At 43.3% G+C, this 71,754-nt stretch overlaps 1 protein-coding gene across 1 annotated transcript; it reads left to right on the top strand.

Annotated features, from left to right (window-relative positions):
- The first annotated feature begins 31,528 nt into the window (after nucleotides 1-31,528).
- ADAMTS5 (ADAM metallopeptidase with thrombospondin type 1 motif 5) lies at nucleotides 31,529-70,131 on the top strand. The gene is made up of 8 exons (XM_064701959.1): nucleotides 31,529-32,380; nucleotides 41,510-41,642; nucleotides 53,180-53,347; nucleotides 57,017-57,300; nucleotides 58,403-58,586; nucleotides 59,011-59,186; nucleotides 60,040-60,215; nucleotides 63,526-70,131. Exons 1-8 carry the CDS (start codon nucleotides 31,529-31,531, stop codon nucleotides 64,088-64,090), a joined length of 2,538 nt encoding a protein of 845 aa, XP_064558029.1. The 3' UTR covers nucleotides 64,091-70,131.
- The last annotated feature ends 1,623 nt before the right edge of the window (nucleotides 70,132-71,754 follow it).

Below are 71,754 nucleotides of genomic sequence, written 5' to 3'. Positions count from 1 at the left end.
GTTAAATCCCAGCTAGGCCACTGGCTGTGCTTTCCTTACACTCCTGCAGTGCCATGTAATGGTGGGAGAGCAGGAAATGTGAATATTTCCCTGCCAGCAGCTGGCATTGCATAAAAGATGAGACAGGGAATGACTCCTTTAGTTTCTCTAAAAGAGCTGCTGGCAGGTGCAATTGCCCACTTTTCAGAGCAGAGGTGTTTTGTGGGGACAATCCAACACCCATCTCCTCCCGCAGTTCTCCCTGGAAAAACCCTTGAAATGCTGGAATCCAGAGGGGCAGATCCCACCCTCACCCAGCTCAGCAGGGACTGTGGAGCATTCTCCTCACAGATGGCCTGCACATGCCTGACAGCTCTGCTGTGTGCCGGCCGTCTGTCTGTCCTGCTCTTCTGGGTGTCAGGCAGCCTGCTCTCAGCGTGCCCCAGTGTCCTGGGGTGACTTTACCATGCTGAGCTGTATCCCCATTTAGCCCAGAAATGAGCTTTGCGCCTTTCAGGCTGGTTCTGAGAGTGAAAAAGGGGAGAAGAAATGCAGAGTTTGTTTTCAGAAACTGCACTCGCTCCTCCATGTTCCTCTGTTGTCTGCAGCATGGACAGACAGCAGGACAGAGCTCTCCTTTGCTTCTAGTTAGTTTTAGCTAGCTGAGGCAGAGAAGTTCCCTGGACTATGGTTTTTCTTTTTCTTTAGACCTGTTTAGACCTGCTCTGGACTGAACACCCAGATGAGAACTGGCAGCTCACCAGGGCCCAGGATGTGGCATTCTCCAGCACAGGAGGGACTGCTGAGAAACTGAGTAACAGCCCACCAAAGGGACTTTCTGAGTTTATTGTCTCTTTTAGAGTGGAAAGAGGTTTTATTGTTTAATATTGTTGAATTTTTGTGCTGGTGAATGCTTTACCTGCTAAATAAACAGGTTTTTGTCACTTTTCTCCAAGGAAATCTTTTCCTGAACTAGTTGGGGGAGCAGCAGCCTAAATCTGCTTTCTAAAGGAACCCCTTTAGAGGTTTTCTCCCAAATTTGCCCTAAGCCAGGATACTCAGGCCATCTGGAACCCCCTGAGACACAGCCAGACCCTTGTCCTTCTGTCCCCCATTCTTGTGCTCCAAGGAAGCTTTGGAGGAGTGAGCTCTGCATTTCCAGAGCATGAAGAGCCCGTGATCTTGGCACACCACTCTTGCTCCATCCTCCAATTCCTGCAAAGCACAAAGGCTGGGCAAAGCTTCCTTCTGCACTACTGCTTTAAAAGCTTGCTGGAGCAACTGTTTGTGCGTTTTTATTCCAGGGTGATGTGGCTGCACCACAAGCAGGTGGCTGTTTCCTGAAGAGCAGTGTGTTCCCAAGGATGGCAGCTTATCTCCAGTAGACTGGTACAGGTAAAAAATCTATTTTAAATTAATTTTTTCCTCACACTAAGTGATCCTACTTTCATAGTCTCATGAGCATAATTGATCTTTCCCTTTATGTCCCTTTGCCCTCTGCAGTTCTTGACCTCACTTTATGATTATTTAATGTAAAATATTGATGACTGAAGAGAGGTTCATTATCAGCCCAAGGTCTGTGCTGACTTCTGTCAGCATGTCCCCTGGCAGAGATCCCAGAGTCAATGTGAATTTTGTGGAATTACATCCAAAAGCAGCTAAATCTGAACACGTGGTGCCTTCTCAGCTTTTCTGTGAGAGGAAGAGACAGAGAGAGGAGTTAAATTTTGAGTCCCAAAATTAGAGAGTAAACAAAGCAGGAGTCCTCATCACTGTTGCTTTTCTGGGGTTTTTCAGCAGCAGATGTAATTCAGTGTCCTCTGAACTCACCAATGGAAAATGGCCTGTCCTGCCATCCACACTCCTGCTTCTGTAATTCCATTTTTCTTTTGAGATCACTAACCACCACTAGGAATTTGGAACAAAACTGTACCTAGCAGAAGAAGAAAGAAAAATGACTTACCAAGTCCTGCCTGTTCCTTGGAAACTTTTGCACATGTAACCGGAGAGAATATGAAATGATCGTGGGGAGTTTAACAGATCTCAAAAGTGAAGAAAGCACTTGAGTCACCACCAAGAAAAGGAAAACAACCCAAGAGGAAAAGACCACCTAGAACTGATGAGGGGCCAGACACCTGCCTTTAATTGAGTGCCTAAAGAAAACAGTATCTGCCCAGCCTTTAATGGGAGCGAGCTCTGACTTGCCTGGACACACACTGTGTGAAGTGCCATGTGTGCTCTTGGTTGATGGTTAGAAGGAAATTCTTATGCTGGAGCATGGTGTGTACCTTGCAGACCTGAAGCATGAAAATGTGAAAATTAATGAAATCCTGCCTAGCTGAACAAAACAAAGTGAAAATGTGCAGTGCAGGATACACTGGACAGGTACAATAATCCTATTGATTCAAGGGCAACAGCAAAAGTACCTTTGTCACAAAGCTGTTCCTTCTGTCTTTGTCCCGCTTTCTGAGGTTAATGAGGGAGAACATTGTGATTTTGTGATCTAATATGGACAAACAGATTCCTTGCTTATCCACTTGGAATTGAAGCAAGCATGGACAGTAGGAAAGACAAACCCTGAATTTCTTATTTTTTTAACTGCCTCCCTTCACTGTTTCCTATCCTTGTATTCCTGACAGTTGCTCCTGAGGAGTTTTTCCTGGATATATCATGGCCAAGGTTCTATCCCACCTTGTGTTCCTACCTCTTTATCACTGTTAGAAATATTACTGCCCTTCCATCCTACTGAATTAGAAAAAAATCTGTGACTGCTTTCTCCATCACCCCATCCATCCAACTCTGCTTTCAAACTATTTCCAAGGCCTTGTTCCACTGGCTAAACAGCTTTTCTCTCTCTTCCCTCATCCCTCCCCATCACAGCTCTCCTTCCCCTTGAATGCATGAGTGCACGAGCACTTTTTGCCAAAATCATCTCTTGCTGCTCGCTCTGCCTGGCAAACCTGGCTGCTCTTCCTTCACTGCCTTTCCCTTCACCCCCTGATCTGTTGAAGCTCCCACTGAATGCCAGGAAGCTCTCTCAGCTGTTCCTGCCTGTGCTGCTCCCATGGATTCTCCCCTTGCCAGCCATGGAACCACCCTTCCAGCTGCCCCTCCTGCTGCCATTAAATTCCTGGGCTCCTACATAAGGAATAACGGGTTTGTACTGCTGTACTACAGCCATGTTCTTGTCCTCCTCTAAAGGGACTAAATAGCAGCTCCATGGTACTGGTAGTATCTGGACTTCTAATCAAATAACTTGCTGCTCTTTAAAGAACACAGCAATTTTTTAAGTTATTGCCATCACACACAGTTCAGACAATGACCCTACTAATTGACATCAACATCATTCCTTTGATCATGGACCTTTTCCTGTCCTCTTTTCTGCTGTTGCTGCACAGCACAATTGACATCTTGATGTTCAAAATATTTTCCTTTTACTCCGCTGTGGTATTGTTGTGCAGTTTCTGCTACAGGGAGTTCAGGATACAGGAGAGAGATGCAACACCTGAGGGAGAAAACCATGTCACTGGAGGGAAAATCACTCGGAAAGAAATTTTCTGTAGAATCAGAGAATCACAGAAAGATTAGGGTTGGAATTGCCCTAAAAGATCCATTTTACAGCCCCCCCTGCCAAAGGACACCTTTCACTAGACCGGGACGCTCAGAGCCTGGAACACTTTAGGAATTACTTCCTTTCCAGGTTATTTTGTAAATCCAAAATTCCTGAAAGACTACAAGCTTTGATTTGATGTAACGATTTTTAAATCAGCAGTGTTAGTTTATCATAATTTATGCTCACAGCCTTGTGTTAAATTGCTTTGGACTTACTTCAAGGAGCAAGGAATGTCAGCTGTTCATTGAGCATTTTGCCTTGCACCAGGAGGGCCTTGGCTCAGTGCCACCATGATATTTCTGGTCTAGAAGTGCTCTTCCCTCAGATCAGAATCCATCAGATCACAGCAGCATGGGGTCAGGATGAGAAGGAAAAGGAGCCTTGGTTGTGTGTAATTTTAGGGCTCTAACAGTGATGATTCACGAGCACGTTGATGTTGAGGTAACAAATAAAGCCCTGAACCTCCCAATTACATCTGTTTGGGAAGATCCCTAGTGCTGAACAAAGCAGCACTGGGGCTGGAGGAGTTATTCCTGGTGTATATTTAGGCATAAATAAAAGCAGGGTTCGTTTAAGGCTAAGGTTTGAGTGCATTTTCATACAAATTGAGAAATATGAGCCCAGGCTTTTGGAGTGCTTTGTATTTGCAAGCTGCTCTCATCAAGGTAATTAGTTTGCAAGAGATCCCCAAAGTGAGGCACAAACGGGCCTTTCATCCTGCTCATTATACAGCAGCAATCTTTATATCAAGTACCCTCTGATAAACATTAATGGCTGTGATAAAACTGGGATAATGAGAAGAGTCTTCCAACAAACTACAGCAGGGCATGCAAAGCAATTCACCTAAAACCTGCTCCAAATCCTTCCCTTGCACTTCTACAAAGCAGCATCGCTGCAAGTTGGATTTTGTAGTGAATGTGCAGGGCAGGAGGGCTTGAGGAGGAGGAAAATTGGGCTTTCAGAACTTCCCAGCCATGAGCAGAGGGATCATTTTACAGAGACTGCTGTAGGAGAACAAATGCAGAGGCTCTCACATAGACCTCTGTGTGGCAGACACTATTTTCTTCTCATCTTACAGCATTAAAAGATGATGTAAAACAAGATGTAAATGATCTTGAATTTTCTGAGCATGCTGGAAGGTAATTTTTTTTAAAGATGAAGCGCTAGTTTAAAAACAAATTGTATATTCTTAAGAGATACGTGCAAATTTTCACTAACTAAAAGAGAGGGACAATATTTTTAGGTATTATGTTCTTTTAATTTTATCTATCTTGTTGCTACTTTAGCCTCTGGAGAAGGGTCTCCAATAATTTCTTCTAAGAGCAAATAGAATAGAAAAGAGTTTGTAGGTTCTGGTGTAAGAATAGAATTATAAATGAGAGACCTTAGAGGAAAAATCTAAAATTGCAATATTTTCCCCTTTTTGTTTCCATGAGACAGTCATGAATAAGGAAAATACTCTTAAAAAATAGCAACATTTTCATACTCTAAAAAATTAGCAAATGACGCTTGAGACAGATGGGTTTCAGTGATTCAAAGTCCAGTGAACTCATCTGAGACACTGCTACTGTAATAGTATGTTCTCATTTGCTATGGATTAATTTAACTGCTAAGTATTCAATTTATTTTTTGAACTGAAAGATACATTTTGAATCTAAATTAACACACTAAATCCTCTTGCCTCATTTCCAGCTCCCTGGAAGTTTCCAGCAGGGCAGGAGCAGAGCATTCCAGGGGCTCTGTAAGGGGACTTGGCCACCCTTGTCAGTGCCAGAGCAGGTCAGCATTCCCACCCAAATCCAATCCCACAGACCTCAGCAGGCAGGAGGATAAAGAATCACAAACAATCAGAGTCATTAAGGCTGGAAAAGACCTCTAACATCAAGTTCCACCAAAAATGTCACAATGCCAGGTCCACCACTAATGTCCTTTAATGACTAATTAAATGTGTTTCCCTCCAAAGCACCTGCCAGAAAGTCACCAAATATTAAAAAAAACCAAGAAACATCAAAACCATATATTCCCATAATGAACAATAATCGTTTGCAGGTGCTGGGGGATGAATTGCACCATCCCACAGGATTTGGCTTCCTCAGAAGATGCCAGTGCTGTTCCTGAGCAAGAGGCTGGGTATTGTCCCATGAAAAGCTGGGAAGGAAGCAGGAGCTTTCCCAGGAAAGTGATGCAGTCACCCTGGAGCTGTGACTCAAATGTTCTCCCATCTCTAAATCAGAAAAAATACTTAATCCTACATTCTCCTGCACAGGAGGGAGCTGGCTGGGTGACCAGAGCTGCCTCACTGGTCACCATGGGCCTGTTGGGCCCCTGAACCTGAATTTGGGATGAAAACAGCTGTAAAAAAAAATATATTTGCAGGGCAAAGAAGGAAATTGAGACAACTAAATCATGCTTCCAGGCTTTTCTGGGTTTTCCACTTTAAGCAAGCTGCCATCCTCCCAGATTCCTGCTTTGAACATATGCCTGAGTCAGAGCTAGAGACAGTTTTTGTTACGTGTGGGAAGCCTAAAGCTGCAGCTTTGGAGGAACAGATGAATTTGGTACCTGATTGAAACAAAATATCTGTGCTGAGCATGGCTAAAGGAAAATCAGGGAAATGCCAAACATCAGTGCTGAGGCTGCTTCCAGCCAGCAGAAAATCCCTGTTTTCACAATTATGTGGGAACAGAGTTGAGCTTGTCTGCTAGAGCCAATTTGTGTAATATTTTTCTTCTCTTTATAACTGTTTCACATCAAGTGTGTGTCAAATAACTGAGGGAGGCAGTAGCAAGGTGGCAAAAATGTGAGCGAGAGAGCTTTAAAATAAGGTGGTTTAGTAATTTTTTTAGATGATAGAGCCATACTCCTAAGGCTCTGTCTATGCTGAAGGCAAGAGAAAAATATATGAAGAACAAGGCCATGCAGATCTGATTTAACTGTTTTGGTCAGAAATGTGATTCAGTGGTTGTAAGAGCTACTCATTTCCCAGCCCACCATGTTCCCCAGCACAATCCAAGTTTAAAGTAATTTTTGTAATAGAAAAGCTGACAATGCTGCCCTCAAAAGCAATGCCATTTTGATAACTTTATTTCCTCTTGGAGTTAGGCACACTGGCAATTTGAGAAATTCCTTTTTAATGGAAGTTATTTTTTAAACAGTAAGCATTGTCTCCAGTGCAGCTTCACACAGAATTTTTTGCTCATTTTTAGTTTGGTTTATGATTAGTTTTAAATTTTGGTACCTACTTCATTTTCTTGCTCAACGGGTTGTTTTTTTTTTTTTTTTTAATGATTCTCATATTCTCTGCAACTAAAAACACTCTGAGAGATTAGATTACCATCAAATGCCCCTTCTTTGTCAGGGCCACCTGTCTGATAAAAAGATTTCTTGATACAAGCCCTGGCAGCAAGGCAGGAGTTAGAAAGTTAGGGAGTTTTCTGGGCCCCCTTGGCAGTTTCCATACAGCCTGTTTTTAATTTTGGTTCATTGAAAAAAAAAAAAAAATCTTTCAGCTTTTTAAAATGCTGTTAAAAGTTTATGTTGTTCTGACTTTCCAGTTCCATAAGTATCCTCAATAATAATTGAAATAATCTGAAATAATCAGAATTATGAGTGATTATTTACTAGACCCACTTTCACTCCAACAGTCATTTATTTGCATTTGACTTATAGGCAATAAAACCTGGAATAAAGTTTTAACAAAACCTCCATAACAAATGCAACCTTTCCTGAAAATCATGTTCTGACACATCCAGTTCTTTTAAGTGTTGAGCTGTACAGAGTCAGGTTTAATCAGGACAGCTCCAGGGTTGCAAAGATTTGTGGGCTTTTTTGAATGTTTCATATTGGAAGTTGTGCAATTTTTATTTTTTAAACCTCTGTCTCCTAAAACCATGCATGTCCTGGAGCACCAAAAGTAAACAAAGAAAAGTTTCCAAGCATTTAGAATTGTAGAAAAGCTGGAAAACACAGCAAAATGTCTTAAAACATTAGAAACAAACCCAAGAAATTAGAACAAGATTGTCAGTCGATTTTTATCAAGTATAATGATTTCAAAGAAAAAGTGAGGTTGCTGTATATATTTAGAAATCTGGTGAATTTTTTTTCTTTTTTCAGTGTTTTCTTCACAGCCTGAAGTTGAAAAACTGGTCCATATCTGCTGAGCTGTATCAGGAGTGGCATCAGTGTCTGTTGAATCAGGAACAGCCGTCTGGAATGGGAGTGCTGCCCTTCAGGTGCCAAAACACAGGTGTGTGGGACACCTGAGCTGCCCTGGGGATCCCACCTGGCCCCTCCCTGCTGATCCAGGAGGACACCGATTCCCCAAAGGGCCTTTGCTGGTGCTGCCAACCCTGCAGAGGTATCCCAGCTACCCAAAGCATTTCCAGTGGCACAGAGGTGCAGCTACTCTTAAAGGTTTGGTTTGTTTTTTTTTTTAATTTTCAATGTCATTAATTGGTGTTTGAATTAATCCAGTGATGTGCATGTAGCTCCAGGTGTTTTATTGTCCAGGTTTATGTGAATGTTTTGGGATCTGCTTCTCTGGAAGAAGGAATATGACCTTGTTTCCCCAGGACAGTGGTTGGGGTTTACCAGTCTCTGTCACAAAGAGGGTTACAGTGCCATTATATGTTTAATTAATTGCTAACTGCAAAGAAATCCAGAGGAGGAGAAGAAGGAATAACAAGACGAGAACATTTGGAGGTGGAAGGGATGGTGAGAGGAAAGACTTGCAGAAGTAGAGAGGTAAAGGAAGAGAAATTATTCAAATCTCAGGCTCCTCTGGAAGGCACAGCAGAGCAAAGGCTCCCTCAGCCATGGGATGCCTGGTGCAACACAACTGCCTCGAGAAAATGTGGAGGTGAAATGAAGGCAGTGAAAGGAAAGAGATAATGCACAGGAAAATGTACCCTTGAGAAGGATTTTAGTTAGATTTTAGGAAGTTTTAGATTTTAGAAAGTGCTTTATAGGGTAATAAGTGCTCAGTAGCAAGCTTAAAATAAAAATAACAGGGCTTTAATAGCAGTGATCATGGAATTGTTATTAAAGGGTTTAAATTGAAAGCTTAAACTCCCCAGCAGAGAAGAAATTCTTTGGCCAATTCTGCAAATACATTTTAATGCTTTTTAAAAAACATTTTTAATGCTTTTTGGCTACTTCACATTAGCTTGGCTCTGTAGGGAAGGGTTTCTCACTCTGTACATGTATATTGTGGGTGATAGAGGGGTTTTATTTGAACTAAAACTAGGCTGGGTTTCTGGGGGAAAAAAAATACTAGAAATAAAGGGAAGATGCTGGCAGCCATAAAGAAAACATAGACAGTTTAAATCTGTGGAAACCATACAAAAATGAGTTCTCAGCTGAAAGCATTTGAGGTTTTTGAGAACATTTTTGTTGTTATTTTTTTAGAAGGCAAGCACAGGTTCTCAGGGTTTGGGTGTTTTCTGTGAAAACTCACAACTTTCTGAAGGCATGGAGGTGTGGGAAACCAAAAACAAAGAGATGCACTGGTAAATCTTGAGATATTTCTCAGTGACCTATGTAAATGTTATCTTATACAGCATGGTGCTTACATTAGATGATTTGGTGACATTTTTTCTCCCAAAAAAAGCTCAGGGAGGTAATTTCCAAATCAGATTAAATGTCAGGACTTATTCTTTGGCCTTGAACAATTTCTTGCAAGGGCAACAGATTTGTTTGCAAGCAACTGGAAATTTGAAAGGTAAAGCTGAGCATGATAAACACCATGTCTGCTTCTATTTAAATGTAAAACTTTCTTATTTTTGTGCTTGTATTTCCTCTAGTTAGTATTTCTGGGCTTGTATTACCTCTAGTTTGTATTTCTGTGCTTGCTCCTGCCCAGTGCTGCAACACCAAGGGGTTCTCCTGTCTGCAGATGTCAGGAGTGCCTTGAACTGTTGGGATATTTGTGATGTTCATCTGGAAAGGGCTGGATTCCAGCACTCTCCCAGCACCTCAAGCAGTGTCATGGCTGTGCAGGTACTGGAAATCATGTGCTTGGCAGGGACCATGTGCAGAATCCCAGAAGGGGCCGAGCACTCTCCTTTATTGCCTTCCGGGAGTTTCGGGTCACCAAGGACCAGGCAGAGCTGAACCCTTTAGCAGATGTAATAATGATTTTTTTTATTTTTCTTTTTAAATTATGGAGTCAAAAGAAGTAGCAACACATGTGCTGGCTCCAATATTTCCATTTCAGTCCAGCTGAGCTTCTGAGGGTGTTGAGAGCGTGGCCTCTTTTGGACCTTGGTATTAAAAAGAGTATCCGAATAAAGCTTCCTTTTATTAGAGAAGAGAAGCATTCTTTTGAAAGGGTCTCAAATATCATCCTTGGCTGCCAGCACATTTTGGGAAAGACAGGTGAGAAGTGAAACACATTCCTTCCATTATGCCTTTTGCCACAGCGTCCAGCTTTATCATCTGGGCAATTACAAGTCTTTGAAAAAAGAGCTCAAATGCCATTACGCTTCTGACTTAAACCAAGAGAGGAGGGAAAAAAAAATAGAAAAGGTATTTTAAGCTGCACTTTGATAGGACCAGAATAGTATTAAAGGAAAGCAGCAGATATTTTATCACTATTTGTGGCCTGAGTTTCTCTTAGATGATCCTTAACACGCCACAATTTCAGTACAAGAGGGTGAGAGAGGGGAGGAATTCCTGGGGTCTGTTTCAAGTGCAAATAGTTACTTTCAACTGGGTTTTGCACATCAAAGATGTGCAATTATTTTCTCTAATTATTAAAAGCATGAGATGGGTACATGTGAAAAAAACATGGCATTGGAACATGCTTTGGGAGGAGTCTTAGGGACACAAAATTCCAGTGCTGAAGATAGAGGGAACCTTGAAGAGCATTAGGATCACTCCTACTATTCTAATCCACATTTTTGCATGGTTGTTTTTTTTCTATTTGCAAGGTTTCACTGTCCCACTGTCCCAGATGGGTATTTGCACAGCCCAGTGCATGTTTCAGTGGTGTTTTTTGTGGTTCTCATGCTGTTTCTGGAGCTCAGTGGCCCAGCAGGGTATCAGGCTGTTCAGGAGGGAGTTCCTGTAAGGGGTGAAGATTTAGGACTGTTCCATGCTGGATGAACAATGCTTACATTGCATGCCAGCTGTTCCTCAGGCTTTGCAAGGAGCTTAGACCCATCTTAAACCCCACTTAGGTCCTACTTTGATTTTTTTGCCTGAAAACTGACAGTGGCATCTCTGTGCAGGAGCTGGTCACTTGATCTGAGAAATGCTAAATCTGTGTATTAGGGACCTGCTTTTTTAAAGGTTTGTGGTAGAAATGTAATAACCTCAGGACTCTGAAAATGCTCTCCTTTACTGTTACTTTAACCAGTCCTCCCTCCACCTAATTTTGCTGTTCTCCTGCTTATGTTACATAGATAACAAGTTCCTGTCTGCGTTTTTCTTAATTACCACCTCATAGCACCACAAGTCTTGTCTCTTGAGGGGAAAGTTTCTTCTCAGATGAAAAATGAGTCTGTGGCATGGAGTATCTGCTACTTTTATAGCCTGCCCTTGAGAGCTGTCCCTGCATTGCTTGCAAAACCAAAGCCTTGAACTGGGGAACCTCCTGGCAATGAAGAAAAGTAGGATGGGTGATTATAGTTTTCCTAGCAAAATCCAGCTACTGAGTGGCAGTAGCTTATACTTTTCATTTTCAAGACACATATCAAGGGTTTTTAAAGCTGTGGCTGTGCCAAGCCCATGCTGTCTTTTCACAATCTCTCCTCTCTCATCCCCAGGAGATGTAGATGAAACCAAAGGGGATGAGAGGCTGAGGGCAGGTTGAGGCTATTGGCTTGTTTTCACTTTAGTAGATTGGAGTTTTATCTACATTTACACTTATTCAGAAAAGCAATTACATTTAGGGCTGTTTGTCAAATTAGAACTTAAAAAATATAATATCCTTTCAGTTCATAAATAGCTGTGTCTTCTTTAACCAAACTTTACCAAGGTTTCTGTGAAGTTTCTGTGGATCATTTTCGAGGTGCATACCTTTGGTCTGTAGGATTTCTCCTGATTGTTGATATTCCTGGTACAGTGTAACAATATCTGCAAGAATTTTCAAACCTCCACCTCCTTATGTCTGTCAACAAATAGCTTGTGCACCAAAGCCCTTTGGCACATGCAGCCCAGAAACGAGGCAGGGAGCTTGGATGCCTGACTTTCAGTCATGCCTGCATGTGCAGCTGTGTTCATTCTGTCCATAAACAACGCAGGGAAAACCTGGGGGAAAATTGCCATAAAAGGGGAAAAAGATTCCCTGACAGATTCAATTGAAGTTGAGAAGGAATAAGAACAGAAGTCTGTGTTAGCTGTGCAGGGGTTATTCTTGCCATTGGAATAAAGAGTGACAAAAAGATAGGGGAGAGATAAGAATGACTGCTGGGTCAAGCTTGATGTTGATATTTCTCACTAATTCACTCTGTGAATTCCTGTCATGGAATCCCAGCATGATTTGGGTTGGAAGGGACTTAAAGATTCTCCATTTCCAGCCCTGTGCCATGGGCAGGAACACCTTCCACTATCCCAGGGTGCTCAGAGCTCTCTCCAAGCTGCCTTTAAACAATTCCAGAGATGGGAAATCCAAGAACTCTGGGCACCCTGTGCCAGGGCCTCCCCACCCTCAAAGGGAGGAATTTCTTCCCAGAATCCAAGCTAAACCCACCCTATTTCAGTTTGGAGCCATTGCCCCTCATCCTGTCACTCCTTTCCTTGTAAATTGTCTCTCTCCATCCTTCTTGTAGCTCCTGTAGGCACTGGAAGGCCACAATTAAGTCACTCCAATGCTTCTCTTCTCCAGGCTGACCAATCCCAAAGTGAAGCACACAGGTGTGTATACCTTGGGTATAGAATAACTTGTGAGATGTGGCTGTAAAAAGAAAACTAGCGTGACATTTTCTGCAGGACATTCCCAGTTAACATTCCTTTAATTTTTTTTTTTTGGTAGTCATATGGTTTAGTTTTAGGCAGTCCTGTGTTGGACTCTGTGATGGGTCCCTTCCAGCTTGAGATATTCTGTGAATTTATGGTTCCGTGCCAGGCTGGATACAAACAGAGAGAGGTTTTTTCTCCAAAGCACAGCACAGCCACAGAGCTGGGCAGATAACAGAGCAGAGGGGAAGTGCAGGTTCCCAATCACTTCTAGTACAATTACGTGGAAGGAGAAAATTCTCCTGTGCATGCCTAAGGTTTTTTTACACAGAAGGAGAATTCTCTTGAAGAGGCTTTGCTGGGAGGAGTTGATGTGGGCTCCCAGTGGAGCTGAAAGCTGTTCCACCTGCTCCCTGGCAGAAAGGCAACGTGCATAATTAAAAGCAGACATTTCAAAGGCTAGGAATACCCAGCAGGGTTTGGAATACTGAGAGTAGTGAGGGGTTCTACCTCATCTACACGCTGTTTCCACCATTTAAGGACTCTGGAGAAATTAACTAGCCATGTTTGGTTATTATTAATCCTTTTTACAATGGAAAGAGCATCTCAAGGAAGGTCTGGTGCCAAGAATCTGTTGTTTCAAGCAGCCTCAGACACTGCAAGCCCTCCCCAGTTAAAATTTTGAGGGTTTAATTTATTCCAGAGTCTGGATCAGCACGGGTGGGAAGGTGAAAATCCTGTGTTTCAGTATTCACTTGAGTGGAGCGAGACTCTGTTTTTCTTTCCAGGCTCAGAAGAGAAGCTGATTGCCACAGAATTAGCTCTTCCTTGGGAAAAGGGTTTTATTGGTATCAGAGACAAGTTTGTGCTTAAGGTTACTAATTCTAAATTACTTCTTCTTCAACAAAGCCACATTATTAGATTTATGGTTATTTCATCCCAAATGCAATCTGTGCTGGCTCATAAATTACCTGCTTAGAAGAGCTGATAACATTTCTGTGTGAGGGAGTCTAACTTTTTTAATAAAATTAGGGGAAGCAATCAAAAATAAATGAAAATACAATTGCCCACCCACTCTAAGTTTTCTGTACTGGGATTACCAGTCAACAGGAATTATCCTTATTCAGAAATGGAAAGATATTTTAAAAGAAATATATTTAAAGAAATCATATGCTGATGATATCCTTTATCAAACATCTACTGACAGACCTGTCCTTTTCTCCTAAAAATGTGAGAACTAATCACCAACTAGTAAAGTGTGGTTCATGTCAATTTAATTAATTAACACCAGACAAAGTTCTTCTCTCACTGTTTCTCCTCTCAAGCCAGTCCTCTACAGAGACATGGACCAGATGATGACTTCACAACTCTCCAAGGCTCTGTTTTATGCCTCTAAATCAAAGTAAGCATTTTTTGACATTTTTCCTCTCCATTTAGAAAAAATATACAAAATATGTTTTCCCCATGTGAGAGAAATTAATATTGAACTTCCCATTAGGTCATTTGAGCATAAGGAACACTTGGCTTGTTTGTCTGCAAATAATACCATCTTTTCCTCAGAAGGTCTCATTCTGAAATGTGTATAACACATTTCAGAATGTAATGTGTTATATCAGGAGTAAAAGATATTGATTTGAAACAGTTATTAATGTGAATATCTGTATTTCCCTGTGAATAGGGCAGTAGGATCAGGCCAGAACCATGCAAGTCACCACGGAAGGATGGATTATAGGATTGGAGAAGGATAACTGCAGGAACTTGCAAACCCCATTGTATTCTTGATTGCATTTTGAATCTCCTTTTGTATTAAAGGTTTACAAGTTATAGACACCCTATGAGAATTGCCAGACAGTTAATAAACAGATATCCTGCTTGAGCAACCCTTCTACACAGGCATAAACCCAACTCATTTCCTCTGGGGTCTGATTTCAGCTGGAGTTGGAACCTGTCAGGACAAGGAACAAGACAACCAGGACAGGAGCAATGAAACAGAGCTGAGAGCTGAGATACTCATGAATAAATGAAGTATACAGGTAATGGATTAAGTGGGTGGTGCTCCAGAATGGGGTTTCCCTACTTGCTCCTTTTTCTCTCCACCATTCTGAGTGACTGCTAAAGCCATGTTTGTCTCCATAGTGCCAAAGTGAAAATCACACATGTCTGGATACTGCCCAAAGGGCAGCACAGCTTTAGAGCTTGCAGTGATTCACAGAGTGCTGGAGCTCACCCAGTCCAGCTCCCCTGCTAAAGCAGCTTCACCCAGAGCAGCTCACACAGATCCAGGCAGGTTTGGAAATTCTCCAGAGGAGCAGACTCCAGTTTCTCTGGGCAGCCTGTTCCAAGTGCTCTGTCACCCTCACAGTAAAGATTTTCCCCATAATCAGGTGAAACCTTCTGTGTTTCAATTTACACCTCCTGGATAAATTCTCCTCTCTCCATCACTCCTATCTAGCTCCAAAGCAGAGAGGAGTTTTCTGTAGCTGCACAAGTGGGGAGAGCACTGATATTTCCTTCATGGAGCACTCTAAATACTGGGACTTACTGCAAAAGTGTTCTTTGGATTTAAATACATCAATAGCAGGGTTCATTTTTTGTAAATAGCAGGCAAAAATAGGTGGCTGGCTAAGGGGAGTGTTCCTGAGTTTTATGGGATCAATAAAAGTTGTTGTTGTGCGGAGCACTTGGCTTTCTCCAGTGCTCTCTTACAACAGGTTTAATCAGGTTCCTCCCTGCACCAGGATGCACTATGAGTTTGCTTGGCAGCTGTTCCACAAAATCCACTCAAAATCCAGGCTTCCCACTGGAGTGAACAGAGCTTATGGATGCACTTGAGTGCTTTGCTGAAGCAGGGCCAGCCTGGGTGAAAACATCTCACCCAGGAGCCAGTCTCACCTTCTCTGGAGATATTTTCAAGGTATGAGATTTGTGTTTTCCTATCAAATGTTGTTTGGTTTGTTTGGAGGTTTTTTTTTTTTAGGTTGGGTTGGTTTGGGTTGGGTTTTCCTTGTTGTTTTTTTTGGGGTTTTTTTTTTCAATCAGGAATGATCACCCCAGAATGAAAATGTGTTATATACTCTTGTATATGAAAAAGTGCATAAATAAGAACAGATGCTTCCAGTGCAGAGGCCTGAGAAAGGCATTTCTTTTGAAAAGAGCAGTCAGAGGCTCTTCATAACTCTCCCCTTTTTGGCTGAAGATATGGTTGAGCACTGAGACCTGGGCTGGGAAGCCCCACTAAGCAGTTCCTTCCTCTATAAAACAGACACAGAAGAGGAATTTGATCCAGATCCTTCCTGCACATTCCACCACACACCTTGGGTCTGAGCTCCAAACCACTGAGGGCAGCTGGATGACTCCACTGCAGTTCAGGTAATTTCCTACCTGGGGTAGGCTTGGAAAATGTCACAGCAGCATTCCTGGCTTTGCTAAGGATGTGGGCTGCTCGCATTTGTCAAGGCCTTAGAAACAGACAATCAGGGCTGCATTTACACTAAAAATGTAGAGGAAAAATAGGAAAGAAGATGAGGATAAATAATGGGCCCATGTGTGCTCAGGTCCCATTCTTCACATCACCAAAATAGAAAGCAGAGCCTAGAAGGAAACAAGATGTATTGCTGGCTTCCTTCTAACAAAGCTAGGACTGATGGCATTCTTCCTTTTGATCCTATTTCTTTAAACCAAGACTGAAATGAGGGAAAAGGAGGAAAGAATCCTTCCAAAGAGAGGTCCCTTGTGCTGCTGGGGTCTCAGGCAGTGAGCACACTGAATGCCTCCCTCACTCCTGTGCCTCCAGTTCCCTGCTGCTCCAGGTTCACACAAAGACTGCTGCACCCTCTGGCATCTTTGGACTGAGGGGATTGCATTTTTCCACTCTTTGGGAACCTGGATACAACTTCACACCTCCAGCAAAACACAGAAAACCCTCATAAACCTTATCATTCAACTCTGATCATACACCAATGTCATTTAAATTGGTTGGAGTTGATGGGTAGCAACATTTACTGCATTATAAAAAAAAATCCTAGCTGAAGACTGATTGTAGCAAATTACCCTCCCTTCCACCAAAACTAAAACTTACATTTTGATGTATGTAGAGTTCTTTTTAATTGTAACTGACCTTTTAAATTACCTCATTCAGCTGGATAAAAACTGTTTGAGTGGAAACTCTGGTTTAGGTGAGTCAGTAAATATTTGTACAACTCACAGCAGTAAAGGAAAAACTAGGCAAGTTTGCTTTTGTTTAGGCAAACAGAATGATAAAAATAAAATTGTGTCATGTAGGATTAATGGTTGGTGAAATCTTACTTCTTCAAGGTGAGGCAGCAGATCTGTCAGCACTGTCCTAATATCAAATGCATGAAAGAGAACATTTCAGTATCACAGCAATAATATTAATAGGTTCAAGATGCTTTCAGACATGTCATTTGATCTGCAAGAAAACTCTTCTTGAATGGCTCAGGCACGAAAGTGTTCTTTTGTTCCAAGATTTGGAACAAATTGAGGCAGAGATGTGGGAGAAGATAAAATGTGATAGCTGAGATCTTCCAGGACAACAAAACAGACTCTCCTTTTCACAGGTTTGCCATAGTTGTCTCTAATTTGTAATGATAAATCCCCATTGCTGGGATTTTCCAAAGCATGCCATTTCAAGGGATTACCAAACCTGTTCCTAAATTATTTAGGGGTTTTACAAAACTCCACAGCCATTTGTCAGTGACTTTCAACAGCATTTAGGATTTAGGAAAGGCCTCAGGCAGTTCTCTGGAATGCAAGTGTGGAACCTGTGGGGATGGGTTTGCTGCCATTTCACAATTCCTGGGAGTCATTTGTAGGTGCTCCAGCTCCCTGCAAGTTTGGATGCTTATGGCATTTGGATGAGGATCTGCCATATCCAGCTCATCCAGAATAAGCCCAAAACCCAAATTTTTCTGTACATACAAGAGGCACTGGACATTTCAAGACCACTTTGCTGTGTGATTTCAGCTTGGAGACTTGGCTGGTTTGCCAGAAAACCTCTCATCAAGTGTTTCACTCTTTTAAATTTATCTAAGCAGCAGTGGATCTTTTCAGGTACCAAATCTGTATTTATTTTTAACTGACAAACTTTTATTGCTGTCGTGCTAAAAAGCAAGAAAAAGAACCAGCCCTTAAAAAAACCGAACCAAACAACCAACCCACCAAACAAACAAAAAACCTAGAAATCACAACGGTAGACATTAAGCTGAAGGCAATTTATTTATTTTTGTGAAGTTATTGTTCAGTAATTGGTCTCCTGCTTTCCAACAATCAGCAATTCTTGCTCCTGGAGGTAGAAAAGCTGGAAAGGGCAGAGCACAACAAATTCACTCAGCCCATTAGCAAAAACTTTGCAGAACTATCTCCCAGCTTTTCAGGAGCTTTTCAGCCTTTAGTGGAGGGAGTCAGAGACAAAACAGAAAGCAAAGCAAATACAGGTTGAACATTCACAGTCACTAAATAGTGTTAACAATCATTAAGCATTGCAGCCTGAGTCAGTAAAATACCAGTTGTCTCTGATTAAAACTCTGCCTAACAGCCTTTTGGAGAGCATCCTTTAACAGAATAGGGGCTTCATTCCTTATGGTTTCATTTTTGAATAGGTTTTTTTTGACAGTATCAACATGATGAGAAAGACACGGTCAACCGTGGGCCTTATTTTTCAGAGAAAAAAACAAGCAGAGAGGTTGTCCCGCACAGGGCTTTAAATCCAACATTTTCATAACTATTCAGCAAACCTCCCATGGAAAGACTTCCCACCACCACCTTCCTCCTACTCCCATCAAAGTGTTGCGAAAAAAGCTGGTAAATGATGACTTTAAATCATATCCCAGCAAAGAAAGCAGGCTGCCAACAACAAGGAGTTTTACATAAAGTTATCTTTCTGAGTCTCAAACAAAACAAAGCCTATCTTATCTCCACATCCATTTACATGCTGTAATCTGGAGTGGTTTCACGTTGCATTTTGTTTGAAGAAGTAGGGAAAAAAAAACCCCAAAAACGTTTTGCAGGAATTTCCCTTATTTGAAAACGACCTGATTAGTCCCCAAGTTTGCATAGATTTCAACCCAAAACTCAGGTGCAGCGAGGCAGGGCCGTCCTTTGCTTTGTTTGCCCATCTGTTTCTGTGCACAGGGGAATCGTGGCAGAACTGTTTAAATGCAAATGGTGCCGAGAATATGGAACAAGTTACCCGAGCCAGGAGCCAGCGCTCAGCGTACATGTGTTCAAATTACCGGAGATTTGTTCCTCTGCTAGGGAGGATTGAGGGATGAAAATGCAAAACCATGGGATTCAGCTAAGCTAAACAAAGGAATCCATGCTACGTTTTGGGCCAGATGCCTTTTTCCTGAAAAGATTTTTGCTTCCAAAGGGTTCAGGTGCAAACTTGTTGTCTGCTGGGATGGAGAGCCAAGAACCCTTGGTTGGTTTGGGCGTGACACGTCACTGCAGGCAGGGGGTTTCTGCCTGGGCTTCTTCTGATTCGAGTTATTTATTTTAATCTGCAAAGCATGTGCACTAGGAAAGGAATCCTACAGGCTATGGCTGAGGGATAGGTTTTGGCCTGAGTGGGTGCAAAGCAAGGTAGAGAGAGCTGGTGGAGGTTGTTAAAAACCTGCTTCATGTTCAGCTGTAGCCTCTGTGGAAAAATCTGCTGGGCCTAATCAATGGGTATGGCATAGCAGAAAGCAGAAAAAACCCTCCACCCTTGAGTGCTTTTATTCTGAGGCAAAATTCCTCTGACATCCATACAGGAACAAAACCCCAGATCACCTGAGGACTGAGCTTTACCTACCAGGCATCATCTCAAGGCAGATGATTGCAAGAGCTTTGATACTTTAGCTGAAGCACAGAACTGAGCTAACATGTCTGCAGGACTTCTAAATTAGAGCTGGCTGGTGTCCAGGCACTTGCAAGCAGGAGCAGAGGAGCCTCAGGTCTGTCTGAAATGTCCTCTAGATGGATTCTCAGATAGGATGCTCTGAAGTGTTGCCTCTTGTGGTTGCAGTTGTCTGTGTGGGTGGCTGAGCTCTCTGAATCACATCTTGTGCAAACAGCACCTTGACAGTCCCACTAACAATACAGAGAGCTCTGGGTTCAGTATGAAAACCCTTTTCACATCTGAGGGATGGTTTGGAGGGGAAAAAAAGAATCTGATTCAGAACTTGAAAGGAATTCATGTCTTTGCCACAACATTTATTACTGGGAAACATTACTAACTTTTACTCTAAGAGGTATTGACCAATAACTCTCCCAGTGTTTTCCTGGTAGCACAGCAAGTAAAGGAGAAAGAGAGTGTTTTGCTTTCCAGCATTTAATATGAAATAAAATCCCCCCCTTACATGCACATAGAGTGCCCTCAAATCTGCAGAAAGAGCCTGAAACTCAAACTAAGGGCAGAGCTTGCTAAAACCCTTAAAGCCATGTGAATGCAGGGCACTCACACCACAACATAATGAAAACCATCAGAAAACCAACTTCATGTGGCTTTCAGGGACCCACAGCATCTGCTGGCTTTGTTTTGGAATTCTGCCTGTGCCCTATTGGATTCACTGTGTCAAGAGAAGAATGTGAGGGAGTCCTGTGGGCCTGCAGTGCAGGAACAGCAGGAACATCCCAGCTGAAGCATTCCAGGTGCTTGTTAAAGCTGGGTGAGGCAAATGAGGGAGGAGAGAGGGCCACAGGGGTTACACTGCAGGCAGCAGACAGTCTGATGGGCCTTGCATTTGCTGCAGCCATTCATTTCCATATGTGCATGAGTGCTGCATTCTTGCAGCATTCCTTGGCGGCTTGGAATGGGGACTACTCCTTATCTCTGTAAATGAGCACACAGATCAAAAAAACACCAAAAGCAATCAAATATTGCACCTCACTCAGCATTTGCTTCCAAGGACAAGTACAGCCTGTGCACAGTGATGAGCAGTGAGGCTTTTTGTCAAGGACTTGCAGATTTTCCTCACCCACTAAATGTTTTCTCCTTGTGCTGGTTTCAGCTGGGGTAGAGGTAATTTTTTCCCCAGTGGCTGATGTGAGGCTGTGTTTTGGGTCTGATCATACAGAAATGGATTTGTTATTGCTGAGCAGGGCTCACACAGAGCCAAGGCCTTTCCTGCTTTTCGTGCTCCTGGGAGGAGGTTGGGGGTGCAGGGGACACAGCCAGGACAGGTGACCCCAGCTGACCAAAGGGACATCCCGGTGACATCCTGCTCAGGATATAAAGGGTAGGGAAGAAGTAGGAAGAGGGGACATTTGGAGTGATGGGGTTTGTGTTCTCAAATCACTGTTAGGTGTGATGGGGATCCCTGCTCTCCTGGGGACGCTGAGCACTTGCCCATGGGAAAAAGGGAATGAATTCCTTGTTTCGCTCTGCTTGTGTGCAGCCTCTGCTTTCCCCATTGAAGTGTCTTTATCTCGACCATGAGTATTCCAGCTTTTACTTTTCCAGTTCCCTCCTTGATCCTGCTGATGGGGGAGTGAGGATGTGAGACTGCTACAATGCTCTCGACTACAAAATTGCTCTGACCTCATCTACACAAAACTGCAGACAGACTGCTCTAAGTAAGACAAAAAACCCTGCAATTAGAATTTACCAAAATGAGCTCTTCAGAAGATGCAAACAGGAAAGGACAGAAGGACAGGGGGTTTTTATGTCTCTGTGAAGTGCAGGAGGGAGCCCTATAAGTGGAAACGTGTCCAAGCAGCCAAAACAGGGCTGCAGTGAGGTCATGTCTTTGTCAGTGGCACTCAGGAAGGCTGAGTTCACTCTCAGGAACCCCTAATCCACGTCCTGCACAGCAGCCCTGGGCCTGGGAGGCAAAGGCTGCAGCTCACAGGGGATGGGGAGGAAGTGACTGTACAACCAAGAACTCTTATTCACCCTCATTACGCTGTGGTTGCTCAGTCTTGTCTATGTGGATTGGCTGAGGAGCAGAAAATATGCAGCAAATGTTGAGTGGATTGGAAACTGGGAGACCTCAATGTGTGATTGTGAAGAGACAGCATCAAGCAGGGCTTTCCTTCTCTATAGCAAAATACACAATTCTCAGCGCAACACAGTTTAATCATTTTATCAGTAGCCTGCAAATAGACAGATAATCATGGAGTCATAAAATGACCTTGGTGGGAAGGGACCTTAGAGATCATCTAGATCCAGCCTCACTATGGTGGATAGAGACATCTTGCACTATCCCAGGTTTCTCAGAGTTTCATTGAAGCTGGCCATGGACACTTCTTCCATGTGCCAGGGCCTCCCCACCTTCACAGGGCAGAATTCCTTCCTTTTATCTATTCTGTCCCAATACAGAGCCCTGAGGAACACCACTGGTGACTGAAGAATAAAATCAGAGTCACATGAATTATAAAATCAGCTTTGGAGGCAATCTAAGCTTGACAATGGGCTGGACACTGGCATGAAGAATTTAGGATCCTGATGATGAAGTCTGGAGCAGAGCAGAGAAGCCTCTGGAAACAAAGGCTGTAAACCACGACCTTAGAAGAGGAGCATTCTCTCCAGAGAAGCAGGGGCTGTGCAAAAGCAAAGGGAGGAGCTGCTGCTGTTCTCAGGTAATGAGTTCCTGGTGTGGTCTCTTCCATAACTCTGTTATGGAAGCCAAGTTGCAGCAATAAAAAAATAGCTTTGTCCAGCAGCAATATCCACAGTTTAGAGATATTTTTGATTAGCTGAAGCAGGCCAAAACATGGATTGATATATTAAAAAATTGTTCTTTGCATAAGCACAGGGTCCTTACTTGAGGATTCCTTACCTTGTGCTTAAGTCTTGCAAAGAAAGGGTCAGCTTTTGATGAGCTATTATCTATAATTTGACTAACTAGGAAAAAAGAAGTAGCAGACTCTTCAGCTTGGCAGGAAAATGTTTAATAAGGTGTGATGTCTGGGCACTGCAGCTGAAAGGATTTCAGATGGATGCCATTTTTTACCAGTTAAGGTTAATAAGCATTGGAACACTTTTCCAAAAGCTCTCATTTCTTCCCTGAAAATACCAAGTTTTAATGAGTCAAGTGGCTCAATCTGAGTGTTTTGGGTGTGAACACATGGCACAAACATAGTGGCAACACTCATCTTCCTCACACCACAGCAGCTGGCACCTTGTGGGACACCAGGTGCCTTACTGGATGGAGTTCCAGCATGGGAAGGGGAGGTTTTGTTGGGAAAGGTCATGGGTGGGACATTGCTTGGTTATGTTTTCTCTTAAAACATGTCACCATATGGTTTCCATGTTTGGAAGTGGTTGAACTCCTGCTCTGAGCAGAGGAGAATGGTTCTGCTGCACTGGGGATGGGTGAGTTTTTATGAACCATGGAAAGTCATGCTGTTCACTGGCAAGGGCTTGAGTACACACATTTGTCAGTTCATATTGGAGCACATAAACTCCAGTAAACATCAGGAAGGAAATAAGGTTGCTGGTGTGGTTATGATCTAGACCATGACATGAACGTTGCAAAATGTTCCCCTGGGAGAAAAAAAATCTGAAAATATTGCAGGCAAGAGAGCAGAGAAGAGAGAGAATAGGTGATTTGGGAAACAGCCTTGAGGCTATGATGAAATCCCTGCAGCTCAGACTACACAAGAGAGCAAAAGTTTGGTTTGGGTGGAAAGTTTCTTGCCCTGTTTGAACGCCCTGAAAGGTGGGCTGGGTGTTTTTATATTCTTTTGCAAATCCATTTCAGGCCACGAGAGATTTTGTAGCATGATATAGAGTGGAAGACTGTTTTTGCCTAGTGGACCTCAAGTTTTTTTCCTGCTGAAGGTCAGGATAGATGGATTTTCAAAGGACCAGCTGTTCACATCCACTCAAGATCAACCTGTTCCATGCTCTGCCCACATATCATATCTGTTAAACACTGCATTTATTTATTTCTTTTTTCATTTCTTTGCATCATAGCTGCTGAAGATTTCCAGGACTCATACCTGATGATATTCTGGGTGTCCAGTAAGGAGGGAAATAATTTCCTGTAGCAGGAATGCTTCCACTGCAGTATCAGGTAAAAGAGCTCCCCCATCCCTTTCAAACACACACCCTCCCGGAACAATGGTGAAAAAGGAGTCATGATATTTATCAATTTCCACCATTTAACTTCCTGAAATGGAAACCCTAATGACAGCCCATGCAGGCTGTATGGTCAGGAAAACCAGACAAAGTCTCCCATTGTACCGCTCTGGTTGTTACGGGAGAGGATCTGCCTGCTTTGGTGTAACAGGATGTACTGCATATTTTGTGTTTTTGCCCAGTGCTCCAATCCCTGTGGGCTAAACCTTTTCAACAGCAGCAATAAAAGAAGAAAAAGACTGAGGCCCTTCTCTTATACCACTTTTCTTTTCGGGGGATATTAAATACAAAGAGTTTCACTCTCGGTGGAAGTTGTCCAACTGACTCCAGGATACTGTGTAATCATTAGGAACTGGAAAAACTCAAACTGCCTGTCTGTAGTGGCTTGGATAAGACCTGCTGGGAGCCTTCCAGAAATGAATATTGCAGCTGTGATGGGATTTGTGTTTGGGCTTTTCTTTTGGGGTGAATCGTGCCCTTACGCCCAAGGCCAGCCTCAGCCTAATGCATCACTTGAGACCCATTTAAGCCCTTAAAATAAGACTAAAATAGCATTTAAATGTCACAAGGACCTCCCAGCCCTTCTGAGGGAAGTGAGTGTGCTGCAGGATATGTGCTAAACCTTAAAATGTATCTGCTGATCATTAACATGCCTGTGCTAATCATTAAATGGATGCTCTCCACTGCTAGAAAATATATCCCAAAAGCTGCATCCCTCTCTTACAGATGGAACATGTCTAAAACCTTTGAAAAGGAGCCTTGTGCAGGGCTCAGCTGACAGTGTTCCTCTGAAGTAGCAGGACTGGATGCTCCAGGAAGGGAGATCTGGATGGGAGATCTGGATGTGGAAGAGCTGGCTCAGGACGTGACGCCCACTCGGTGCCCCTTTGGGAGGATTTATTTGGTCCAGCTCTCTCTATTCCCTGTGTGCTCTGGGCCAGGCGGTGGTGCCACCTGAGAGCATTCCGTCCTTCCTCACAGGACCTGCAAAGCCCTTCCTTCCTTCCCCCAGCTTCAGGCAACCAGGACTGAGATGGAAAAATCCGTGCACAAAGCAACCAGAACTCGATCTCTGAAGTGGTGCAGCGTGTGTGTTAATGCCAGGTGAGATCTGGCAAGAGAATGTTTGTTTTAAATTTCCCTTTAATCACTCTTACAGTTTCAACTTTGAAGTCTAGGGAAGTACATTTTCTGGTTTATGCCTCAGATGACATGGAAAAAGATATTCCACCTCCACTCCTGGAATATCATTTATAGATGTGCAAATTCATAAAGCTATGCCTCTAACAATTTGCCCACATGGAACCATCCCAATTTGCAGCAACTGAGAACTTGACTGAAAAAGAAAATAATTTTAAAAATAAAATATTTGAGGCATTTATTTTATTATAATTGCCCCAGAATTTCAGATCTAGCTATTTCAAAATATAGGATCTATATCCAGGCTATGTGCAAAAGAAGGGCTGGGAGGACAGGGAGAAGCTGAACATACACATCTTTGGAAAAATATTTAAAGAAATAATGACAAAAAGTGCTAAGGTTTGGAGGGGTGCAAGAGAACACAGATTTATTTAAGCTCTGTTTTTCTACTACAGATGTTCTGCTAACTAGAGCAGAGATGTTCAGAGACCACATATTGGCTGTAAAATTCTAAGACTGAGATTAATTAAATGTCTGCTGCTCCTCATATAAACGACACTCAAGAGTGTTTCAGGCCTTCTACTCCTCTGAAGGAACAGCTGTAGAATACATCACATGCATTTCTTGCACCCTTCAAATGTATTTTTATAACAAGTGTCATTTTTTTTTACAAGGAAAGTTTAACATTTTACCCTTCCTCTGATTATCTTGCTGCTGTTCAGAAAATAAAAAAGGAGAAGGGTCTGAAGCTTACTCTGCTAACATGTGATACTTCCTGCAGAGCACTGCCTCCACCCAACACGTGTTTTTAAACAAAATTCATGGTAGGTTCAATGGTCACAATTATTCACTTGTGTTATGGCTTGTGTGAGTCCATTTCTTGCAGCAGATTGTTGGAAGGTGAGGACCTCATTCCAGCCTATTTTCCAGGTTAATGCCTGAAAATGTAAGGAATACAATTTGTCATTTGCACCTCCTTCTCCTCCTGACTGGACAATCCCACTGCTTCTTTTGACCCATCAGCTCACCCCTCCCCTTGATACCTGTAAGGTATGTACTTTTATTACATGATATATTTTAATTCATGTTTAATCTTGCAGAAATCTCTTTTTCTTCTCCATGATACCTCAACAATTTGATTTCTAGCCAGGCCTCAGACAATTTCCTATTTTAATTTGATACTGTACCCACAAATTCACAATATTCTTGTGTTGTTATAGTAAGACAATACAGTAGTTTAAAAGTGTCCAACCCATTTTAACTCCACACCCCTCACAGCTGCCTCCTCAGTGAGCTCTAACAGAAAAATGAAACTGATTTTAAATGCAAAATTTTCAGCCTTCTGGAAGTGTTACAGCCTTGATCCACTGCTTGCACATGCCACTTATAAACACACAACCTCCAAGCAAAGGTGTCTTCTTTGCTTCCTTGAAAGTGTCATTGACCATCAAGAAGCAAGAAAAACATTTTGCCTTAAAGCCACAGCTGTTCCCACCAAAACCATTTGCATTCCTGATCAAATATGACTGCTTTAATTTCATTATTATGTTTAAACTGAAGAGCCTGGCCAGCCACAACTGCTAGGGATGGAGGACAAATGCAGGGGTGGCTTGTGAGGGGCACAAAGGCACAACCTGGCTAATGCCATCCAGGGAACTGAGCAACAGCTGTGTCTTCCTTGGGAAAATACTTTCTGATTGTTTTCCTGAGGTAGCTGTTACTCTACTTTTAAACAAATAATTGAAGGCCTGTAAAAACTTTGTCCTGGACTCCTTGGAAATGGTAGGTGTGGAAATGGGAGAGGGCAAGGATGCAGAAGTTACCTCAGTCTCCAGGAAGCACCTGGGTCCCAACCCATTTGGCAGCAAGGATGCACCAGTAATGGTGGTGTTTTCCTATTTGTCAACCACAAATCCATTTCAGTATCAACAAGCAAGCTGAAGTCCCTCAAAACAGTTGCCAGGAGGTTTCCATCTGAGTGGGCTTTCACAGCATCCAAGCCACAGAAAGATATATGGTCCAAAAAAGGGGCAGTGTTGCATATGTTGCTATCCTAGGGTGAGGGTTAAAGGCTGTATAACTTATTTCAAATGCTGGAATATCTAGTCCTTTCCAGAAGACTAGCCTAAAATATTCATCTTTAGGAATTCTTTGCAAAATTACTTATAATGAGTATTTTATTTACTAGTGAGCCATTTAGAAATAGCCTTCTTCAGTGGTTTTAATGCATCACTGAAGGAAAGCTTTAAGATGAGCAGACTTGAGCACTATAATCATCATGTTTGCATTGTTAAAACTGACAAGATCAACAAACCATGGCCCTGGACGCTTCTAGGGATGAAGCAACCACAGTTTCTCTGGGCAACCTGCTCAAGTGCCCTGCCACTCTCAGAATATTTTTTTCCCCCTAATATCTAATCTAAACATCCTCACTTCTGATTTGAAGCTGTTCAGTGTTGTCCTGTTACAGTTACAGGCTGTTATGAATAATCTTACTCCATCTTTCCTCTAAGTTCCCTTCAGGGACTGGAAGGCTGCATTAGGGCACCCCAAAGTCTTTTCTCTCCAGGCTGCACAATCTCAGCTTTCTCAGCCTTTCCTTGTTAGCACAGCTGCTCCATCCCTCTGATCATCATCATATTAAATTTTTCTATCAAGTTAACAGAAGAGACAATATCAGGAAGGACAAAGCTGTCCTATGTTAAGAATTGTGTTCCTACAGGTAGATTTTCGATTAGGGCCTTACCCAGACCTGGGTCTATTCCCAGCTATAGCCCTATGTTGATCACAAGTCTATCAAATGCTGATTTTTTGGTATTAAAACGTGTTGTGCAGGCCAATTTCTTGGGTTTGATTCGGCCTTCTTGTAATTTTACAGAACAAATGTTACTTCCCACAGTAATTGCCATCTTCCCTGTGCAGTGACTTAGAAATGCCAGACAGTCCTAACACCAGAACAATGAAAACTGAACAGAATTATTTTAATTTCCAAGAAGGAGTAGTTCAATTAATGGTGAAGGACAGGTGCTGCTGGGTGGGACATCCCTGCTAGGCCATGGCTGCTTGTCAGGGGGCTGTAGGCAGATCTTGGATTCATGGTTTTCTAACCCCTTCTAATGTGCCTGAGCACTGGAAATGAGGTGATGTAAAACAGATCCTTTATATATATAAATAACTGCATGGACACCTGGATAAAATAATTAACAAATTTTCCAGTATCTCCACATCTCTCAAGTTGCTCCTTCATGTGAGTATTTGTAATGCTTCGAGCAAAGTTTCTTCATGTGACTAAAACACTTTAGGATCAGGAATCCCCTGCTACCCAGGCTGGTATCTGCAGGATCCTAAAGGGTTTCACAGACAAACCCAGGGGGTGGAACACAACTTTAATGACAGCAGCTTGTAGCTCCCAGAGACTCCAGAGGATTGCATCTTCTTTCATCAGGATTGAATTTGATCCAAAGTGTACAAGAGTTGTGTTGTGCCTCAAAGCTAATTGAGGATTTGTGGCTCTCTATCTCTCAGTTGGGAAAGGTCAGCCTTGAAATTCCAGGTCAGAGCTGCTTGACAAGGATTTAGTGTCATCCACAACTTGGGACATGCTAACAGGATTTCTTGTTTAAAGGCAGTGCTCTAACTGTAAGAAGAGGCTAAGAGGGCAAATCTGCAAGTAAAGAGATGATTCATTCCAGTGATTTATCCTTGCACTTCCAGGCTCTCAGACTAAAAGATGTTCCCTCTCCTTGCACGAGGCATGACTGACCCATCTTTCCATTACTGCACTGGGGTGCTGACTTATTGCAGTTCAAGGATGTAAACAGGACAGATTTCCTAATCTGTGGGGTTATTTGCACAAAATAATTTGTACCTTCCTGGAAAGCCTGGATCCTTGCTTGGTATAACAGGGCAGCCCAGCCAACTGCTTTGGTCACTTGGGAAATCAAAGACAGTTCCAGAGATGAGCAGTGGGACACACCATTTAATTATCACCAGCCTTTCTAAGCATTCCTGTTTTTCCAAAGCTATATGGCCGGACAGTTGGAATTGGGCTGCAGCCTGGGAGAACATTACACTGGCCTCTTGTGCACCATATCCCTTTTCATTGACAAACTAACACTTCTTTAATGAGATGTGCTGAGGTTGTTATCCAAAATACATTCCTTATCCTAGATCTCATCTCTAGCACCTCTCCCAGGGGTATCTGGGAGTTTGGACCCAGACATGTTTGCAAATCCAGGGCTTGATCAGGTCCCAGTGAAGTCAATAAAAATATTGTTAGTGCTGAGCAGACATGCATTAGGCTCAAAGGAAAAGTAAAACCCATCCAAGAAAATTACAGGTTCTTTTTTCAATCAAAATATGTCTTCTCTCTCTCTCTTTAATTTTTTTTGCTGTTTTAACTTTATAATGAGTTTGAGTAACTGAGAAAATGTTTAAATTTTAAAATGTTGAATAGTCTTGGCCCAGTGCCCATTAAGTTAATGGGACCTTCCTAATACATACCTCTTATTAATTTTGAAACTTACTGACTCCAGTGAAGAATGTTTGGGGATGACAGAGCACTGAAATGTGGAAAAAGAAATATCAGGAGGCTGAGAAGTGAACTGTGGTTCACAGGCATCACCATTTCCGGGAAAATGGAAAAAGAAGAATGAGCACTTGCAAAACTTTGGTGAGTTAAACATTTCATAAGCACAACCTCAGGGTCACGTTAATGCAATCATTTACACGGGAATATTAATTCTTCAAGCTTTTGTGGCTTCAGTTAAGCTGTTCCTTAGAAAAATGGTGGAGTTGCAAAGCAGTCCCTGGAAGCCACAGGGGCATCTGTGCATCCCACCACCCGTCCTGACCCTGCCAAGCATTACAGGTGTGCACATCATTTTCTTCCAGAGCGGTCAGAGGTTTATTTGCTGCTTGCAGGTGAGCATGAGGCTGGAAATCTGCATCCCTGCAGAGTCCTGCAGGCAGAGAGCACCTGTTCGTGGCACTGTCCTGGGACGTGCAGAGGAAACACGGGGTAAATAAGCATTTTGTTTGTCGCTGTGGGGTCTGGACCTCAGCAGGGGGAAATCAGTCAGAATCCTCAGGGGACCCCTTGCTGGCACCTTCCCAGAGCCGTTCCAGCCCAGGGAACGGGGCATTTGCCATCTTCACCCATTCCATTGGCAGGGCTGAGGCGCAAAGGTGACTGCGGTCCCCTGTCCCTGCCGGAGCCCCGAGCAGGGGGTGAGGGTGGCAGAGGAGGGGACGGGGTCGGCGGCTTTGTGCGGCAGCGGGGCATGACCCAAGGGTCCGAAGTGATCCCGAAGGTCAGTGATCACCCCCTCCCCGCCCGCTGTGCCACGGCTCGGGGGAGCCCAGCCCGCCCGGAGGGTGACAGCTTGCGGCACTAGTGACAGCCTGGGCGCACACAAAGACGGGAGGGAAGTTCGGCGCTCACCGGGGCCGAGCGGGGACACGGCGGGACCCGGGGGCTCCACCAGCCCGGCAGAGCTCCCCCGCTGGCTCCGGAGCCAGGCACAGACGTCTCCTCCTCCTCCTCTTCCTCCTCCTGGTCCTCCCCGAGCCCTGCGAGCCGCAGCCCGGCAGGACGCGAGGTAAGCGCGGCTCCGGCCGGGCACATGCCGAGCCCCTCGCTGCGGCTGCCGGCCGTGCGGGGCAGCCTCGCGGTTCTCACACACACACACTCTCATACACGCACAAACATCTCTCTCCTGCCGGTCTGCCTCCGTGCCGCGGCCCCGCTCCCTCCGGCTCCTCTCCTCTCCCGCTCACTCTCGCTGGTTTCTCCTCCCCCCGAAGCCGCCCCCCCCCCCCTTTCCGCCTCCCCTCAAGTTTCTCCTTCTGTCTGATTAAATGAGAAGGAAGTGTGGGAGTGGTGGTTTTGAAGCTCTCCCTTTAAGAGGCAGCCTGCAGTGACGAATTGTTGAAATTGCCATTGCAGGATGGCATTCCGCTATAAATTCATTGTTCCACCTCCTCTCATCTTCACATTTCTCTCCCTTCTCCTCTTGTTCACATCGACAGACTGGGGATAACAACAACAACAACAGGAAAGATACAGGGAGGGGGCTTTTACAGAAATCCAGGACGTTTTACGCTTCTTGGGCTTTTTTTTCTCTTTTTTTTTCCCCTTTTTTTTCTTTTTAACCATCTCACCGGAGACCATCGAGGCGGTTTTGGGTGCCTGAATTTCTTCTCTCCCCTTCTCCTCCTCCTCTTCAAAACAAAAGAGGGCAAAAGAAGGAAAGGAGCCCACCGGAGCCCGAGAAAGTGCCGAGTCGCAGCAGACCTGCCTCTGCTGCTGCTGCTGCTGCTGGTGATGATTCGGTGACTACAGCAGAGAAGTGGAAGGGGAGTGGGAAGTGCTCAAACTTCTCTACTTGCCGGCTCCGAGCCGTCTCTCCTCCTTTTCCTCTCTCCTCACTTTGCCTCCCCGGCAGCAGCGATTTGGGATTTTTTTTTTTTTTTTGCCTCACTCTCTCTCTCTCTCTCCCTCTCTCTCTCCTTTCCATGTGCTCCCGGCTCTTCCCTGCAGAGAAACACAAAGTTCACACGCGAGCGGCTTTTGTTGACATTTTTTTCTCTCCCACTCACACTTGACTCCGGGAGGGAGAACTTTTTTTTTTTCCTTATTTTTTTCTTGTCCTTCTTTTTTTTTTTTTTTTTTTTTTCCCTTTCCCGCACCTCTCCTTTTCTCCCCATCCCTTAACCCCGCTGCCGCGCTCCGCCGGCCGGCTCCCGTTATTCCCATCACCATCGCCACCACAATCACCACTCCCGCCGCCGCGCTGCCCCGCGCCGAGGCGACGATGCTGCCGGCGCTGCTGTGGCTGCTGCTGGCCGCCCGTGCCGGCCGCGCCGCGCCGCCGCCGCCCGCACCTGCCGAGCCCGGCGCGCCGCCCGCCCGGTCCCCCGCCCCCGGGCCGCCCCGCGGGGCCGTGCGGCGCCTCGACCCGACCTACGCGGGGGGCGGCAGGGCGGGCTACGTGCTCTACGCCGGGGGACAGCGCTTCCTGCTCGACCTGGAGCGCGACGGGCCGCGCTGCCACTACCGCGGCACGGTGGACGGCAGCCCGCGCTCGCTCGCCGTCTTCAACCTCTGCGGCGGCCTCGACGGCTTCTTCGCCGTGGGCAGCTCCCGCTACACCGTGCGCCCGGCGCGCCGCGCTCCGCATGCAGAGGCCGCGGCGCGGATCTACGGCGAGGGCCCGGCCCGCGCCCCTCACGTCTTCCGCAGGGAGAGCTTCAGCTTCGAGACGGTGCCGGCCCGCACCAGCTGCGAGACCCGGGACCCCGCCAGGCCGGCGGGCGGGGACGGGCGGCGGCGGCGGCGGCGGCGCTCCGTGTCCCGGGCCCGGCAGGTGGAGCTGCTGCTGGTGGCCGACGCCTCCATGGTGCGCAAGTACGGCAAGGGGCTGCAGCACTACCTGCTCACGCTGGCCTCCATCGCCTCCCGGCTCTACGCGCACGCCAGCCTGGAGAACCACGTGCGGCTGGCCGTGGTGAAGGTGGTGGCGCTGGGCGACAAGGAGAAGGGCCTGGAGGTCACCAGGAACGCCGCCACCACGCTCAAGAACTTCTGCAAGTGGCAGCACCAGCACAACCGCCTCGACGACGACCACGAGGAGCACTACGACGCCGCCATCCTCTTCACCCGCGAGGTAGGCACGGCCCCGGCCGTGGGCATGGCCATGACAGCGACCAGGTGTCCCTCGGGCCTGGGGTGGCGGGGCTGCCGGAGCTCCGGCCACCCTGCTCGCCTTTGCCCAGTGGTTGCCTCCCCACTCATGGATCCGCCTCGTCCATCGGGCAGTGCAGCATCTCAGGGACCGGCACCTACTGTCGGGCATGACAGAGGGCTTGAGATTTGTATGTGTCCCTTGCCCTGTGCTGTCACCCCGCCGTGGGTTCACCAGTGCAGTGCTGGGACGCCAGCCCGGTGGAGAGGTGGGAGCTTTGGTCCTGGGACTCAGCTTGATGTCCCTTTGCTTCAGACTTTGTCCTGTCTGTCCCTGTGAGATGTTTAACACCCTCTGCAGAGGTGGTCCAGTCGGGAAGGGCTGATAGCACTTCCTACGCTAAATTAGTCCCCAAACAATCCTGCTAGGGAAGGTGGTGGAGAGCACCTTAAGAGCACAGACGTCTTGCTTGTGGAGCACATCGGGACGCTATTTCCAGCAGGGATAGCTGCACCGCGCTGGAAGCCAGCAGCGCTTGTGGTTCAGGTGTAGGACGTAAGTGCAGCCCGCAGGTAAACAGGGCTGCACAGGCTGGCTGACTTGGGCTGGGTGGTGGCAGGGGCTGCGGTCCCTGTCCTGCCCCCCAAGCGGGTGCCCCCATCAGCTGTGGCTTGGATCTGCTCGTGTTGCCCATGCACAGCCGTGCCTTGCTGCTCCACGCTGGGTTGTTGATTAATTACATTGCCAGAGGTCGTTAAGGGACATTGCTCTGGTAGACATGTGGCCGAGTTTATGCAATGAAGTTCTGTAAGAATATCCCTTCAGCGGTTTGGGTTTGGTGTTTTCTTTTTTTCCCTTTCCCCAAGTACGAAAAAAATAACTGCATGACTTTCCGTTCACTTGAGTTCTCCGGCTTTGCTACATGGTAGGAGCCTGCCAAAAAGGATGCTTTGGATGGTTTGTGGAAGGAGTTGCTCCAGAAGGGAGAAAAAAAGCGCCTGGCTTGCTTTTATAGCTGTAAATAGTTGAAACATTAGGTTCTGTGTCAGGCATCACTTGTACAACAGAAGCCCTTTTTAGCAGGTTAAAGCTCATCAGTGCAATTTGCAAGCTTTCATTTTATTATCGCTATAACCTGAATGAGAGCAGGCTAGCTAGACTGGGTCAGAGTGTCTTTGGGTTTGCTGTAAACATCTTTTCCAGTGGCTTATTAAGCCTGGGCTAGAATCCATCACTTCTCTCTGAAGAGTGTTTCTCTCTGCCACTATTCCCACTTATTTCCCTGGGCTATATGACAATTCTGAAACACTTAGAGTAGCGACTGTGAACCTCAATTATTAAGTTAATTTGGACTGAGATAGGATGTGACTTTAAAGTGCAGTTGCTTTACAGCTGCTTGGCTGTAATTCTTTGCATGGACACCGTCCTGCCAGAATAACAGGGTGCTGCTAATCAGTAATCCGCTTTCAAAGACTCGCGAGCAATGCATAGAATTACCTCTCTGGGCTGTAAGTAGTGCATAGAATAAACAAATCACCACGGTTCCTGTGCTCTCCTTGCACTCTTGAGATGCAAATGTTGCTTGCACTGCTGCTCAGGGCTGCTTCATGAGAAGAAAAGCGCAGGCTTGTGTTTTCTTGGTTTACATTTTAACAGCTTTAACTCTGGGATTAGCTGCTCGATGCAGTTCAGGACAACTTAATCTGCTTTAATGCTTTGCTCTGTGCACACGGACATTGTTTGGCAGTGTTTGACTGAATTAAGAAGCAGACTGGAGTTTTCTTGCTACATGTGTTCATGATGTTCTTTGCAGAGAGTGTGTGTGAGCCCACACGATTTTTATATGCTTACCCTTGAAATGTCAACATGAATCTATTTGCTCCCCGCGGAATGTAAACACGAAAAGGGTTAAAGGATGAAAAAGCAGTGGAGATGTTTCCTGGAGAAAACAGCCCCGCTTTGAACTACAGGAGAGATTTTTTCCAGTTTAGCTTTTCAATGAGAGTGGCAGCAGTTGGCAGGAGAGCGCCACTTTTACAACTCTGTTTTGGATGGATGAAGTTGGTTGCTAAGCTACAAGACGCCGAGCCGTGGCTGCGTGTTTTGATGGGCTCTGAATATCGTCATGCTGATTTTTGAGCATCCAGATGTCTCTTTCTAAGTGCCTTGGGTTTCAGGCACTGGGCAAACGTGTGAGGTACATTTTCCATCCTTGTTTACTGACTGAGGCCACCTTGAGCTTCGTGTTGTCAACAGAATAATATTTGCAGATCGTTTGGCAGCTGAATGCGTGGCCTCAGCTGTATGGAATTGGCTTTGTGTAGATAGAATCTGCATTGTGCATGGCTGATGCCATACAAATCCCTCGATAATAATTATCTTTGTTCCGGAGTGACATTTGATTGGATGGCATTTTTTACACCAAAACAGAGCTTTATTTGAGTTCCTATATGAAGGAAGAATCTCGACAGAATTCAACCATGTTACTTCATTCTCTTTGCTTGTCTTTACTTCTTTAAAGATAAATTAGTAGCCATTGGTAGCCTGAGAGTGCATTGGCAGCTCTCCTTTTTTATTAAATGAACTTATATAATTATATTAATTTAAATTATATAAATTAAAATTATGGTTGTTATCATCATCATCATTCATACTAGGAAGTACTTCCTATGTAAAAAAATTTAGAAGGAAATTCACTGATTCAGAGTTAAAGCCGGCACTTCTTCTGGTCATAGTCTGTATTTAATTGGATAAGGGCTTTAAAGCAATTATTCTGCAGATCACAGTAAATCAATATGAGCACGAATTCAGTTTGGGGTGATACAGGCAACATCTTAAAGCTGGTTTTAGGCTTTGTGTTGCTTATCAGTGATGGCAAGGGTCCATTAGCTGCAGTGGGTCCTCTGTTTACTCTGTAAATGCAAGGATCACTAGAGTTACATGTCTGGCCAGTGTGAAAACCTTAAGTGGACGCAGAAATCATCTGTAACTAAATATTGCAGAAATTTAGTTGGGTTCCACAGTGATTTTTTTAAATCTGATAATGAGAAGTGTATTTTCCCAGTGGTTACAATCTGTCATTTTGACCCATGAGGAGCAGGATGAAGCATGGCAGAGGTCTGACTTGACAGTAAGCAAACATGATAATTTTCTGAAATTTCTAAATTTCCTCAAGGCAGCTTGACCATAAGAGCCTTAGAGAGCACATGGGTCCCCTGCTGTTGGACTATTTGTGGTTGAGTCCTTGGCAGCAGCTGTAAATCTTTGGGCCTCATGAATGCTGGAGCATCCTCCATGGAATATGGTGGTGCAAGGATGCAATTCTGGTGGCCAGGTGAGTCTCCTCCACCTCGCAAAGAAGTGACTTTTTAGTGGAGAGGAGGAAGAGCTTGCTAAGCCCTCTTTCTCTGGAGATTACATCACTTGTTGTCCATGGCAGTGCAGTCAACAGCAAATTTAGAATTTAGTGTTTCATCAGTTGTTCTCAGTGGCAGTGAAGTCAAGAGCAAATTTAGAGTTTATTCTGTTTCAGCCCTTTTTATAGTGAACAGTTTGCAGGAGCTGGAAGCAGATCATCTTCAGATTTTTATGGGTGCAACAAAACACTTGCCAGATTATTTGCCACAGTAGCAAAACAGATTAGATGGGACTTGCAAACTGCAGTTGAACTCACACTGTTCTTTTTCTGTGGTCCAGCCTGCTCAGCAATTATCCTCTAGAATCCATCCAGTCTATTTCATTAGTGGCCCTTAGTTAAATTTCAAGTGAACTATTGAATGCATTTGGACAAAATCCAGCTCTCTTCCTTTCCCCCCCATTCTGAATCATCTGAAGATTAAAATAGATGTTTCTCACAGTAGATACAGACATTAGGAGCAAGGAAAAAATCCTTTCCTAAGTGCTTGTTAGCATCATCTCTGATAGTACCATCATGCCTGGCTCGAGCAGAGGGCTCATGCTAGAGCCAAAGGCCACTGTCCTGCCTTTTTCTACACAGTAATTATATGGGGCTGGTGTGTTTGATTTAGTTTAACTGTCCATCTGGCAGTGCTGTTGAAATTTAACAGCAAGCTTTGTATTATCTCAGCTCTGTAGATGATAATTTCACTGCATGGAGCACATGCTTTCTTTGGCTCTACTTCTTTCTTCTTCTTTTTTTTTTCTCTTTTCTCTGTTATCATCTTCCAACAATTATTATTTCCCAGCAGTAAAACAAGTCACTGTACCAATGGTCAATAGAATAGATTTCACTGTTAAATTAATACTCTGAAGAAATAGTAGTGTGATATGTATACCAGTTTTAGAGTGTTTTCACCAACTTTGTTGCACATTTAAATAATGTCCGTAGGGAAAACAAAGTGGGACACAACTGATAGAGGAGAAGTTTGATTCACCGTGGTCTGGAGACATGGTGTGGAGTTTCCCCACAAAGCAATGTGGCTTAGGCAGGTTAAATCACACATTTTTGCTTGGTCATCACTCACCAGTTTCATAACTGAAACTTCTCCCCATGCATTTCCCAAATGCTTTATTTGCATTTTGTCAGTAGTTTGTATAACTCCGCTGTTTGTTTGTTCTTTTTTTTTTCCAAATGCTCAAGCCCCAGGCTCGTATTTATGATATGAACCCCAGAAACAAATTACCTCAATTTTTAAGCTAAACTGCTGGGGAAATACATTTGGGTTTGGCAGTTATCACCATTGTGGTTTTGCTCAGAAGGTAACCAGGCTCTGGCCACCCTCTCAAAACCAGGACAGAGCAGTAACCCAGCGAGCCTTTCCTCACCCAGGATCCCTTCTGCTCATGTGAGCATTGCATTTGAAGCCCCGTGTGCCGTTCCAGGTTGCTGTGACATCAGTGAAAGGTCACCCACTTTGCAGAGGAGCTGAAGGAGGGTGGATGTGTGTGTTCCCAACACCACCTGACCCCACCCTCCTGCCCAGCCTGCGGTGGGAACGCTGCTGCTGCAGGAAATCGGAAAGTCGTGCCTAATTCCTTCCTCTGCTGCAGGGATTTTAGGTCTGTATCGCCCACCTCCCAGGAGAGGTCCTTAACCAGGAGGTTGTAAGCTGTTCCAGGTGTTAAGGAAACTTTCCACCCCTCTGACCAAAGGTCTGTCATGTTTAGTGAGTAATTCATATGGTGAGAACGAGGGGAATCGTGACCTGAAGCTGCTGAGTGGAGCACAGCGCCTGGAGCAAGGTGGTCTGGGTTCCTCAAGCATGGAGAGGAACTGTTTCTGTGATTTACCACGGCTGTTCAGTGGGAAGGAGGAAGGATGAGCAATAGGGATCAAAAATTGGGTCCCTTCCCTGACTGCATTTCAGGGAAACCTTGGGCTCAGGGGCTGCCCCAGGAGGAGCCACAGCTCCCTGTGTGCTTGGCAGGAGCCTGACGTAGACCATAAAGTGCTCTCCTGAAAAAGATGCTTCTAGTTGGCCTCGTCCCTGGAAGGAATTTGTAGCTGGATCATGTTCTTAGTGGGAAAAGGCTTGAGCTGATGAGCTGCTGCAAAAGGACCAGTGAGCAGAATTGTAAGGGTTTTAGCTGTGCTTTGCAAGAAGGTGATGTGCAGCGTGGCCTGCACAAAGCCTCATCCTGTGGGTTCTTCTCATCCTGATCTGAGAAGCTCTGTGGGCTTGGCTTCCCTCAGGGCCAAAGGTGGAGAAACATCTGAATGAAACATCTGAACCCCGGTAAGCAAATTGCCCAGCTGTTCCAGCCCGTGGAACTGTGGCACTGTGGGGCCCACAGGATCCCAAACTGCAAGCCCTGTGAGAGGTAGATAGCTCAGAAGACGTGAGAACATGTTGTTCTGCCCTTAAATCCCACCAAAGTGTCCATGGTAGTGCTCACATCATGTTTTGGATCTGGTCAGTGGGCTCTGACCTAATCCCAGGTTTCACTAAACAGTTTATTCTTGTTTTGGAACCTACTGTAGAACACATTTCAGGTGAAATGAACTCCCTGCTCCAGCCAGGACATGGTGACAGTTACCTCCCTTCACAACAAGGCATGTATACATGGCAGCCAGCCAGCTGCTCCTGATGGATTTGGGATGCCAAGAAAACTTGGCCTCTAATGAGCTGTCTAATTAACTACCAGACTTGTGATGTACAGCTTAGTTTTAGTAAGCCATTCCTTTGCCAAAGCTTAGCATCACTTGCCTCCTGCATAGCAAATGCATTGCCTTGTCATTCTTCTGTTTTGAAACTACTGTAAAGCAGATCAAGTGCCATGCTGCTTTCCTTCTTTAGAAATAGCAAAAAAACATTCTTTAACTCTTCTGCCACTGTTTCAAGGCAATTGAGCATCCAGATCTGAGTAGCTGATTAACTTTCTAGTAGAAGCAAAAAAAAAACCGGAGTGAAATAATCATTGGAAACTGGTTTTATGGATCTCAGGTCCCCTCTTTCCTCGTGCTATAGCTGGAGTATGAAAAGTTGAGGCTACCCACACAGATTTTTTGAGATTGCATCATTACATTGAAGCCTGTTTTTAACACAAAGTTAAAATATTTTCCAGGGAATTAAAACCTTCTACTGTACTCCCAGAAAGTTTACTTTATGACTGCTTTCCAGGACTGCCCAGGAAAGCAAAAAACAAATCTAACTATTGATTCTGGTAATGAATAATCCATAGTCAGTGTTTGATGGCTAAGCAGGCATGATTTTCAGTAACATCACTTGCAGTCAAGCTGTTTGGAAGCTGGTATTGGTGAATTGACCCAAAAGCAAATTTTTCAGAATATTTGTCTCAGAGATGCCACTTGATAGGCTGCAGTTCTAGTAAGAGAAATATATTCCAGTTCAAATTATGCAGAGGCAGGAGAAGTAAAGAAATGAATGAGATAATGACAACATAGAGGAGCCCTCAGTAATTTGCCTAAATGATTATTGATAATGTCAGCCTTAGCTGCATATGAGCATCCTCAGGCAGCCACTGAGGGCTGGAATTGACAGGGAAGCTGTTATGGGAATGTCTGTGGGCTGCCCATCTGCTGCCTGAGCAGGGCATGCCATGGCTGTGCTTTGGGCAGAGCACGGATTGAGCATCCTGGTTTTCCCTGCCAATTCCAGCTGAGGTGAGATTATGCTAACATCTCTGCCCTAATATTCCATGTTCCACACATCCCATCAGAATTAGCTCTGTGGAAGTTTATAAGATTGCCTGCTTAGAAAGATTTATATTTTGTAGTTAGATTTGAGTCATCAAATCTGGTGAATCATTGTGAAGTCTGGCTGTGGCTGCTGGTGTAAATTCCCAGTGTAGCTGCTTCTTGTGTGCAGATGGGAGTAAATCCTGAGTGCCATGAGGCATCTGGGTGCTGATACCATTGTGCCACGCTGGGAGCAGCACTGAGGTCAGTGCCTATGTAATAACGACACCCAAATACCAGAAAAGACTGAGTGACATGGAACCTGCATGCAGAGACAAAGCCTGAATTAATGCAGTTTATACTATTTTGGCACTCCCAAACTGTCTAGCCCTCCTCCAGTAAGCTGCTTTCTGTCTGATTTATGTGCTTTTTGGTGCTTGTGTAAGAATTTCAGTTCAGCTGCTTATGTGGATTCAGGGGTCATTGCTCCATCACAGAATGACAGGATCAATCTTGTTGGAAATGACCTCTGAGATCATTGAGTCCAACCTTGTGCTAGACCATGGCACTGAGTGCCACATCCAGCCTTTCCTTAAACACCTCCAGGGATGGGGACTCCCCCACCTCTCTGGGCAGCCCCTTCCAATATCTAATTACCCTCTCTGTGAGGAAATTCTTCCTAAATATCCAACCTAAAAACCGAGCTTTTGTCCCACTGATAGTTTCCTGGAAGCCAGAACTGAGCCTGAAATTTCTCCTCCATATATGTAATACTGCTTTGTATTTTTAGCTTGAAAATTTTCTTTGTTGGGAAAAAAAACCCGCCTTTTTTCTTCTTTGTGTGTGTGTTTGTAAAGAGGTGCTCTGTCACAGTATCTGTGCACTAGGTGTGGTTTTCTTTGACTTCAATGGGGTTTGAATCCTGTGCTTTTCCAGGTTTGCCTAACCTGTCATAACCAGTGAACACTGCTGCTCTGAAGCCTCCAATAAGGTGTCTGTTATTCAGGTGGATTAATTATGAAAGGCTTCATAAAAGGACATCCTTGTAGAAAGAGATCTTAAGGGAAGAAGAGAATCTTGAAATGAAGGGAAAAAGTTCTCTTTGATCATTTTGATAATAACATTTGTCATGGCTTAAAAATGACAATTTCATTCAACCACAATGAAATGAAGTGTTCCAAATAGCATGGCTCCTACTTCTCCTTCTCATCTAAAAATGTGTATATATTCACATGCACACTAATATTCTTCCCTCTGCTTCAACAGAAGCATGGAGGAATTGCTGCTGGTGATAAAAACACAATGTCTGACCACAGTTGAAAGACAAAACCTGATGCTACCTGGGTGATTTTCAGAGATAGCCCATATCTACATGTGGGAGGAGTGGTTAAGTGATTGGGATTTTGCACTTTCTCTGACTCTCAGCAATCTCTGAGAATTGCTTAATACTTGGTATATTATTGGGTAAGACACTAGTAATTGTACTGCTTGACAGAGGCGGAATGAGGTTTCACATGTAGCAATCTCATTTCTGTTAAATGAGAATATAGGATTGGTTTCAGAAGAGCAAGGTGATCTCTGGTTCAAGGACTGATCAGGAAGCTGCAGCCTTCTCTGGGTCTTGATTTACCTTCTGTAAATAAAGAGAATTTGCTGGTTTTATTGTCAATGAGGAAATGCTTCCGAAGGGTATTTTCAGAGCCTACCTCAAGGCAACTGTGAGCATCGCAGAGATAAAAATTTCGCTAATACAAATACAAATTTAACTAACAACAATTAGCTGCAACAACTAACAACAATTAGCTGCAGAACGTATCCAAAACCTGTTAAAGTCCATGGAAATACTCCCACTGACCTTAACATCTTTAGCTGTAACTTACACTGATGTTTTCATCCATGACCTGCCATTGGCAAAGGCGCCTTTAAGTGGTTGTTACTGCTGGGTGTAAAAATTCATTGTAACGATTTTTTTTTCTTTTTTTTTTGACTTTTCTTTTCCCCTTCCCGGGCAGGATTTATGTGGGCATCATTCCTGTGATACCCTGGGAATGGCAGACGTTGGGACCATCTGCTCCCCCGAGCGCAGCTGCGCGGTGATTGAAGACGACGGCCTCCACGCAGCCTTTACGGTGGCTCACGAAATTGGTATGCAGTGCCTTTTCTGTTCCCCTGCCAAGGCAAACACTCCCAACAGCTGCATTAGGAACCAAAATACCCCGCAATTAATTCCAGATTTCCCCCGGCCCCGAGCCCCGCCTGGGGATTAGGGCTGTGTACATATGCACTTCAGGGTTAACTAATAAGGGATCAGAAGGCAGGGGAAGGCGCACAGTAGGTGTTTCCTCCCTGACAGTGGCCTTGCTAAGCAGCAGTTGAAGTGAAAATTCAAAGGCTGCTGCTACTGCCCAGAGATGTCAGTGCATGGCTCTCCTGAGAAAGCTTTTGGCCCATCTGTTGTAATTTGCATGCCCTTATTTATTGGAAAATAAGTCACATTTTTCAACTTGTTGCATGTGCTGTTGTTAGGAAGCTTTTTTCCTTGTATTACCAGCACAGAAAAGCTTTTGTGGCAAAAACCCAACATAATTCCAGTATCTCTGTAAGTGTTCAGAAATTGGTTTTAAATCCTGTAATAAGTGAAATTTAATTATTTAGGTGGTAAAGGTTTGGTCACAAAACCTGCTTAGCTTTGTTTCCATTTCTACCTCAGAGGACAGCAATTGAATTAGAAGTCTTGCATGTACCCTTCGGGAGGGTTTGAGACAGAATTAGTGACAGAAGAAAGTTTGTGTTCTGGGATGTGAGTTATTATTATGTCATGATATAGCCCTTCAAGAGAGATGCTGCCATCTTGATAATGTTTAATTTGCTGATGTTTTGTGAACTGTGTTCACTGGAAATACATTTGCTATAAGACTGTTCACTTTGGGGAGTGAACAGCAATTTGAAAGTGGAGAATGTTGTTTTTTTTCTTTTTTTATAAAATATTCTTGGAAGGAAATAACAAGGAAAGGAGAACTTTCAGAGAGAGCCAGCTGCTGAATTGCCTTGTACCTCATGCCAAACCAAAGTAAAGTTTGCTTTGGGAGTATCATTGCAGTGGTTCCATTTTCAAGGAGCTTGCAGGTAGAGCCTGAGATCTGGGTGCCTTATACATATGGCTGAGGAAACAGAGGTCACCAAGGATGGAAAATGACCTGACTTTGCAGTGACACGTGAGCCTATCCCTTCTCCTCTTATGATGCAAAGGAATTGCATCAGTGGTGGCTGGAGAAGGGATCAGGCATTGCATGAAAACTTGAAATACTGTGGCAGGATGAGTCCCCAAAGCAGAAATTTTATTTTAGTAAGCAATAATCTCACAGCAAAAGAAAAAGTCCTCTGGAATCAGTAATTCAGTGCATTTAGAGAGAGCTACAGCAGTGTAGAAGGACAGATTCAGTTGGGATGTGGATGTGGATGCTGTGAGTGAGCCATCACAAATCTGGGATGGGTTAAATGGCAAACTTAGCCTGTCATTCCCAGCCAGAGTGCTGGGGACACTGCTTGTGTCCCTTGCACCCAGAAGGGATGTCTCTGCTGAGGGTCATGGATAGGGTTGGGTGAGGAGCCCTCCTGTTGGTGGAGCTGGTGTGTGAAGAGGAGAGCATTGTCTCTCCTGCCATTTTATCAGCAATAAATATACTTTTAGGTAGACTAAAAATGAAAGAACACAGATCAGTAAAGATAGGGATGAGCAGCAAACGTTCACATTGTTACCTTGAATTCCACACAGAGAAAATATAAGCAAAAGTGAATTATTTTTAGTGATCTAGAAGCACATTTTGGAGAAAGGCCATTTACATACCTAGGCATTTACAGGAATCTCTAAAAACTATAATTTTCAATGTAAAAAAGGCATGAATTGAAATGAATAAATAAGAACTCTAATGGACCTAAAACCTCTAGTTTGAGGCTGTTTAAAATAACATCCTCTTTTTTTTCCCCTCCTCACCAGAAGTTTTTAAGAAAGGAGGGGTGTCAAGTCACAGAATGATCTTTGTGTGTGTGGCCTGAAGTGGGAGAAGCTGAGAAGAAAACACAGCTAAAATTGCTTGAGTACTTAAATTAAATCAAAGGTCAAGAAAGGATGAAAAACAAAAGTGTGGCATGGATACCCTTTAGTTAAGCACTTTGGGGAAACCTTGCTGTATTTTATTTGGAGACCAGATTTCTTCCTGCAATCCCGAAATCTCCAAGTTCCCCCTGTCCTGTGGGCAGGGTGTAACTTTAATTTTACAGTGGCTCAGTTCCTCAGTCAGAGGGAATGCTCTGAGCCTGAGATGTTGTTTTCTTTCCCTTGGAACGTCAAGGTGAGCCCCTGGCTGAAGCAGAGTCACTCCCGGGGGTTTTTGTGCATAGGGAGCAGATGCAGCATCTTTAGCATGGACTTGATCCTCAGAGTGTCCTCACTGTGACTTCCAGGGGATCTGAATGCTCCTTCTTCCCCCCTGAAGGATCCAAGAGCATTTTTCAGGCTCAGATTCTTTCTCTGGAAGACAACCAAAGTAAATTGAACTGCAGCTCAACCCGACAGGAGGATGCACAGCCCAGGGCTCAGGTTGGATTGGTCACAGGAAGGCAAAAAGCAGCTTTGCTGCAGAACAAACCTGCTGCTTCTGCTGCCAGGGTTCTGCCACATCATGTGGGAGAGGTTTGTTTTGTTTCTTCCAGATAAAATAGGTGGATTTTGACCAGTGGTTTTTGAGGGGGAGTGAATGAATGAGCAGCAATAGGCAAAACCTCCACAGGCTTGTGAAGGAGAGCACAGGGAGGAATAGATGTAAATTCTTGGTATAAATGATTAGCTGGCAATAAGAGGTGGAGATCTTTATATAAAGTTTGATAAGGTAGGACCTAAATCTTGTCCTACTTGGATGTAGGAAAATCAGTCATAGCTTGTCTCCAGTGTCAAATGGAAAAAAGCAGGATAATGCAACAAAAAAACTGGAAAGAAACTTTGTAACTTTGAATGTGGTAATCCAGTTTCTCCTCAGAATACAGGGGAGCAGTGCTAATACCAAAATGTTATTTTGCAATCTCAGCCTGCCAAGACATCCAGCCACCAACAGCAAATCCATATCTGGTTATTTTCTAGCAGGGTGCGTGCTGCTGTCAGTGGGACAGCAGTAGCTTCATTTTCTCAGAAATGACGCCCCGGATACTTGCCTAAAATCATCACCATGTTGTGGCATATGAATGCTTTTTTTTACTTCTAGCAATTCCTTCAACTACACCTCCAGAGCTCTGCAGAGCTGTCTGAGCTTAGGCACAGTACATAGGCATTCTCCAAACCTTTGTTATCAGCGGCCTATTGTCTGCATAAAGTGATGTTTCCTTGCTTCTTGCACTTCCCTACCTCTTGGGGACATGTGGAGGAGAGCAGTAAATAATCTGAGATTGCTCATAACCTCAACAGTTACTTAATGTTTTTCATTGGGCAGCACTACATTGCTTCTCTATGTGTCCCTTATTAAAATAACCATCAGGAAGCAAAACCAATGAGATTGGCACCCTAATATTCTGGACTTTTGGATCAGAGATTTGTTACTTTGACAGTGCTGAATTATAAACAAGTGAAGGTCAGCATGAGCTGGGATTACATTTGACATATTTTGTGATGGGATGTTTCCATGTTTTGCAGCTGGTGCTGTGTTTGAGGTACAGTCATGGTCAGAAGTTTGTGCTGGAGTCCTACTGAGTTTGGCACAACCTTACCACCATCCTAAACAGTTTGCCATCTACAAAAGCAAAATGAGAAGAGTTCACAGGGATGTAAGAGGAGCTACTGCTTGTTTTATCAATAGGAAATTTCCCCAAATCACAAAGGGAATCCCAGGGAAAGCCAAGAATTAAACCTGGGTTTTGATCTAGAGTCTCCTGAGTTTTGATCTCTTCCTTAAGTACAAAAGCATCCTTCCTGCAGCCTTCAAGCAGGCAAAGCTCCAGTTCAGCTCAGTGGGAGTTACATGGGTCTAACATTTTAAATTACATTTATCTCTGTTCTTTCCATCAATCTTAAGAAACTTAATTTTTTAAAAAGAGGCAGTAGAGCCTTTTTTTTCTCGGTGATAATGTTCATTTGACCTTTTGCAATGTTCCTACTCCTCTGTTACACAAACACTCTGGCATGCAGTTACTCCTTCTGTCCTCCTGAGTAATATGGTTTACTGATGTTCTTTCCAAGTATTTTATTTTTAGGCTATAGCTTTAGCATTGCTGCGTGGAACTAATTAAACCTTTGTTCATTAGTTGCCTTTTATCTTTCACATGTGACTTTTGGGGGAGGCAAGGCCAAAGGGTGGGATAAAAGCAGCCTTCAAATACATTAAAAAAATTGCTGCAAAAATTTGCATAATAAATCATTCCCCATGTCCACCTGGGACAGCACAAGGGGTAATGGCCTGAAATGCAACAGGGGAGATTTGCTTTAAGCATTAGCCAAGATCATGTGAGCAGGACAGTGGAGGGCAGGAGTGAAGTGCTTGGGGAGGCTCGGATTGTGGAGGCTCTCAGGAGCCATCTGGCTGAGGCAGCTGTGGCTCAGGGGATGCTGATCCCACCCCAGGGCACAGGGATGCACAGGATGCCTTTCCAAGGTCTCTGCTCAGCATCATTTTCTGTGGTTATGAGGAGTTATCACAACATCCTCCACAGCTGGGCTGTGTAATGCCTGAAACCAAGGGGCTGCACAGAAACTAGAACTCAAAAATCATGGAATGGTGTGGGTTGGAAGGGGCTTTAAATATTATCCAGTTCCACTCCCTGCCATGGCCAGGGATATATTCCACTATTCCAGGTTGTTTCAAGCTGGCCTTGGGCACTTCCAGAGATGGGGCAACCACAGCTTTTCTGTGCCAGGGCCTCACTGCCCTCACAGCCAAGAATTTTCTTCATATATTAAATAATGAGTTTGATACCAAGTCTTTTCCAGCATGGCATCACTCTGTGGCCTCTGTCACCACTGAGGACACAAGTGTCATGAGCACTGTCAGCAAAATGTATTAGAGAGCATCATTTTCTGTAAAAAAGCCATTTTAGATGTGAGATATTGCTCCTGGTATCTCTGCTCAGGTGGTTCACTAAAATCCATCAGAATACCATGAACTGTGAGTGGGTTGGAGCTGTTCATTCAGAGCCTGAGCTGTGTTTGAGCTGCAGGCCACTGAGGAAGGAATACCATGTCTAACTTTTACAGCAAACTCTGATTCTGATTCCTTCAATAACAAATGAAACTGAGAACAACGTGTGTGATACTTAAAGGAGTCTTTTGATGTCCTTAGAAGAGTCAAAAAATCCTCCCACTCCTTGTTTTGCCACATGTGCTCATTTTGTGTACACTCAAAAGTAACTAAAGGCAGCAATCTTTCCTTTGCCATGTTGTGCTGAACATGCAGCCCTTTGATTTCCAGGCTGTCAAGATAAAGCAGATAAAGACAAGCTTCAGACCTGACAGCTACAAATCTCCTGGAGCCTTTCATTTCAAGGGGGATACATTGCCAAGGGCACGGAGTCTCACAGCCACATGAGAAAAACAGTGGAGGTTGAGTCTCATATTAGGTTTCCTTCATGACAGATGAAGTTTAGGCAAATATCCAGGTAATCATAATTAGGCAGATTTGCTTTCTTAAAACACCAAAAGAAAACAGAGAGTACACTCATTTAACTCTTCTCTGCTGACATACATCAGGAAAATTGCTTGATTCCTCCTCTTTGAACCTTTTTTTTCAATGTTCTGTCTTAATTTCTGCTTGCAAAAGCTCTCAAATTAAACCTTCATGAACATACTCCTTTTGATTAAGAGTAAAAGGTGGGCAGACAAAACTAAGCCTTCACAAGAGCTGAAGGTGGGGCAGAAAATTAAGCTGATGTCTCAAAAAGCAAACATCACCTGTCTAATAGGTTGCTGGTTAAAATTTTGAATAAAAATTCTTGGCTTTCCCAGCACTGTTTTTATTGCCTTATAATGTTATATAAAATATATCATTGCTCCACCTGCAGCAGGCATGGCGCTTAAAGCAAGCTGTAAAACTCTGTGTTTTGCCTAATATTTCACAGCAGTCATTATCAAAAAATATGTTATGGACGTGGTTTAGTGGTGCATTTGGCAGTGTTAGGTTTATGCTCAATGTTTTTTCCAACCAACCTAAGTGATCTCTGATGTTATGATCCTATAAGAAGTTCAGTGTTCAGCCTGGGCCTCCAGATGCAGGGTAGAGTAGGGATTGCTTTCCTCCTTGGCAGGTAGATAATAGCAATCCAATAATGTAGATTTTGTGGAGGGAGGCTTCTGGTGCAGCAGACAATGCAATTTTTACATTCTTGCACTGTGTACTCCCACAGATCCATTCATTCACTGTGAGCTGCTGTGGATTGTGTTCTTTCCAAGCTGCTCTGAGTTGAACAGGTGTGAAATAGGTGTCACCAGCTCCTGCTTCTTCATTAAAATGAATATTTCTCTTCTGCATGCCCCATTAATTAGTGCAGTGTGGCCCTGCAAGGCCACATCTTTTTGAGGATTTAAGTCTGTGTGGACACAGTGGTCTCTGATTGCCTGGGAATTGCCTGTCTGACAGGGCTGATGGGTCTGTGATCTCCCTCAAGTCTGTTACAACAAGCCGGCTCAGCACAGGTTTGTTTTGTGTAAAGTCTGCAGCACTGGTGGGTAAATGTCTGATTGGGTTTTTTTTTTTTTTTTTTTAATGTCTGCTCCTGAGAAGAAGCTGCACTCCAGACTATTGTTTCATTGAGTCTGAGGAGCTCTTTTAAGCCAGAAATATTAAAAACTGCCTCTGGGCTGGAGATTTAAAAGAGAGAGTGATTTTTTAAATCCTTTTTGTTTCATAAGTGGCTGGTAGCAGTCAAAGAAAAGAAAACTGGAAGTAAAGTTCAAGAATAAAAAAAAGAGGAATGTCTAGTTTTATATTCTATGCTTTTTTTTGTAAGCTTGTGTAATTCAAATCACTTCTGTTTATTAAAAAAACCACCAGCTTTATTAATTGCTAATGCTTAGGCCCATCATGACTTCAAGAGGATTCCTGAGTGATAGCAGCATGAAGTTCTTAAGAAGGAGTCAGAAACTCACAGGAGTTAGGAAAACAGCCCATGCCAGAAGAAATGGTTTTGTTTTGACAGAGTTCCCGCGTGCAATCGTTGTTCAGCCAAGGGGAGAGCAGGAGGCTGATGCAGAGGTCTGGGCTGGTGATTATTAGCCCAAGGAATGTTGAGCCAGGAGCTTCCTGAGCCCTGATCCCACGAGAGCCACTGACTCACGGGGGAACCTGGGGCAAATCTCTTGACCTTCTTTTGCTCCCCAGTTGTCCCAGGTGGAAATGAGGTGAAAGGCACGACCTCACTGGCAAACACGTGCTTCATCCAAGCTGAGCTCCTCTGAGAAAACAAATTACAATGCCTGCAGCATTTCCAGCCTGCTGTGTCACCTTGCATGTCTCCTGTGGTCAGAGGGAGTGCAAGAGCTGCTCTTTGACATTCTGTCCAAGTTCTTGTCCATAAGCAGGTGGCTTTTTTCCAGGAGACCCAGCTTGCTTTGTGCCTTAGCAAAGCCTGGAGTTGGCTTGCTGTATGTTGTGGATATTTTCTGTTTTCTTGTTTCTAACGCTTGAAATACCAGTGAGAAATGTATGACAGTAATTTTGCATGGTGTTCACTCAGAGAACCTCTGCAGATAGTCTAGAACTGTATATTAAGAAAAACCAGAAATATCCAGGCTCCAAGAAGCATTTGGGCAATGCTCCCAGGCACAGGGTGGGATTCTTGGGGCTGTCCCGGGCAGGGCCAGGAGCTGGACTTGGATGATCCTTGTGGGTTCCTTGCAGCTCAGGATATTCTGTGATTCTGGTTTGTTTCCCAGTGTTCTGGGAATAAGAGAGCTCCTTCACCACACGTGCAGCACAGCTCTGGTGCACTCCTGCTTTCCCTGCAGGGCTCTTGTGTCCTGATCCTCAGAGAGGATGAAAGTCTTAACTGACTTGTCATAATTTCTCTGAAGTATTCCCACCTTGTGTTAGGGATATACCCCCCATTCCTGCAACGCGTAGGGATCATTTTTTAACCCTTTGCAGGTATTATTTCCCGCTGGGTGTAGCAGGTGTTGGCCTTCATCAGGGAAAGCTGTGAGGGGAGGATGTCACTCCATTTGGGTCGTTGGTCTTTTTGGAGTTTGAGATGAATTTGCAAGCAGGCCACCTCCTCCTTGGCTACAAGAGGGCAAACCCTGCCTCCCCTCCATCTGTTTCCTTCATCATTTTGTGCATTCCTACAGCGTAACTTAACTAAGCACCATCCTGCTGGTAAAATTGTATTATGTCATTTTCACTCAGTGGGAACTGTCAGCACCAGTAAGATGCTTCATTAAGTAGAAAACAGCAGATAATCTACGAACCCATTCCCAATCAGTCATCATTTTACACAGCTGCTGGGAGCCTTTTCTTTTTCTTCAATAGCCCAGTTTGACGTTTGTACTGGTACAAAATGGGGTGGGGCTAAAATTGGCATTGTTTTCAAAAGTCTTCTGTGTAAGATTTGTTTTCCTAGAGTCTTGACTTCTGACCAGAGCTTTCTCCAGAGCTCTGCTTCCATGCAGGGTCACTTGAAAGATCAGCCTTTTCAATTTGGAAGGGAAGCACCCCACCAGAAAATGCCAGAAACCACCCTAATGTCATGTAATAACATCAGCAGGGTTATGCATGTGAGGGGTGGTGGGGAGAGACTTCTTGAAGTAGGAAGGAAAGTGTCCCTCCCTTAATTTTTGGAAGCAAAATATGAAGGGTACAGGTGTTAAAGGACTTTGCTGTTCTCACTTCTGTGCTAAAAAGAGCAAAACTTAGCCAGGCAGTATTTAAGAGATTACACAGCTCTGTGATATTTTGAATGTAGAGATTACACAGCTCTGTGATCTTTTGAATTTTGATTCTTTTTAATGAAATGCAAAACCAGATTGTAGCATCATTGGGAGTATGTCATAGTCTTTAATCACTTCTATGTCTCTCACAGTGCCTTAAAAGGCAAAGTTAGAACAGGGAGAAATTTAGGTTGTGGTAAGAATTAGGAATTTTAGCTCCATAAAATCCTTCGAGAGTTGCATTCACAATGTTTGTAAGTGAATGTAAGTGTTTGTCACCCCAGGACACATGCATACAAAATTAACTGGCAAATCAGTATGGAGAGCTAAAATCCATATATTTAATGGTATTATCCTCACTAACATCACAGGGAGTTAGATTAGAAGCCCAGACACTGACAATCAGAATTATGTTTTTTAGAAATTATTCACTACTTACTGCTTCTTTCCTTGTCATGATGGATTTTTAAAATTATTTTTGAAAATTTTAAACATAACGAGGGAGATTCATAAATTCTTTGGGAAGCTTCTCCTCCAGGAGGCTGAAGTCTGCCAAGTAAGTGACTTGGTTCTTGTCATGCACTGGAACAATGGCCTGATTTAATATGACAAAGTAAAGGCTGCTAATGAAGTGTGTCCTCAGCTCACCCCATTTATCACTGTAAAGCAGAGAAGTTATGCTGCTCTCTCATTAAAGGTGAATTCAGTAGCCTGACACTTTCCAGGAGATGACCCTGTTTCAGATTCCTCTGCTTTTGCCAAAGTATTTGGGATGAGATGTTCTGTGCTGAACAGTGGCCTGAGAAGCATTTCATTTTATTTATTTACTCTGAAATTCTCCATTGAGGCTATCCAGGCTTTTTGTGAGGAGGGAGGCTAAACTGCAGCAGTGTTATGAAGAAATCCTCAGTCTCTCTGCTCAAAGTGAAGAGCTTGACATTTACCTGCAAGCTTCCTCATATCCAAAGGCTATTTTATTTATTTTTATTATTTATTTGTCTCTATGAAGGAGAACAAAAGAAAGAGAAACACAAGAGCAGCCCAAGCTGCAGGAGCATTAACAGGCTGTGAATATGGGCACGGTATTGTTTAGTTATTCCATGGGATGTCCTTTGCAGAAAATGAACAGTCCTGAAGAGTGAAGTACAGTTATGCAATAAAGGGATTTGTCTGGAGAACAAAACTGCATCTTACTTGGGTGAAGTGCTGCAGAGTGGTGTGGGAAATGAATTTGTAGAGAATTTTTAAAGTCTGACAGAAGGTGGAAACTGTCTTCTGATGGAAGATGGAAATGGAACTAGAAGCAAGTTTCAAAGGATGGCCTTACAAATAAGACTGGATACTTTAGAGAAACAGAACTATGAAAGATGCATTGCAGTAGGACCCACAAGGGGTAATTTTAGATGATTGGTTTTAAGGCATTTACAGCATGGTGTGGCAAAAGCTGATAGGCCAAGAAACACTTATAGTGTATTGTAATTAGGAAACAGTTGGCTGCTGATTGTGATAGTGTGAATTTTAACATCTGTATTGTCTCACCCTTCACATGAGACTGAACATGGAATCAAAGTTTTTAAAACATCACTAGGTCAGAAAAAGGCCCAATGGATAGAGTGGTCCCAGAGGCTGTGACAAACTTCAGTTCTGGCCTGCAGGACTGAAAGCTCCATGTCACAGAGCTCTGGGTAGTTCTGAATGGTGCTATAAAATGCTGAGCACTCTGAAAAATTACATCCTGGAGTTGCTGGTGTGCACCCAGCTATCATTCATATCCCACACTGAACCAGTGCTGAGTGCCATGGGATGTTACTCAGCCAAACTCTTTGGATCAATGCTCCAGCTTTTTTTATTCACCCAGGGCTGCTCAGTTCCAAGGCAAAGACTTAAAAATTAAACTCCTTTTCCACTGAGAGACCCTCATTGCTTTATTTCACAAACATTCTGCAGTGAGGTAATTTCTACAACTGTGAGCAGTCTTGGATCAGTAAATACAGTGTAAATACAATGTATTAAATGCTCAACCCACTTCCAGAGAGTTTGTTCTTTAGATTAGTAGTGGTGCACTGATTATTTGGTTACCCTGTCAGAGGAATTTGTCAGTTTGAAATAATAATCTTAGCAGTGAATTGTTTTGCTCAACAGCAGCATTTGTCTGGAATGAAACAAAGCTGTTGTCATCTTTTCAGAGCAAGTCTTTGTATGTAGTGCTGTATCAGATTGAAACTTGACATGTACCTCCTGATATTCAGTGTCTCAGTGCAGCATAAAAACAGCTTTATCTGGCCTTATATAGGAAGTATTGCCAAACAAAAATGGTTTCACTTACCTGAAAAAAGAAAAGGCCAAATCTTGCAGAATGAGTCCCTTTCAGGGCATCAGACTTTTTTCTGCAGTGGCTTTGATGGGAGGTCTTGTCCTTATTGTTAAAGCACTCTTGGTTTAGCCCTGCATGTCTTATTAATCAACTTCTGGCTTAAGCTGAACATTTTGAGCAATAAGTTCAGGCTTCAGCTCTTTGCAGCTTTATTCCCATTCATTCTTCTACCCTTTGTTTAGTTGCATCATAAATAATTTTATTTTTAGCTATTCAAAAAGATGTAGCTCCTTTCTAGACAGTTGCAGAACATTTTCACAAAGTTTTTCTTGCTGAAGGTGATTTGTAAAAACAGTAAGACATTAATTGTTGATAAATATAAAAGCGTTCAGTTCCCTTCCCTCACATGACTGTGAGCTCCAACTCTGGATAGTCATATAACTGTATTTATTTGTTTCATTTCCACAGGGCACTTGCTTGGGCTTTCCCATGATGACTCCAAGTTCTGTGAGGAGAACTTTGGCTCCATGGAAGACAAGCGCCTGATGTCCTCCATTCTGACCAGCATTGATGCTTCAAAACCCTGGTCCAAGTGCACTTCAGCAACTATCACAGAGTTCTTTGATGATGGCCATGGTATGTGTTATCACTCCCTGTGTCACCTACATGCTACTTCTTACTGTCAGTCTGTATTTTTTAATAGGAACACTTTATGGCAGCTTATTTGCTAAATATGACATTTACCCCTCTGGGAATACAAAAAGTTTGTTTTTCAAAAGTAGAAATGAAAAAGTATAGTCTCCAGCTTCACTCTTTAATGAATTTTAAAGTCTTCACTGTGCTCCCAAAGCAACTGCAGTTATTAAACAAACCACTCAAATTCCAAAATGCTGAGATAAAAATGACATAATTGAGTGAATGGATCAAGTTGTTATGGTAACCAAAATGCTTATGGATAAATGTATGGTGTGTCTGCTAAATGTAAAGATTTGCTCTTAAATATTTTGTTGGCTGATTTCAGTGCTCTCTGAAATATTTTTCTCTGTATGACTTAATTTTTTCTCTCAATTTTATTGGATCCATTAATCTGTACTATCCTGTTTATGATCCATATTGCTCTGGCATTGATTTAATATTACCAAATTAATTTCCACAAATGAGGAGAACTTTCCCTTTTGAGTTACTGAGCTAACTCTCCCACCATCCATGAATGACCTCTCAGAGAGTGTAAGGAACTGTTTTCTCCTCAGTTCATGAGTAGCTATCATTCAGGTGTGTGGTCGTCAAGAGTTATTGCTATGATGAAATTATTCATAGCAAATTTGAACCTCTCATCATGTAGGTCCATAAACCTCTGAGAATTAATTGTATTGCTGATGCTATTGTTGTGATTTCAAATGTATATTTAAGGAATCTCTTTTTCTTGATGGATCAGCCATTCAGAGACCTTTTCTAAGTAACAGTCTTCTTTTCTGTAGTAATTTATAATTTCCCAGTTATTTTTTTAAAATCAGAGATCTGTCCTAACAGAATACAAACTTCCACTAAGTTGAAGTGGAAGTCAATAATTTGACTTCAAGTTATTTGAAAACTTGATATGACAATCAGTGGCCTCAGCAGCACTGGGGACATGAGTGGTGCTGAGTGACACCACAAACTGATTTTGCTAGGCAGTGAAACACCTGACAGCTGAGTGTACTGCAGACACCAGCAGTACATGAAGCCAGCTGAGTAAATCCCAATGGAAATGTCTGGTCCAAGGTCAGCCAGGGGGCTGGGGAGGATCAAGGTGGTGATTCCCTGTCTCCTGGGGCCTGCTCTGAGAACAATAAACAGCTCTGTCATGGTATCACCATTTTTTTTACACTCATGATATGACCCCAGACAACAGTTTGACATTTAGGAAGAAAAGGCTCGGTTTGTGTCCACAGGAGAGTGACATTTATATCCATCTGCTGTTAGCAAAGCCTTTCCAAAGGTACTAATTGCCTTTATTGTCATGCCAACCACCAGGCTGTGGGATGGTTGCTTGGGATTTGGTGTGTTCAGTCCCAGTGCTCTGTGCAACCTGGAACAAGGACTGTTTGTATTTTAATTAATTTATATCCTGCTTATCTGCTTCCTGCACAGATCTTGTTCCGCTGCCCTTTTTTTTTCCCCAAGATATATTACATACAGCATTGAGAGAGATAATGAGATGGCTTAATTAGCACTGTCATCAGCCAACAATGTTGCTCTATTCCAGGGCACAAAGATGTTCTTTGGTGCCCAGGAGAAAAAAAAAGGAATAGCAGTTATGTATATGCTCTGGATGTTGAAATGTAATGGAGAATTGAAGCCCCCTCTGCCCTCCCACCAGGGGCCATGACAAGCAGGAGGTTGGACCAGCTGGTGGCAAAAACACCTGCAGCTCACTGCACCCTGTCCAAACACAGACACTGCTGCAGTATACCCATATAAAGATGGTTTTTTTCCTGTGGGAAATCCTATGGGGCCTTCCCTATCCTCAGTGTTGCGTTTATTGTCTGAGGTCAGCCGGAGCACCTGGCTTTGTAGAGATTGCACAACTTCTCTCAGTTAAGGAGAAGTTTGGAACTCATTCCCCTGTGTTCCGGAGGGGAAAAAAGACAATATTTGCTGTGTGAGCTTGTGAAACTGAAAATGACTGACAGATGGGTTTATGCAAGGGGAGTCTTTTCTTTCCTTTTTCTCTAAATTTGTATTTCCAGTCAAAGTGTTATTATGGTGTTTTAAAATACTGAAAAACAGCTCTGCTTGGGAGTTTGATAAACTTAGGCATAGGTACAAAAGCAGTGCATAATACTGAATATTGACATGCTACAGCCTTCCCATCACTGCCCTCACATTTCAGTGGATTCCTCCCTCCTCACAAGGTATATGAAGGAGGATTTCCACTGCTGTTTACTTTTACAAAGTGTATTTTTGCCAAAACTTCAGCAAATTATGTCCAGAAACTCCAGGAAAAACCTTACTCCTCATCCATCACTAATATTTTACGCTATAACAACCCAGGGTATTTTTAATTGTCTTTATGTCATGACAGCTAGCATTAGCACACCTTGTCTGCATTAAAATTTCAACATAATCCAGATGAAATAGAAGGCTAGGGTAAATCAGGGTCAGCAAATAGAACAGGTTTTACGAGACAGTTTTTGGTTATAAGTCATCACACAGAAAGAATTTCTGGCTAATTTGGCTAATTGGCATTAGTCTTTAGAAGAGCAGAACAGTTGCACTAAGTGTGTGTGTTTTGGAAGGAAAAGACAAGCTATTGAGAAATGGGATATTTGGTTTGCTTAAACTCCCTGCCATAGCTTGAAATTCTATTCCATTTTGTGTAAATAGTGAGGGTTTTATAGATAGGCTTTTTTCAGCCATGATGCAAGTGAAGAACACTGGTGTGGGTTCCAAAGTGAGGTAAATTGTGGTGAGTTATTTTGGCTGAGGATGAGTGAAGCTTGCCCAGACCACATATCCCTTTCATGAAGTGTAAAAGAGGTTACACTGAATAAATAGTTCTGCATGTCAACAAGTGAGGTTTTCAATAGTAAAAAAACCCCAGCTATCAGAAGATACCTAGAACATAAATGTGAATTCTCATTTTTAGAATGTGCCAGACAAATCTTGACCACTGCAGACCTTCAAATACTAATACAAATCTCTACATTCATGCAATTTTTTTCTTCCTGCTATGTATGGGGTTTTGTATAAAATACATAACCCTTTTCGAACTAGTTCCATAAGCAGCCAAGTATCACTCCTTACAGGGAAAGTGCAGTCCAGCTTTAGTGGCAACATTGGTTTTGATACCCAGCTTATATTTTTCCTTTAACCTGGTAGAAATTTTGATTTTTCGATCTGTTTTGTTTGGGTTTTTGGCCTCATTGGCTACAAGTGTGTTCTTTTTGATTTTTCTGGCATCCTGACTGAAAACTCAAATTACAACTGTGCTTGCTTTGAGTCTTGCTTACATGAGTCCAGCTCGCTCCTTAAATCACAGACCGATAAATAGCACGGAATGTGTTCCGAGTCTTGCATAAAGGATTGAAAGGCCAAAAGGACCTGGGTAAAACTCATTTACACCTCAAGCTGGGAATAGGCAGCTCAGCAGCAGGGTCAGAACATAGTGGCAGCAGTTTGACCTTGTGAAAACCTGATGCCACCTCAGAATTTTCACATCACCATTCCTTGAAGGAGGCTCGCTGTTGCAAGACAATATTGCAGCACTGCAGGGAAAAGAACAGTAAAAAAGCGAGTAAAGATCACCTTGCCTTGCTCCTGCAGGGAACTGCCTGCTGGACCAGCCCAGGAAGCACATCGTGGGCCCCGAGGAGCTGCCGGGACAGACGTACGACGCCATCCGGCAGTGCAAGCTGGCGTTCGGCGCCGAGTACACCGTGTGCCCCGGCATGGACGTGTGCTCGCGCCTCTGGTGCGCCGTGGTGCGCCAGGGACAGATGGTCTGCCTCACCAAGAAGCTGCCCGCTGTCGAGGGAACCCCCTGTGGCAAGGGGAGGATCTGCCTCCAAGGGAAATGCGTGGACAAAACCAAGAAGAAGTACTACTCTGTAAGTTACCCCAAGGGGAATTGGGAAGGGTGATCCCTCGGAGGGGCTCATCAGACTGAAACCTGCCTTCTTTTCTTAGCATGTAATTGGGGTGTTGGTGAGGAAAAATGCTGCTGAGGTTCAGGAAGTGTGTATTTTCTTGCTTAAGGAAAGCATTCATTCCTGGAAAACTGGATGTAGTGATCTTCCCATTCAGTAAATCATGGCTTTCTGACCTGACACAGAAAGCAGGATAAATCTCATCTCCACATTTAACTTAGAGCCCTCATCTGAAAGGCCCCAGGTCCCTAATTCTAATGAAGAAAAGGCCAGATGAAATTAATCCAGAATATAACTTATGGATCAGAAAAGTTTGTGCTTCCAGTGACAGAGAGCCCCTGTCTACTTTATACATCTGAGGAATTCCCAGAGAGCTGTCAGCTGCACAGTACAGATACTTCTAAATTCTCTGGGTAGACAGTAGCCCCTTCTGTTACACCCACAGAAGAGATGAGGACTTGTAGAGCTTTGTGAAAATATTTGCAAACTATGGGAGCCATTCAAATCAAGATACAGTATTTATAACACTTTTTAAAAGGATTTCTTTACCCTTTTTTATGGATTTCTGTGCTTCTACATGATATTGCAATACTATAGCCAATGTAGCAAAGTTAACAACTCCATCTCTTTCCAGTAATTCCAAGCAATACCTGCACATCACAACAGTTGAATTTAAATAATCTCAGATTAGCAGTATGAGTATATTCTGGGAGTTGGACCCCTTGGAGCCAGTTTAAGGGGCCTTTTTGGTAGGAATAGCAAAAATAAGAGAGAGCAGCCCATGAAACCGTGGGTGTGTTCTGTGAAGAGGCTGAAGGTGGCTGTGTGGAGCAAGGCCCAGCATTGGCTTTGCACCCACAGTGCAAATGAGATATCAGTGTGCAAAAGAAGATAGAAATTAACTTTGCTGGGAGAAGGAAGTTTCCTAAGACCTGCTTTCCCTGAATGGCCAACTGAAGGAATTGCCTTCAGTTGAGGAAAGCATTAGCAGTGACTTTGAGGTAACAGCTCCATTCATGCTTGGATGACGAACTCACCTCCTGCTGTTCCATATGTTTTTCAGGCCTCAAGCCATGGCAACTGGGGGTCCTGGGGCCCCTGGGGACAGTGCTCCCGTACCTGTGGAGGGGGAGTGCAGTTTGCCTATCGGCACTGCAACAACCCAGCCCCCAGGAACAACGGGAGGTACTGCACAGGCAAGCGAGCCATCTACCGCTCCTGCAACGTCACCCCCTGCCCTGCCAACGGTGAGTGCCCCCTGCTCCAGCCCTGCCTCCCTTCACAGACACCCAGCACTGAGTATCTGCCCTGAAACCACACAGCAAGGGCTCACTGTGCTCACTGTGGCCTCCCCAGGTTGTGTTTATCAAGACAAGCCGTTCAGCATCACTACTATATCCTAATTCTTCACCCACGCCTCGCCCTGGGTGCTGTAGAGAAAGTCAGTCCTCTAAAATTAATCATGCTAACTTTAGGCCTTTACTGTTTGTTATGCCATTGGGAGATTTCCAAGCTAAAACAGTAGAGGGATTTGGAAGGCCAGTTCTAAGTAAAGAAGTGGTGTGACATAACTTAAAAATGATGTAGGAAAGAAATGGGAATAATAGATGGACATAATGATATTTGCAGCATGGTCTGAAATAGCCACTAATGATGTGAATAATTCCACAGCTAAATCCTTCCGACAAGAGCAGTGTGAAGCAAGGAATGGCTATCAGTCTGATGCAAAGGGGGTCAAGACTTTTGTGGAATGGGTCCCCAAGTATGCTGGAGTACTGCCTGGAGACGTCTGCAAGCTCACCTGCCGAGCCAAAGGAACCGGTTATTACGTGGTATTTTCTCAGAAGGTAATGGCAGCTCCAGTCAGGGTTTCATGCTCCAGCTTAGAAGTGACCTATATATTTTAGAAATCTTTCCCTACAACCAGGGAAAATAAGTTAATCGTGTGATGCAAATATTTAACAGTGTGATCAGTTTTAATGGTTTGATCCAGTGGTTGTATCTTAGGGCCAGAAAATGAGGTAAGTTTTTCCATATTTCAGTATGTGAATGCATGAAAATTATGGGCCTCTCTGCACTAGGTTGTTTTCAGTAGTGGATAAAGGGCTTTCTGCCTGGAGTTCCCTGTCATTCTCTGGGGTGGGGATTTCTGGAGGAAAAAGAGCGTTAGGAGAAAAGAGTAGATCTAGCCCTGAACTATGTTTAAGGAGTCCAGAGTAACTCCTAAAGAACAAATTAGCATAGGATAGTTAGTGGTACAGATATGACTTGTGGTCAGTTTGTTCTATCAGATGCAATCCAAACTGAAAGTTAGTTGTCCTTGCTTTTGTCCTTGTGCTAGATTCCATCTGCTTTTTTACTATCGATGTTAGAGAAGCTCAGTGTGGTCTGTCAGGGGAGGCAGCTGGTGACTTCAGTAAGGAGCTGGGTTTTGCCAGGTGGATCCAAACCCACAAATCTCTGTGGCAGTCTGAACCAAGTTTTATTTGCTTGCCCAGGTCACCGATGGCACGGAGTGTCGGCCCTACAGCAACTCGGTCTGCTTTTTTACTGTCAATATTAGAGAAGCTCAGTGTGATCTGTCAGGGGAGGCAACCTGCTCTGAGCTGGTGACTTCAGTAAGGAGCTGGGTTTTGCCAGGTGGATCCAAACCCACAAATCTCTGTGGCAGTCTGAACCAAGTTTTATTTGCTTGCCCAGGTCACCGATGGCACGGAGTGTCGGCCCTACAGCAACTCGGTCTGCGTGCGAGGGAAGTGCATCCGAACGGGCTGCGACGGCATCATCGGATCCAAGCTCCAGTATGACAAGTGTGGGGTGTGTGGAGGAGACAACTCCAGCTGCACAAAAGTCATGGGAACCTTCACCAAAAAGAGGTACTGATCTCAACAGCAAGTGCATCTTGTTGTGCAAGTCGTTACTCTGCCACATGCTGCTTGCTTTCTGTCTCTAAATGCAATTTGCTTTCAAATGGGGGAAAAACCACACTGCCTGTAGCTTATTGCAGTTTCCAGATGTGCACAGCTGGCTGCTAGCATTATCCTGAAATTGGCAAAGCATCAACTGGCAAAACACTGCACCCTGCTCATTTCTGACACAAAGTGCCAGTGAAGCAGGAATAGCAAGTCATGCCACTTGCAAATCTTGCTGTGTCAGATGGATTGTGGTTCCTAGAGGACAGAGGAAAAGGAAGAGAGAGGTGAATCAGAAAGTTGTTGGGATCAGAATTATCTGCATCTCTCTGAAATTTTGCATTTCTCACTTGTTGCTGCATTAGCAAGCTCTACACCCTGAGAGTGCTTTTTCATCTCATCTATTTTGAGAGGCAGCGAGGACATCCCACCTGATTTTGTGACACACATTCCTTGTATTAGAAGTGCAGAGAAGCAGACAGCTGTAAACACCTCCCTTAACAGCTGAGAGAGATTATACCCAAAAATTCTCTTTTCCCACTGCTGAGTATGTGTGGAGTTCAGGTAAATAGATATCAGAAATATCATAGGCTTACTCATGACTATACCTCTTCATATCCCTTCATGTCCACTGGCATATTATCAATCTCCAGATGGATTTTTTAAAGTCAAAATATTTATGGCATTTATCCACAAGCCATTTTTCTCTCAGAGTTCACATTCTAACTGTAATAAAGCTTAATATAAATAAAATAAAAGGAACTCCTGCCATGGTTTTCCCTCACCACACTGGGGCCAGTACTGATAGACCAATCTCAAGGAAGTCCTTTCTGTCAACTGATTTTTTTTCCTTCTTCAATTCTTAAAAATCATCAAAAAATTTGGATTTTTAATCATCATGTATACATATTCCAAAATCTCAAAGGACTGATCTACACACAGAAACTTTTAGTTGACAGTTTCTGTTCAAAATCAGTGACTCTGTTAAGCGTCTTTTATACATGAACTTGATTTTATAACTTCCAAATTCTTACATAGCATGTTGAAAGCTACCAGAAGTTGAAATCTGACTCCTGAAATGATCTTTTATTTCTATACATTTCAACAGACTGATTAATAGTAGTCAAAAAATGGCTTGGAGAGTGAATTTATTCTAAAAATAAACATAACTAATCTTCTTCTTGGTAAACCAATGATTGCTCACCTAATGATGCCAAAACATCTCTGCCAAAAAGAATGGCTTTCCAACCAAATTAGTAATTATATAAACCAAATCTTTTCCAATTTGTAAATACTGGGATGTCTGGGAATGTCTAAGTGAAGTTGACAGTGGGAGATGTAGTTCATGTGATTTGGCAATAATCAAGGCCAGGAAAAGTGTTAGAGGGGCTCCATGAATTTCAGGGAGGCCAGATTTGTACCACAGATACACTTGGAAATGGAGAGATTTATTATAATTATCCCTGTGAAGTTACCATCTTACTCCTCAAATCATGCTTTTAAGTGTCATGAGACTGGCCAGAGGGTAAATTTATGTTCTAATATGATTTTGATTGGATTTGAGACTGCAGATTTATTTTTACTGGAAAAGTTGTTTGGGGCAATTCGTCTCTGCAAGTAATTGACGTTAAAATAAACCCCTGATTAAAATAGTGAAATCTTAATTGTCTGTAAACTGTTTTTGCAGTTTTGTTTGAAAGGGCAGTGCTCTTAGGAAAATCATCTTTCCTCCACTGAAAAATGACAGCTTCCTTGTTGCTGTCCACTATAAACTTCAACAATCTGTACACGAAATGTACAGGGAAATTTAAATGTACAAGGCAAAACTAATATTTCCCATTGCAGACAATTGCCATGACAACATTTGTTTGTGCTTTTTTTTTCTTTTAAAGCAGGCAAAACAGAATCTTCTGGGAAATTTGCTTCCTAGGATTTTTGTTTAAAAAGCTGTAAAGCCAAATTATCAGAAGTTGGGAAAGAGGGGAATTAATCTGCACATGCTTCTCTGTGCACATGGAGCATTAGAGCTCTTCGTGCAGACAACTTGAATTCTCCAGGACTGCTTGTAGGTTTTGAACAAATGATTTTGTAACTTTAATGACACGTTTGAACTGAGTTATTCTGGCAACTCTCATGTAAAAATATTTGTGCAGTGCTGTAGAGCAGAGTCCCCAGCCTGGGATTCACACCATACTGCTCCAGCTTTATGGAGGTGCTAAATCAATGGAGTCTTAAGTCATTGTCCCATAATTGCTGGAAATAGCAGGGGATCAGCACAAATGTTTCATTTGTAATATCTGCAGTCTCTACTTGTGCAGCCAAAAATTCTCAAAATTAGCAGTCTGTTCTTTAAACAATCCCAAAGGAGATGCCATCACTTTTATGTATTTTTCATGTATTTTCTCATGAAACCTTTTAGATATGAGGTACTTTCAGGATGGCTTTGTCACGGGTTTAGGAATGAAAACACATCTCCAGTGTCCAGCTGGTAGCTTACAGCTATGTAAATCCTTTAAATTGTTTTCTATATATCACTAAAGTTAAAATAACATACTTGAGATAGTGATAAATTCCAGTACACTTGCAAGTTTTGAATGCTTGTCACTTTTAGTAAAAGAGTTTAATCTCTTTTTCTAAATCCCAGTTGAGATGGTTCATAACTAATAGAGAATTCCATGGTGGCACAAATGAAGCCTTTGGGTGCCCCTCTTATTAGACATTTGACAATTAATCTTTGGCTTTATAAATTTCAAAGTAAACAAATTTTTCCTCAGTGATCAAGACTATTTTTAAATGTTCCCAAGGTACCTCTACCCAGCTGTTCCTCTGTTCGTGCTTTCCTTAATCATCATTATAGCAAAGACAGCAAGAAACAGCTGTAACCAATGCATATCTCATTATCTTTTCCTTGGCAGGCAGCGCGTGCATCGTATTTCACATCTCCCACCCTTTGCTGAAATCTATAAGCTATCTGTTATTTTTCATTCCTCTGGTATCTGACCCGCGTCAAACTGTCCCTAAAGCTAAAGATTAAGCAATTTGCAAGAAGTGCAGTAGAAACTTCTTGGGGAACGTGAAGAACAGCACAGCAGGCCAGGAGTGGAACCTGGTTAAATTAATCTTAGGGAAAATCCAGGTGGCCTGAACTGAAATGAAGCAAGATGTTGTTGGACTTAAAAATCTGTTCCAGCCTGCTTGGTGCTGTGATTCTGTGTCATGCCAATGACTTTGTGAGGCGTTGCAGTGAGACTCTTCCTTGTTTCCCTTCCTCCAGCAAGGGCTACACGGACGTGGTGAAGATCCCTGAAGGCGCCACTCACATCAAGGTGCGGCAGTTCAAGAGCAAGGACCAGAGCAGGTTCACAGCCTACCTGGCGCTGAAGAAGAAGAACGGGGAGTACCTGGTCAACGGCAAGTACATGATCTCCACCTCGGAAACCATCATCGACATCAACGGCACCGTCATGAACTACAGCGGCTGGAGCCACAAGGACGACTTCCTGCACGCCATGGGCCACTCGGCCACCAAGGAGATCCTGATCGTGCAGATCCTGGCCACCGACCCCACGCAGCCCGTGGACGTGCGCTACAGCTTCTTCGTGCCAAAGAAACAGGCGCAGCTGCCAAACTCCGTCCCCAGCGGCGGCGGCAAAGCGCCGGTGCCGGCGGCACAGCCCCGCTGGGTGACGGGGCCCTGGCTCTCCTGCTCTCGAACGTGCGACACGGGCTGGCACACCAGGACTGTGCAGTGCAAGGATGGGCACGGGAAACTGGCCAAGGGATGTCTGCTCTCCCAGAGACCCTCAGCCTTCAAACAGTGCTTGCTGAAAAAGTGCTAACCTGTGGTGCTGCTGAGCTGCTCTCCAGGAGGTTTGAGTAAGCCGCTGTTGGCACACCGGTGTCAGGTCTGCCCACACAGACAGGAGCAAAGGCTTCAAAGTACTTGTGTTCAGTCTCTAATTATGGGCAGAATCTGCCTGTTTGGACCAAATGAAGATGTGCACTGCTTTAAATAATGGTAGGGTGGTCTAAATACGTCAAAGAAAGTAAGGTTAAAGTTGTTATAAGCCCTCTGTGTCTGCAAAAATGTAAAATAAAATAATGCAAAAGAAGAAAAACTAGTGAATGGAGGATCCTGGGATATTTGAAGGTTACAGAATCATCTCCCCTTTTTTCACCTACCTCTACTACAGTATGTCCTTAGGAAACGTCACATGTCCCCATGATCCCACAGTAGCTTATTTTATACTGTTTTGTAAATATCTTTCAGTTGGTATATCACTTTATATCACTTCCTTCTATTAAAGAAATCAAAAGACAAATTACATAAGCAAAATGATTGACCAAAGTATATCTGCAGCCCTTGTGGACTTGGTCCATCCTTCAGAAAGGGCCACAGATGTTTTACTGGAAAATGAAGAGCTTGCTGCTGGTTTTAAAAAGTGATACCTTTTGGTTTTGACAAAAGGAAATACGTTTTCACGGTAGGAATTTCCTGACAGTATATCATTAATGTCTGACAAACCCTGTGTTTCCACCCCAAAATTCTCAGGAGGATCTTTGCAGCAGCTTGCAGAGCAGGGAGCCCCCATTGCTCCAGCAGCAGGATCATCAGCAGCTCCTCCTCGTGTGTGTGTCAGGCATGCAGCAGAGGAGGAGCTGGCTGCAGGAGGAGTTGGTGTGTGTACTCTGTGCTTGTAAAACTCCCTGGTTCCAGCTGTGTCACAGCCTGGCTCCTTGTTGTCACTGAGCAAGAGCTGCTCGAGCTGCTCCTCTCCATCAAACAAAGGCATACTGTGCTTTGTAGAAAACTAGTTAGAGAACCCAAACTTACAGGTGAGGTAATCAAGTGTCTTCTAACTGAGATATTCTGAGGCTGGGTTCAGCTGCTTTCTCTGGTATTTTCTCTATGGCTTCTGCCTTGAATTTAACAATGTGTAATGTACCTACATCTTTTCAAGAGGCTCTCAAGGTCAAAAAAACACAGCAAGCAGTTAATATTTTATCACTGTTTTGTCCATTGTGTCTAACTCTGGTATTCATCTTACCAGCAAAAGTTTGTAACTATTTGTCTTTTTTTTTTTTATTGTTTTGTGTGTGTTTGGGGTTTTTTTAAAGCTATAGAAGGCATTCATGTTTTGTATATCTACATTTGGGAGGAAGAGGGGTCACTAGGAAGTCAAACCACATCAGGATGTGGAGGACTTGTCCAATATCAATAAGACTGTTTCCACAGCACAGGCAGTAGCTGGTAACAGTTTTCCTTGGCAGCAATTCCTGAATCCTGTTATTGTCTTGTGTAAGTTCTGTGACTGAGTCTGGGCATTTCACCTTGTGCAGGTGGAGGCCTGAGAGTAACCTTGGTAAAATTGCTCTCTTTAATATATCTTTAATAATAGGCTTTGAATTAGACCCTCAGAGAACACGTACCAAGAGAAATGGTAAAAAAACCACTGATGAAAGTAGAACCCACCTTTTACTGCTTTGTTCATCCACACAGGAGAGCAGGAGACTGCAGGAGGATTTTCAGACAAGCCTCAGCTGTAAGTCAGTGGTACTTGAGCACTGAAACACCTCAGGCTCTTCTGAAAATCCCAGGCATGAAATCAGCGGGGAAAACTCACTGCAGTGTGGAGCAAGAAGGGCAGGTCTGACTCCAGGCTGACACAAACATGTTTTTGCAACTGTGGCATGTTTGTGTGAACTCTAAAAAATCATGTGATGATTTCAAAACAGCATAGAGTTGCTACATCTACAACTGTGAAATCTGGAGAAGGATCTGGTTTTTTACCCTGTTTTAAATAAACAGTACCAAGGGCAGGGCCTCCTCCTCTGTTAAATGGATTGCCAACAAATGTTATTAATCAGCTTTCAAAAATGGTGTGGCCTTCTGTTCAGGAGTAGATCCTGTGCAAAAGTATGCATCTTGATGAATATTCCCCATTTATTCTTGATCCCAATCTAAGAACTGAGATCAAGGCTCAGATGATTTGCAGAGTGTTAAAAAGTAAACATGTATGCCTCCTCTGCCTGGTAAAATAAGATCACTTTGAAATGCCTTTTTTTTTTCCTTCTAAGCCATCTAATTTTGATGCTTATATATGTATTACACATGTCCTAGAACCTCTCCAAAAAGTCCATAACAAATAGAAACCATCATGAGAGGAAAAAGATGAGGAGATTGACTGTGTCTCAGCATAGACAACATTTGTCTCAGCATACAGCTGCTGCATTAAGTGGTGTTTGTGTTCTGTCATAATAGAGACAGAATGTGCAAGTATTTGTGTTTGCATCATGGTAATAATTTATTATACATTCAGCAGGCTGAGTAAAGCTTTTGGATGCTCTCTAGGCATGCCATATGCGGGTGTGAATTCAGAGCATCCTTAGATCAGGAGTATCTTTTAAAAATTAAAGACTTTATTTAGAAATAAATATGAGAACAAACCACTGCAGTGATTTTCACCAGTGTGGCAATGAAACAAATTCACACAAACAAAGATTTGAGGAGGCAAAAGGGGACAGACCAAGGCAGGACCTGAAAAATGTAAGATAAAGGGTAAGCCAACATTTGGTTTTTCAGGTGCTCCTAAATCAGAGTCCAGTTCCAAACCTTGCCTGTGGCAGTCATGGTACCTGGTGGATGAGGAATTGGTGCAAGGTCTGTTCTCAGCTGAATCCCGTGTCACTCACACTGTGACATCATTGTTTACATTTCTGCCCAGTGTTGCACAGCTGGATTCATGAAATGCACCGAGGGGATGGAAACCTGGAATTCTGCTCTTGGCACAGCCAGGAACCATCTCAGTGTTAAATTCACTCTGACTTTGGGACACACTTCCAGTGTCCATGGGTGAATTTGGACCCCTGAGCATCAGTGGGGTTTACAGCATCTGCTTTTCAATTAGAGTATTCTCATTAGGAAAAAGCCTGGCATCTTTGGTTTGACTGTGTACAAGAAATTAAGTTTAGCTGCCCTCCTGTGGAAACAGTTTTATCACAAGGGGAAGAGGGAATAATCTTGTGGATTAATAACAACTGTTTAAAAAAAAAAAAGCAACACAGCACTGAAAAAAATAAAATAATTTATTGTTTTTACAACTGGTATGTGAACGGATGTAATTAATTTATTTATTCTTATTTAACAAAGTACCAATTGTGCAAATTCTATATTTAAAATGTTTTGCTATCATCTCTGTCTCTCTTTCTGGCTCTCTTTTAATTTATGCTTCGGGTTTGTGTTGAAAGTACACCTTGTGAGTTTACATAATATGTGGCACTGGTCATTTTTTTGTATGATTTTATTTAGAAGACTTTCTGCATGGAACAGGAGTATATGTGTATACACACATGTGTAGATGTATATTCTTTTTGCTGCCACCTTTTCCTTCGAGAAGTTGTAGCTTTTTAATTTGATGACAACTCGTGCTCCAAGCTCCTTGTTACACTTTAAAAAGCTCCCAACAAGCAAGTCCCAAAGGTCTGCAGACCAAAAAAGCCCTATAGTGGCTCCTGAGGAATTCACAAAACAGATTGGTGTCTCAAAGGCACGAGCAGGTCATGCTGGAGGCCTCAGTGATTGACCCCCAAAGCTGATCCTGCCCCTTGCTTTAATTGTAGCAGAATTTCGGTAACTGGGAGTTTTCTCCATGGGAGTGAAGTTCCTCTGAGTTGCCAGCACTTTTCACTCATGCAGCTTCTTAGGTTTAATTGACAACACTAAAGAGAAAACTCCTGGGTGTCTCTATAAAATAGCTTGACAAACGTGGTTTATGAGGACTGAACCATTAAAAAAGCTGGTTTTTATATGTTATCACTGCTTATATACATATATAAATATGTATATATGGCTATAAAAAGTCAAAAGCCCAAATTGGAAGGCTTTGCAATGTTTTACTTAATTGTATTTCAGCTCTTTGCACCACATCAGGCAAAATTAGATTTTAAAAAACCAGCAAAGCATGTTTCCTTGAGAATAATACCTGTTTTTCTTCCAGTTCAGCTAGTGCAGACCTCAAGGGAATTAGAATTGGGTGCAGTGTGAGGGGAGAAATGTGATGTGGACAAACCTCCAGCTTTTCTGCAGTCAGTTCATTGACCAACACAAATGGCTCTGCAAAGGCAGTACCAGAGGCTGCACATAAACAGTTCCACACTGCTGGAAGTCACCTTGCTCCAGTGTTCTCCTGAATTAAATTCCAGTTCAGCCTCTCTTCTGCCCCCCAGGCACTGCCCAAGGCCAGTCAGCCACGAGGCTTTGGAGGAATTAGGGAAGGCCCAATCCAAAATACAAGCCTGGGCTTTGATGATTTTAAGGGCAGGCTTTGAACAGGGTTTATCATTAATTGCGGGCTTTCAGCAGTAAGTTCAGGTGAATGTTTCTCCTCATGCTGTTGTCACTGAGGAAGTGGAGCCTATAGCAAGAGGCAAAATTGGATTCTCTGGGCATAGGCTGGAATTTTCAGGAAAAAAGAAAGTTACATGGTTTGGAGGATTTTCCCCCTATTTTTCATGAAGTCATTTGATTTTTATAGAGCTGCCAGAGTGCCTCACTGTATTCATACTTATCATGTTCAAGGGCTTTTTTCCTATGGGTGCCCTTATATTAACTTATGTAGTTAATATATAGTTCAATTACATAGTTCAATTCTTGTTTCAAACAGCATTGCAAATGCAGATACTTCTGGTTCATTACATGCACCAGAAATGTCTCTTAATGTAAGAGAGATAATTGGGTCCTCAGCTGGCACCCCAAAAGGGGCTTTGGGGCTTAGAATGTTTAACCACAAGCGCAAGTTTTCAGTGATAAACTTTGAAAAGCCCTAAACGCAGGGTGAGTGGTGTAAGAGCTCCTCCCCACACCACACCAAACATCCCAACACCATCCCACTGCTCTGCACTCTGTGAGTCACAGGATAAAACTCACAGCATCTTTTGCCATGGAAGTCATGTGTGGAGGCTTGGAGTCAGTGTAAGGACAGTAAAATCCTCTCCACGAACACCAGTCTGGCACAGATCCTGTTCAGACACCCGTGGCTAAGTGCAGGTGCATATTTTGTGTGTGTGTGCTTGTCTATGTGAGTATTTGGGTCTCCATAACTCCCAGGGGGGAAAGAGTTACACTGGATTTAGTAATACCTACATAAATTTAGAGTTACTTCATGGCATCATTTGGCTTTGCTGGAGGTGCTTCAGACTTACACCACTGTGACAGCATAGTTTTTTCTTTATTTATAGTAGCTGGTTTACACAATTTATCATGTGAACTGTGAAATCTGCAAATAGGTTATCTTATGAAATATAGTGACAGGCATACAGGCATTGTTAAAATCCCATCAGATACAGGAAATATGCTGAATTAAGTAAGTTGGAGACAGGGTATAATTCTGTAGAGCAATAAATTTAACTTCTATTGCCAGGTCATCTGCTTAGCATCAGATAAGATAAAATGAACAAGGTATTGCAGGCAAGACTAAGGAAAGCACAAAGTTTGGGTTTGCTTAGGTTACTTCATGTGCCTCTTTGTGCAGTGCCGGTGTCAGCATATTGTGGGAAGTCACTTTGTCACCTGGCTGAAATACCAGTATCCTTTCAAAAAACCAACATGTGCCGCAAAACTTATTTTACATCCTAGTCTGTGTCTAATGAGAGGGAGTTAATATTTTTAGAGCACCACTGTGTCAGCCAGTTTACAACATAAAAATATGTTACACTAACTATAAATTCCTTTGAACTGAACTGTGCAAGGTCTACACTGTACAATGACACACAGAAGGCCAATATTTTGTTTTGTAAACTATTACATATGTATAATTTACCAGTTGTAATCTTAAAACACTTGACTCTGTGATTTCAGTAAAAGTAATAAATACAAACTGTATCATAGGTCCAAAAGATTTGTTTATATGGTATATATTTGTGGCCCTCTGTTTGCTCTGTGTGCCCCACTGCAGGCAGATGAGCATAAAGATCATGAGCATAAATTTAAGACATAAATATTTTTTTTATATGTGAACACTGCATTTTAGTTGTGGTGGGGTGGAGTTCTAAAGTGTTTTGGGGAGTTGGGAAACAGCAGGAAAGTACAGAAGGTGGGGTTTGTTATAAGAGTCATAATTATCCATCTAAAGCAATCTCAGAGCAATAAAGACCTGCCAGAAGGTGTTGGTGCACTCTGCATGCTGAGATGGTGGCACAGAAAGGTGAGAGGTTTTTTGGGGAGACAGAGCTGCAGATACTCCAGTTGAAGTGTGGCTCTTCAAAGGCACTGTTACAAAGATTTACTTTTCTGATAGAACCTTATAATTCAATTTCCATGCTGATTTCTCGCTTATCCTTTCCACATTCCACAGCACTATGCTGGGAGCTTTTCTTGTTCCCAAAAATGGTGCTTTCCGAAAAGATACTCTTCCCAAAAGTAAAACCAAACTCATCTTGTCTAAATCTTACCCCATGTGTGTGGCTAATCTATTGATTGCTGGTATTTTAAGGAATTTTGGATTTTGCCTTTTATTAACTTGGAGATTTTGCTTTCTTGTGTTTTACAAATTGTGAATGAAATTGGTTTTTATCTACAGAAACAGTTTATATACGCCTAGGAACATCTTTCCTTCCTAGGCTGTTAAATAATGGCAGTGCAGCTTTACAGAGCTGTCAGTATCTACAGAGAGGCCCAAGCTCTTTACAAAAAAGTCCTGTCACCACAGGGATACATCAGTGCCTCCTCCCCAGCTTTGCATAAGAAGCTGCAATGTCACTGTGATCATGGCAGGTCCTGTCTCCCCAAAGTTCCATTTTCATTTCCCACTTTAGAGTTTGCAGTAGCTCAGAGAAAGCCATTACTGGCAAGGGAAATCCATCGGTGTACAAATCAAATGGAGCAGACACAGCATTACAGACTTCCCCAAATGTCCAGCGCTGCCATAATCCAATTACTGTGCAGGGACTGTTCTGTATCAGGCAGATGAACTCATTCTCTCTTAATGCATTTTCCATCTCATCATACTGTGACATTTCACCTCTTCAGAAACTATCTGTAATTACATGTGAGGAGGGAGATCTTTATTCCCAAGATGCTTAACTTGTAGATCCAAATCTCAATTTTAGGTGGGGATGCAAGATGGATTTGATCCAATTTCAGTATTCAAACCAATCCTTTTTTTTTTTTTTTAAGAAAAAAAAATTTGGAAACCTCCAAGTACATCCAGTAATCAAACTAAAAAATGTACAAGTCTTTCCACATTGCTTATGCTGTTACCTCATTCTGCAGTACTCTGTGAAGTTTAAAGCAATAAATCCATCATACTTAGACCACTCACCATTCTAAGCTGACCCAAGGACAGGGTTGAAGAGTTAGAGCATGGGAAAAATAATTTAACAAAAGCCAAGGAAAAAAGACTCTTTTCCACGCTCGGAGGGCCAGGGCGGCAATCTCTTTGCTTTCCCCTGATTATTCTGGGGAAAAAACCCACATCTAAGTGAAAAGTCACAGATGTTTTCTTAA

The sequence above is a fragment of the Zonotrichia leucophrys genome, chromosome 1 (genome assembly GCF_028769735.1).
Source record: "Zonotrichia leucophrys gambelii isolate GWCS_2022_RI chromosome 1, RI_Zleu_2.0, whole genome shotgun sequence".
Taxonomy (NCBI): Eukaryota; Metazoa; Chordata; class Aves; order Passeriformes; family Passerellidae; genus Zonotrichia; species Zonotrichia leucophrys.
This window is presented reverse-complemented; position numbering and strand designations above follow the sequence as displayed.

Excerpts from the sequence above, each read along its gene's own strand:
- ADAMTS5 (XM_064701959.1), top strand. The coding sequence starts at position 31,529 with ATGCTGCCGGCGCTGCTGTGGCTGCTGCTGGCCGCCCGTGCCGGCCGC. Across the intron at positions 57,301-58,402 it reads CCAAGAAGAAGTACTACTCT|GCCTCAAGCCATGGCAACTG; the intron begins GTAAGTTACCCC and ends TATGTTTTTCAG. Across the intron at positions 58,587-59,010 it reads CACCCCCTGCCCTGCCAACG|CTAAATCCTTCCGACAAGAG; the intron begins GTGAGTGCCCCC and ends ATAATTCCACAG.